The sequence below is a fragment of the Phaseolus vulgaris genome, chromosome 4 (assembly GCF_051622355.1).
Source record: "Phaseolus vulgaris cultivar YP4 chromosome 4, ASM5162235v1, whole genome shotgun sequence".
In the NCBI taxonomy this organism is placed as follows: Eukaryota; Viridiplantae; Streptophyta; class Magnoliopsida; order Fabales; family Fabaceae; genus Phaseolus; species Phaseolus vulgaris.
In genome coordinates, this window is record NC_143501.1 from 17,187,952 (window position 1) to 17,260,040 (window position 72,089).

The 72,089-nt window shown below is 37.0% G+C and overlaps 3 protein-coding genes across 4 annotated transcripts in view; all 3 read right to left on the reverse strand.

Moving 5' to 3' along the window:
- Positions 1 to 12,391: 12,391 nt before the first annotated feature.
- LOC137837417 (forkhead-associated (FHA) domain-containing protein) lies at positions 12,392 to 17,198 on the reverse strand. The gene is made up of 6 exons (XM_068646400.2): positions 16,720 to 17,198; positions 16,394 to 16,620; positions 13,594 to 15,819; positions 13,368 to 13,503; positions 12,910 to 13,268; positions 12,392 to 12,826 (listed from the first exon to the last, which is right to left on the reverse strand). Exons 1-6 carry the CDS (start codon positions 16,997 to 16,999, stop codon positions 12,602 to 12,604), a joined length of 3,453 nt encoding a protein of 1,150 aa, XP_068502501.2. The 5' UTR covers positions 17,000 to 17,198; the 3' UTR covers positions 12,392 to 12,601.
- Positions 17,199 to 23,517: 6,319 nt separating this feature from the next.
- Positions 23,518 to 27,910, reverse strand: LOC137837416 (Tmem18). 2 transcript variants are annotated; one of them, XR_016520629.1, is made up of 4 exons: positions 27,633 to 27,910; positions 25,930 to 26,035; positions 23,926 to 24,227; positions 23,518 to 23,832 (listed from the first exon to the last, which is right to left on the reverse strand). XR_016520629.1 is itself a non-coding variant. In XM_068646399.2 (4 exons), the coding sequence occupies exons 1-4, from the start codon at positions 27,771 to 27,773 to the stop codon at positions 23,737 to 23,739; spliced, it is 492 nt and encodes a 163-aa protein (XP_068502500.2). In that variant the 5' UTR covers positions 27,774 to 27,908; the 3' UTR covers positions 23,518 to 23,736. The 2 variants fall into 2 exon arrangements, 1 of the variants encoding a protein (XP_068502500.2); XM_068646399.2 differs by having other exon boundaries at positions 23,926 to 24,074; positions 27,633 to 27,908.
- A 40,742-nt stretch (positions 27,911 to 68,652) lies between these two features.
- LOC137837415 (receptor-like protein EIX2) overlaps positions 68,653 to 72,089 on the reverse strand; it is a 4,954-nt gene continuing 1,517 nt past the window's right edge. Inside the window, exons 1-2 of the mRNA XM_068646397.2 lie at positions 69,905 to 72,089; positions 68,653 to 68,882 (exon numbers count right to left, since the gene is read on the reverse strand). The exon at positions 69,905 to 72,089 is cut by the window's right edge and continues 1,517 nt beyond it. Coding sequence (XP_068502498.2) covers positions 69,959 to 72,089 — 2,131 coding nt within the window. The 3' untranslated portion in view covers positions 68,653 to 68,882; positions 69,905 to 69,958. The remainder of the gene's footprint in view (positions 68,883 to 69,904) is intronic.

A 72,089-nucleotide genomic window follows, 5' to 3' on the forward strand; every position in this document is an offset into this window, starting at 1 on the left:
GTGTTTTTTCACCGTATCTTTCAACAAATTTTCCCTAAATCATTTTAAAAGAAATGAACCATAGAAAAAATGGGAAAAAAATCTCAATAAATTGTCATCAAATTATTGCTATAAAACCAGTGTTTGAATGAAATTTGGAACGAGATTTTAATTAATATCTAATAGAAAAACATTATTTCATAAAATTAGTAGAGATCATTTAATCTTGTAAATTTCGAAAGACGTACTTATCTCTAGGGAGCAAATCAAGTGATCTTTTATCACAAACACAATCTTTGAGTTAGTCAAGAGTGATTGTTTGTCAAATAATACTTATATTGGTTTAGTTAGGAGTGACTACGAGTTCAAACAATATTTATGGTATTTAGTCAGCAACAACTAAGTCTCAGAATACTCAATGGGTTAGCCGGGAGTGACTAGATTCCGAAACAATACTCGTATGATCATTATTGTAATAATTGTAGGAACAATTGGCTCTAGAAGGGGAGCTTGATGGAACTCGAACTTAAACGTGAAAGGATCCAAAACAAAAACACAACATCTAACAGGCTAAGAGAAGAATAAAGCAAAGTAGATTTTACATTGGTTCACCCCAAACTTTGGACAACGTTTAGTTATTCCTTAAGCAAACTGTTTAAAAGGTTCCACTAATCACAATGATTACAAAATGAGTACACAAACCTCTTCAAGTTATATCGAGTACACAAACTTCCCCAATTTATATCAAGTACACAAATTTCTCCAAATTAGACGAGTACACAAATCTCTCATGGTTAGACCTTTCTAGGTTAAACCATACTTATTCTCCCCTTGAAACTAAGACCTCTCAAAATTCAAGAAAAACAATCTCAGAGAGAGTACAAAGTAAGCTCACAAAGTATATTTCACTGAGTGAAGGGATTTACCATGATTAAGCACACAACTCGATTCACTAGATGCTCTAATATAACTTATATGAACTTCGTGTATTTTAAAAAAAATTGTAAAAAAAATATTCCAAGTATTGTATTTCTTCTTCGATTTGTAGTGCTTTATATAAACGTTGAATCTTTTAAACTGCAAGACAATGAGGAATGCACAAATTTCGCTCCACAACTTCATCGCTTTGGTATTAGACACTCTAAAAGGAAACTTTTGCTTACAAAAGATTTTATTACTAAATTAGTAAACTTGTAAGATAATTTAAATAAGGACAAAAATAATAAGGAAGAATAGGACCTTAAACGAGGCACAACTCACTACAACCGATAAATTATGTTCATATGTAATTTTTTTTATAATTGACGGATTTTTTCGACGGATAAAATTACTGACAAATTTTACCAACAAATTTGTGTTCATCGATAATTGGCGACAAATAATTAAATTTTTTTAATAATTAATTATTGATGGATTTGGATTTGTTGGTAATTATCGAAAAAAAAGCATATTATTGACGAATTTTTAACTTTCGTTTTTCCATTGGTAATTTCCATATAGAATTTTTACATTATGAAGGATTTTAACCATCGGTAAAACCAATTTTTTTGTAATGACTTATAGTGCAATTTATTTCTTGTCTTTTCGCTAATTAAATTTCTTCGCCTCGTTTACTACACTTAAGACTGGGGTTATGTACCACTAGTTGGTCTGATATTTTATTTAAAGTCAATTATAGGAGTTATTAGTTATTAATAGATAAATTCAATAAAATTATCAAATCTTCACTGAGAATAAAGTGATATCTACTAATGGTATTTGAAGATAATAAATAATTAACTACATTTTATAATACATCTCTTACTATGAATAATATGAATAAATGAGACTTAATTTGAATGCTCTAATTTAAAGACATTTAAAAATTTTAACCAGAACAAGTGATAATATGTTAGTGTTTATCTTAAAAAAAAAAAAAAATACACATGAAGATGAAGAAAATTTCTTTAAGGTGAACTCTTTAAAGAAGTTTTCTTTTATAAACAACTATAGTTTTTAAAGTTCAAGATAAAATAAACAAACTTGGTATAAAAGAAAGTCACACAATTGGATCTTTTGTTTTCTGTTGTCTTTTTTTATGCTTTATAAAATTGTTGCAAATCTTCCATGTTTAAGTTCATTTTATATCTTTTAGAGTTTTCACTCCAAAAAGTTTTAATTTTATCAAGGGTATTTTTAGAGGAGGTTACAATAATCTCTAGTAAAACATCCAAATACTTGAGGTTTTTTAAACCCTAGTTAAGTGTTGATGGTTTTTAAATAATTTAAAGAAATTTTTTTATTATTTTAATTTTTTTTTATATTTTAAGAGAGTGCAAAAATACCTTTAGTTTTTTTACCCACTATCACACTTACACAGTGTTTTACAAAACATTCACCAGAGCACAACTTCATTCTCACAAGGCACAATTGCATTTCAGACAAAACGTTCTCATAACAGCTTCATTGTCACAAGGTGCAACTTCATTTTAGGCAAAACATTCTCAAAGGCAAAACGTTCCCAAGGCAGCTTCATTTCAAAGGCAAACCATTCACAAGGCGCAATTTCACTTTAGAGTCAAATGTTCACACAGAGTCAGGTTTCATTTCAGAGCAAATCGCATGTGAGCTCGTGAATGAAGTTTTCATTGTTATCTCCAACTCTTTTGATTTCTTCATCATCTTAATCGATATCCTCTCTGCTTGTGCCTTAATTGGTTTTTCAAAATTGATTTTCACTTTCCCTATTTCGTACGAACTAAATCATTTTTGTGCCTAACTCTTAGTGTGTTGTTTGTTTTTGTGAACAAATTATTTCGAGGTGGTGCATTTTCATTCCAGATTGCGATGCATTTTCATTATAGAAACTATAGTGAATTTCGGGGTTTCGGTGCTTCAATCTCTCCAGGTTTGTCTCTTTTTTCCTTTCTTGTTTACTTGTGTATGTTGAACCAAGTGGTGTTCAAGCTTTGAAGAATCCAAACCCTTTGAAGGACGTTGAAGCCTTGGCTGTGCTTGGTGTTGCTATGCTGGTTTAGTATAGTTCTTGGGTAGTTTGAGTATTGTAATCCACCCCTTGATCGAATCTAAAGCATAAGCATCTCAATCTTTGTGAAAGTAAAATGTTTTCAAACTAAGTTAAAACAACCGATTGTTTTGTCGAAACAACCGATTGTTTATACTTAGATGTTTTGAGAAAAAGATTGAAAACTGTTTTTAAAATGGTTGAACTGTTAAGAACCAAAACAACCGATTCATTCGAAGAAACAACCGATTGTTTGTTTTGGGACCATAACAGAAAAACTGTTTTATCTTTGACTGAGCTTTAAATGATTTAACTGATTACGCTGCAGTCATTAAATGCTTTGACCAATCTTTTAATGCAATTTAAGAGTTTGTTAAGATTTGATAACAAACTACATCTTTGAATAAATTCAGAAAAACAGATTTGAGAATCAATCTTGGACAAGTTTTTGCTAAGAGTTTTTGAGTTTTTCAAAGAGCTGAGATTGCTGAAAGTTTGTGATTGATCAAAGTTGTGGAATAGGATTCTGCTTGTATTGATTTCCGATTATCTTCTGTAACAAGTTTAATCCTTGTACTTTGTGAAACAAGTTTCGTTTCTGTGTTTGCTGAGATTGGCTGTGTGTTCTTGAGGGGATCAAGATCAGCAATCTTGGTGTTGGTGTGTTGGTCAAGAAGAGTGTGTGTCTTGAGGTGTTCAAGGTCATTCTCTTGGTTGTTGTGTAAGTGATCAAGTTGTGATTGCTTAGTGGATTTCCTCAAGGTTTCTGAGAAGACTGGATGTAGCTCTGGGTTTGGAGTGAACCAGTATAAACATCTGTGTGCAATCTCTCTATCCTTAACTCTTTAATTTCAATTTTGTTTGTTGTTTGCTGGTATAAACAACCGATTGTTTTTGTGAAACAACCGATTGTTTCTGTGAAACAACCGATTGTTTTTCTGGTTTTGCTGTTTTGTTTGCTGTTTTTTGGTAAACTGAATTTCTTATTAATTGTTTCCTGAGATAAATTCATTCTTGTTTTAAAAGTTTGTGAAAATATTCTTTAAACAATTTACCCCCCTTTAGTTTAAAGCCATCCATTCTAACAGTGTATTGTTGGATTTGTTCTTCCATTTTTTGATTTTTGCATTTAAGTAGCTTAGGCTTCTAAATTCCGCAATTAATCTTGTTGATTGTAAGCAGAATGTCTCCCACTATGTGAACATTGCTCATTGACATCAGAAACAACAAAACATTTTTTTTTCTACCAATCAATTAATTGTCTGGGAATAAAATTTTGAAAGAATTAATGCAGTTAAAATTGTTGTATGCTTCAAATGCCCCCTGTTTGTGTAGTATTGCATTTGTTATACAAATAAGAATACTCTACATGTACTCATTCTAGGAATACCCTTATCAAAAGCTACACAAACTTCAACTATGACAAGGGAGTGAAATAATTTACTGTTATATTCTTTTTATTTCACGAAATTGAACTTATCATTCTATCCAAGCCTATGCTACCATTCCAATTAATCTCCTTTCTATTGGAATTTGAGAGAGATAAGTGCTTCTAGGAATTTTTTATCTTGTCAAAATTAACCATCTTCATTTGAAACATTCTTTCACATTAATCTTTTACTTTTTATGCTTTGAATTTCGTTGGATTCTTGAATTAGTTTTGGCAACAAAATGGGTTGCAGAATGTGCACTGTAATTGTAAATTCAACAAAGCTCAAAACAAGTCTTTTAATGCAGAACAATACATGTATTGTTATTATACAACTAAGTAAGTTCTTCAATCTCAAATGTATCGCTCTTGATTTTGGAGCCATATTTCGGGTTTGATGTTGTTTCCCATGGCTTTGTAGCCTCTGAATCTCCGGTACTACTTCCTATTTTAGTAATGTTTGGCTTAACAACCACCAGGTTTTGGAAGGAAAAAGGAGGTGGAGAAATTTGAATTTCACCCTCTAGCATCTTAACTACAAGAGGTCTATCATTAGGTGAATACTGAACACTCCACAAACCCATCTTTGACATTCTCTCACCTTTCTCCTTATCTTTCTCTTCAATTCCACAAAGTGAAAGCATTAACAATTTGATGGATTTGTGCCTTCCTATTTTCGGTTTTGTTGATGAATTGCGGAAGCTTCACGGATTGGAGATGGAACAAGGTCCTCCTAAGAGTGGTGGTGACCTTGAAGGTGCATGAGAAGTAGGATTTGAGAGTGGTGAGGCCAAATCTACTTGGAAAGGGCGAATTTGTGAAGATTAAGAGCCTAACCTAGGAGGTTTTGGGCAAAGAGGGGTCAAGAGGACACATTTTACATGCCAAAAACTCTAGTGTAGAGTAGACTTTAATTGCTTGTCAAAATTAGATTAGGAATTTTATTTGTAATTTTTCCTTAGATGAAATTTGGCACCTAAAAACCAACCTTGGTTAAATTAGGATTTCTAAAACACCTAATTTTAACCAAGGCCGGTTATGTTTAACCAAGGCACATTTTCCACATATTTCATATTTAGCATGTGCTAAATGTTTTCCATCACATGTTAAATATGCTACATGTGCTCCACGTGATAAGTGTACAAATGGGCGCCACTTTCAAAGTTCTTTTCATTTGAAATTCCCTCCAATTCTCTTTTCATATTCAGCCCACTCTTGCTATATATAGAGGAGTTTGGGTCATGTAAATGAAAGTTAAATCATTAGTGAAATGCTACCAATTTTATGTCATTCTCACTCTTTGCCAAAAACCTCTTAAGGTTAGGCTCTTAATCTTCCTAAACCGTCACCTTCCAAAGAGAGTTGGCCGCACCACTCTCAAATTTCTACTTCTCATGCACCTTCAAGATCACCATCACTCTTAGGAGGATCTTGTTCCACCTTCAATCCATGGAGCTTCCGCAAACCATCACCAAAACCGAAAAGAGGAGGACACAAATCCATCATTTGGTATCATGAGCTATGGTTCTTCAAGAGCTAAGTGTCTTCTTTTCATTTTAATTTTTGTTTTTGATTCTGGATTCCTTTTTGTTCATCACTTCCATATTGTCTTGCTTTTTTTTTAATTTTCGTTTTGAATTGGTGTGCTGTTTGGAAATTCCAATTGGTGCATCTTGTTCAATTGTTCTTCAACAATCCTTGTGCAATTTTATGTAGGATTCCATATAGTTTGTGTTGCTGTTCTGTTTTTGGTTTATTTGAGTCTTTATTGCATTTTTAATTGGTTCATATTGTGTTCATTTGAGTCATTTTGATTTTTGAATCCAATTGTGTTTTGTCAAGTCATGTTTCTCCTAATTTGTCATCAAATCCATGTAGTGGTGATTTTGTTGATAATTTTGGTTTCTTGATTTGATTTGAGTCTAGATTTATAATTATGTGTTTGTTGATCCTTTGGTGCATTTTTCTTTTTAGTTTGAGTTCATATTTGTATGTTAGATCCATACAAATTCATATACATTCATTCCATTGTGTTTTTGAAGTTCTTCATTCTGTTTTAAAATTCCAGAATTAGGATTACTCTGTTTTTCAAATTCTGTGTTGGCTGTTCTTTTTGTTATGAATTTTAAATACATTGAAGAAAAATTGTGAAAATCTGGATCTATACAGTTTGATGTATTAGAAAATCAAGAAAAAAAGAATCAGATCAAAAGACAAAATAGAGAAAAAATGATAAATAAAACAAAAAAAGTGTGCGTCCTGGCGCCAAAATATACGGTAGTTGGACAAGAATTTAGAAAAATTTATCACAATTATTTGGTGCATAGTTTTGGTGTTATTCCAGCACCAAAAGTTTGCTAAGACCTTGAATTGTTTGTGGTTCAAATTTCAGAATCAAATTTCAAATAGCCAGCTCAACATAAATTTTATAAGTCACGCTTTTTGGACCTAAAAATTTCCAATAGTACTGTTTTGGTTTTTTCTAATCAATTCTAGTGTCATTCTCTAGGTTCCAATTGTGTGCTACCTTTTGTTGAGTGCCTATTTTTATTGCTTGTCTAATTTATTCAATATTCCTTCTAGTTGTGTCCTATAAATCAAATCCATTTGCTATTGTCCTAGTTTTAAATTTGAATTGTTCTTTGCTTTCATTTCTTGACCTCTAAATTGTTGATGAACAAAATTCAAATTGGTGCTTGTTAAGTGGAATTTAACCTTGTGGTGAGTCCATCCCTACTTAGTAAGTACTGTTTTGAAGATTTTAATTGGCTAACCATAAGAGGTTAAGGCAAGGAGCTGCAGCAAATACAAATACAAATACATACACGTTGTAGAACACATCAAGGAAGATCAACCACAAGCCAATGAGTGCATAGTTTAGGAAATCTGAATTTTATTTTGAGTAATTCAATTTCTTTGTATTTCTTTGAGTTGTAATTACATTCAACCTTGATTAATTAGTGGATTAATTATGTGTAGACGGTGAGTGTGTCTTCCATGGCTCCAAGTGTCTAGAAGTCTCACCTTAGGAATCGTCTAGTTTAAAGCTTTGTAGTTAGCAATCTTTAATTTGTGCTTAGTTAATTGCTTTACTTTAATTACTTGTTTTGTATTGTCAAACTTGATTTGCATTGTTTAATTGCTTTGCATTGTTTTCCTTTACATAAAAATTTACTTTTCATTCCTAATTGTGATCTAAGTAAATTACTTAGAAAAAGAATTGTGTGAAGTCTTGAGGGATAGGTTTTGGCAAGGAAAGACTTGGTACTTAAGAGATCCTAGTGATTCACCTCTCTTTCCTGAAAAGCTACCTTCATTACTTTCCTTTTCTTTCTTGAGCTAAAATACTTTTAACACAAAGCTTTAGTCATGTCAACTCACTCTTCTAAATCTAGTGAAAGTGATATAAAGTCCATTAAAACAATTAGCCAAGGACTTTTCATCATTCTCATATAGACAATTGGAACATGAGGCACAAATCAAAGAGTTGAAAATGGCTAAAGAAAAGGATGAAAGATCTAAAAAATATTCACATGCATCTAATTCTCACAATCATGAATCTTTTGGGGAAGAAAGTCTTAGGATAAATGATTATTATCAACCACCCCCTAGGAGAACTAGAAGAGAAAGAAAAGAACAAGAGAGCCCAAGAGAGGTTAGGGTAGATCTACCTCATTTTCATGGAAAAGAAAACGTAGAAGCCTATCTAGATTGGGAAATGAAGGTAGAACAATTGTTCGCTTGCCATAGAGTAAGTGAGGAAAGAAAGGTACCCTTAGCCACCCTAAGTTTTCAAGATAATGCTATGTATTGGTGGAATGCCCTTGAGAGTAAAAGGCGCCTTCATAAGGACCCTCCCATAGAGTATTGGAATGATCTTAGGGGAGCTTTAAGACACCGCCATATTCCCTCCTACCACAATAGGAAGTCAATGGACAAACTCCAAGGACTTCATCAAAAAAATCTAAGTGTAGAAGAATATTGGCAAAAGATGATGCTATATATAATAAGGGCAGGGATTAATGAGGACAACCATACCACCATATCTAGGTTTTTAAGTGGTCTCAAACTTGAGATAAGAAACAAAGTTGAACTTTTACCCTATAAAGATTTAAATGACTTGATTCAACTTAGCATAGTTGAAAAACAAATTTTGAGAAAACAATCAAGTCAAAAACAAAGTTCAAACTCTGTATCTCATAACAAGGAAGAGGTCCAAAGAGGGGAAGAGCATATAAAAGAAGCATCTCTAGAACCTTCCCTAAACCTACCCAAATACGCACATATCTCACACACTCAAAATAGAGAAATTCCATGTTTTAAATGTTTTGGTAATGATCATTTAGCATCACATTGTTCCAATGAAAGATCTATGATCTTAAGGGACAAAGATAACAATAGTAGCCAAGACAAAGAAACTAATGGGAGTGAAGAAAATATGAAAATAGAAAATAACCAACAAGTGAAGGTCGAGTTATCTATAGGCACCTACAAAGATAAAGTTTTATGTGATGCAGTGCCTAAAGAAACTTGTCATGTCTTATTGAGACGACCATTGCAAAGTATTGAAAATTTCATGCTCCATGGTCGTACTAACGAGACTACCTTCACACATAAAAAAGAAATTTTTCAAGAAGGAGAACTCTTGGGTCAATTTGGAGTTGATAAAACTCTAGAGCTTTTTAAAGGAAAATTCTTTTGGCCACCCATGAGGAAAGATGTTCAAAGACATTACCCTAGATGCATTTCTTGTTTTAAAACTAACTCTAAGGCAATGTCTCATGAACTCTATACTCCTTTACCTTTTGCAAAAGTTCCATGGCAATGTCTTATGCCTAGATTTTATATTAGAGCTTCCTAGGACAACAAAAGGTTTTGACTCCATTTTTATGGTTGTGGATAGGCTCTTCCTTAGAGAAGCGGTAAGATGTCATGGATTACCTAAAAGCATAGTTTTGGATAGAGGTCCAAAATTTATAGGCCATTTTTTGAGGACTCTTTTGGAAAAATTTGGAACTAAGTTGAGAATTTCAATTTCTAGTTATCCTCAAACGAATGGTCAAAACAAAGTTGAAAATATAGCTTTTTCTACTATGCCTAGGGTAATCATGAGAGACAACCACAACTCTAGGGATGAGTATCTTTTCCATATTGATTCTACATACAATAGAGTAGTTCATAAGACTACCAATATTTTCCCATTTGAAGTTGTATATGGATTTAACCCTCTTACTCCTTTGGATTTGTTAAACCTTCCTAACCCACAAACTTTTGTGAACAAGGAAGGCGTTACCAAAACTGAATTTGTTAAAAAATGCATGAGAGGATTAAAGAACAAATACAACAACAAATAGAGAAATATTATGATAAGTTGCCAAAAACAATAGAAAAACAAAAAGAATGGCAACTTAATAGAATTGATTTTTATACAACTGCTCAAACTAACACATTTGCTTTGTTTGATGATTCCCATAGATGGACGTTTGATCCGGGAGGACGAGCATAGTTGTCAAAGCAAGAGGTTGCTATCCGAGATCGACCTTATGGATCTGAGGATAGATTTTCTCAAGAAGGAGGAGATGATGGACACCATCCAGCCCACCTACATCCCTTTACTAATGACGAGGACGAAGCCTTGGATTTGAGGACAAATCCTTTTCAAGAGGGAGGGGATGATGGAAGAGGCCCCAACACTAATCCATTGAAAGGCCACCAAACATGTCAAATTGAGGCAACCACTAGAGTTATTGTCAAGAGGGGTCAAGAGGACGCATTTTACATGCCAAAAACTCTAGTGTAAAGTAGACTTTAATTTCTTGTCAAAATTAGATTAGGAATTTTATTTGTAATTTTTCCTTGGATGAAATTTGGCACCTAAAAACCAACCTTGGTTAAATTAGGATTTCAAAACACCTAATTTTAACCAAGGCCGGTTATGTTTAACCAAGGCACATTTTCCACATATTTCATATTTAGCATGTGCTAAATGTTTTCCATCACATGTTAAATATGCTACATGTGCTCCATGTGCTAAGTGTAAAAATGGGCGCCACTTTCAAAGTTCTTTTAATTTGAAATTCCCTCCAATTCTCTTTTCATATTCAACCCACTCTTGCTATATATAGAGGAGTTTGGGTCATGTAAATGAAAGATTAAATCATTAGTGAAATGCTGCCAATTTTGTGTCATTCTCACTCATTGCCAAAAACCTCTTAAGGTTAGGCTCTTAATCTTCCTAAACCGTCACCTTCCAAAGAGAGTTGGCCTCACCACTCTCAATTTCCTACTTCTCATGTACCTTCAAGATCATCATCACTCTTAGGAGGATCTTGTTCCACCTTCAATCCATGGAACTTCCGCAAACCATCACCAAAACTGAAAAGAGGAGGACACAAATCCATCACAATTTTTGCTCGACAGTAATCATCTTAGCATAAGAAGATGATGCAAAAGAGAACCCTGCATATATACACATAACCACAATAAAAGGTGAGACATGTATTCAACTAACAAAGGAGTTTGTTTTTTGCTTCTTGTACCAAAATGAGCAAGTTGAAATAAGAAGTGAGAGGTTTGAAGTATATAAGGTTGGTTTACCTGTAGAAAAAATGTTAGAATACTTGGTATGAATAGGATCTTGTTCAGGTTCCAAGGAGAAGCAACAATAGTTGGGGAAACTCTTTGCATGGTGATACAAACCATCTCGACAAGCAGATGACTAATGACACAACAGACACTCCACAATTTGATCAATCAACTCAGCATTCAAGACATGGCCCCACCAAACTTCAGAAAGACCTTACAAGAAGAAGAATCGGATATAGGCCAGAACATTATATGTTCTTTCTTTTGGTCGTTTTAAAAGACAAGGTTTTGTAAATAAATTAGGCTCACTTTGATGGTCCAAATAAAAGAATAAGTTAAAGTAAGGACAATTCCTTCATGCATAGAACACAATTTCAAAAATTCCGAAAATACCCTTTATTCCAGAAATAAAAATCTGGAATTGAAAATAATGCATTCCAAAAAAGTAGATATGGAATAGATTGTTGTGTTCGGGATATAAAAATCCGGAAACAAAAAATCAAAATCCCATTCCGAATAAAAAAATCCAGAATTGAAAATAATACATTTCAAAAAAATTTATCCAGAAGAGATTATTGTGTTCCGGAAAAGGGGGTCCGGAATGTAATTTATATGTACCCCATTTTTTAAGGGTATTTTTGTCTTTTCCTCTGTAATTGGGTGCCATATCAATTGCCTAAATTAAGAGGTCCCACATTTCAAGTGCACTTAGATTTAGGTTTTGTTGACCACCTTCTAGGTAGTAAGAGTGGTATTTACCCTAGGTCAAACCCTAGCCACCCCTATAATAAATAGTTTTTAATGTATTTTTTTTGTAAAATTAATAGTATGGGTTTTAATAACAATATAGCTAACAATTTTTAAATATTACTTTTAGTTTTCTGATAAAGCTTTCTATTATTTAATTGAATCACAGTATAAAATATTACTTTTAGTTATCTGATAAAGCTTCATTATTTGTTATATTATAAAGTTTTGTTTAAAGATTATATTTTAAAGTTATTAATCTATAATTTTAAAAAAAAAATGTCTATAACAAACCTTACTACGTGTAATAGATGGGAATTTTCCTACCCTTTTATCAAATTGTGCAATTGGGTCCCTGCATTCACTATATTCATGGGAGAAAAAATTAGTTCGTTTGTAGATTATACTGGAAAAGTTTAAAGAGGAATATTGAAAAATATTATATACTAAATACATTTATGAAATTTTATTTGATATACTACTAATTTAAAATCAGTTTAACATTAATTTTTTCTTCTATTATAAAATCAACTTGTGCTTATAATTGTTGTGTTATAACGTTCTAAGATAACATAATAAACAAACTTAACTCTATTATTAGTTTTATTTATATGGCAACTTAAGTTGTTTACCAAACAGCCACTACATACTATAATATAAATGAATTATCATTTTATCAGCATAATTTTAGGAGAAAAAACATTCATTTATTTTTAAGTGATCAATCTAGTGATACCTACTCATTGCTTGCAACCAAGCTGAATAAAATCTCATTGATTTATAGGTCATGTTTCCTAGAAGAAAACAAAAATCCAAAACTGTTCAGCAGGATCCACTGAACTGTGTTTGTGAGTGGCTCAGAGCCCATACTTGGAATTGTGAAGCAGAATGAGCTTTAAACCGCTTGCAGTTGTCTTTGATGACTTGCAGAAAGGAGCAGGACAATATTTCTCTCTTAAAACTACGTCGTCCTGGCAAGACCAAGTTTGTCCTCGAGGAGAGCTATTGGTCCACAGGAACCTCTCAGAGAATGGATTCACTAGACTCTCACGAAACTCTTGCACTGGCTCACATAGCAAACCCTGAAGCAGTCACAGAAAGAGTAGTGTCAAAAAGTTTTAAAATACCAGAGAGAGGAGTAATATGTGATAATAACTTTTGATACCTCTGCCATGCATTTGATTTTCAAAGTGATATCCTCACTGAGTAGGACAAGTTGTCCATCTTTTTGGTTTCTTCTGTACAGAAGAGCAAAGTCAAGGATGTGGTCTTCTACAGTTGGTGAAGCAATTTCCACGCATTTCTGGTATGAAAGAGAAGTTCCACTCTCTTCACTAAACTGAGTCTGGGGAGAAGCAGGTGGGGTTGGAGCAATTAGCCTTCCTTCGTCTACTGAGCTCTGGATTTTAATCCACCAGTTTGTCTTCACCATACATTCCTCAATCCATTCCAATGCCACAGAAGCCTCTGAAGTTCTTCTGAAGATTTTGAACTCTCGCATCATACGGTTCAGTTCCCTAATCACTGACATTGAAGAGTGATAAATAGACTTGTGAGAAACAGCACTACTTCATTTAAAAAACAGTAAAAAAATAAGGAAAATGATAGTTTAAGATAGATTACCCAATCTTGGAATGATTAACCGAGTCCCCTTGAGACCTTGTAAAAGCTGCAGAGCTTTTCTTGATTCCTTGTTCACAAGAGACGTAGTATCTACAATCATGTCCCAGCTGCTCTTCTTTGGCACCCCACTATTATCCTGCAAATTAAAGTAGATATAAACATACTCTACCCAGTTTATTGAATCATTAAGCAACATGAATGCATGATATTTCCCATAGAGACTTACAGAACGGTGGTCAATATGTTGGTCTAAAATTTGCCCACAATTACTGAAATGAAAGCTTTTGGCAGAAGAAACAGGGTTTCCCTTGTCTCCTGAGCTGCTTAGTGATTGGAAAGGTACCCTTTCCACTCTGTCTTTAGATGTCTTAAGATGTTGCTCCTGTGCCAAATTGATTTGGCTGCCTAAAGGCTTTCTTTGCAACTTCTGATTCTCTTTCCACGAAGACTTGGAATGTTTAATTTCTGCCACCTTGCCCTTCTTTTTCAGAAGCCACAATTGAAGGGCATTTGGACTGAAGTTTTCCTTATCTGGAGTGAAGATGTCTTCTTTCTCTTCTTCCCCAGTTAAATCAGAGAAAAGATCCTTTGAGATTGAGCTATTTATCGTATCATTGAGGTTCAGTTTACCATAAGCGGGGCATATGCTTTCATTCGAATACATATGAGGATTAAACGTACCCTTTGAAAGGGGTGACGACTTTTGAGACTTGAAACATTTAATTTCTTCTACCTTACCCTTATTTTTCAGGAGCCGCAACTGAAGGGTATTTGGACTGTAGTTTTCCTTGTTAGGAGTGAAGATTTCTTCTTCTTCCCCATCCAAATCAGAGATGAGATCCTCTGAGATTGTAGTATTTATGATATCCGTCTGGTTCATTTTGCATAAGGTGGGGCCTATGCTTTCATTTGGATATATGTCAGGATTAAATATACCCTTTGAAAGAGGTGACCCTTTTGACTTGGAACCTTTAATTCCTTCTACCTTACCCTTCTTTTTCAGAAGCCTCAATTCAAGGGTATTTGGACTTAAGTTTTCCTTATCCGGAGTGAAGAGTGCTTCCTCTTTCTCCCCATACGAAACAGAGAAAAGATCCTTTGAGATTGTTTTGTTTATGATATCCGTCTGGTTCATTTTGCATAAAGCAGGGCCTATCCTTTCATTTGGATAGTTTTCACAATTAGATGCATCCTTTGAAAGGGGTCGTGACCTTAGTGACCTGGAATGTTTAATTTCTTCTGCTTTACCCTTCTTCAATAATCGCTTCTGGAGGGTATTTGGACTGAAGTTTTCTTTATCTGAAGTGAAGATTTCTTCCTCTACCTCCCCATCCAATTCAGAGAAAAGATTATTTGGGATTGTTGTATTTCTGATATCCTTCTCCTTGCTCATTGCAACTTTAGCGTCAACATTGGCTGCATTCTTAACTGTGCTCTTGCTAGTTCGTACCTGAGGAGCTCTAGTAGCTTTACCTCTTCTTGACCAAATATTATAATTTGTTGAAGTTTTTTCCACTGCTTTTACACTTCTTTCAAGGATTTCCTTATCAGACTGCAGGGTCTGGTCCTTATTCATTATATTGAAAACTACTTCTTGTGCCACTGATAAATTGACGGGCTCTATCTGACGTGATGTGGGGGAGATGCCACCTGTGCATTTGTTTCTAACATGAGCTATTTCATTGAGTGAGTGGTCATGACAAAATTTATCCTTCAGAAGCTGTGACTGTGATCTATTTTCTACGTCAGATGGAGAATCAATAGCCACTATGTCTACAATTATACTCTTCTCAACAATGGTTCCAAGCACAGCTTCCTTGACTGGTAGAAACATATCCTCAGAATCCATATTTCCAGCTCCAGAAGTAAAAACATCTGACGTGCTTCCATCATCTCTGAGGGTACATTCGAATATAGATTCTTTTGGCATTATTACATCTTCAGCTAAACTTTTCTCATCAAAAGCATCTACAACACCTTCATCTTCTCTATGTGTACATTCATATTCACATTCAGTTTCTTTAGGCAAGTTGGTATGAGGCTTTTCAAACGAATTTTCATGACCAGGTGGTAATGGGGAAGAAAGTGTATCAGGTGGAGTATGGAACTGCAGCATTTTGGTCTCCAAAACAGCTTCCACAGTTGGCAAACATAAAGTCTCAGACAAATTCTCTGTCAGTATGTCATGACTTTGGACAAGTGATTCCACATAAGGTGGTGATAGAACCCGACTCGCAGAGTCACACAAATTGTTTTCACCATCAGATATTCCAATGTCTCTTGGGATTCGAATTGCTTCCTCTTTTGACGAGCTCTTCCTTTCTTCCAGCATCCTAGGTGCCAAGTGAATCTCCTCTTCCACAGTTAGTTCCATATTCTCATCAAGGAACAAAGAACTTATATCTTCAACAATTAAATCCACTTCCATTTCAGCAGGACAGCCATTCAACTTCTGCAGGTTCCAAAAGCAGAAACATAAAGATCATGTTATAATTCTTAAAGAAAAAAGCAAAGCAAGCCTGGTACATAGTTCACAATCAGTACCCAGTTCAAACATAATTTACACATTTCACATCACTGATTAAATCCCATTGGTATCTCTTCAAGGCATAAAGATCAACAAAGTAGAATTTATATATCATATCATGCAAATAACCTGGTATTAAATTATCTACCAATTATGTCAAGCTTCTTGGTACACTGAACACAATTTAATTTGACGCTTATAATTGTACTACATATGAACCTCAAGCTTTTCTCATGCAACTCAATTACGGAAACACTCAAACAAAACAAAGTAATTCATAAGAAAATAGTTATACCACCATTCAATCATCACAATCACAGCGCACAATAAGTTAGTTATTGTTTACAATCAACAACTTAAAAGTCATATCAAACCCAATGTTTGATTCATTTAAAGGACAAAATGCAAAAATCATTAAACATACAATTCAAAAGAAACGAAAAAAAAGTAAAAAGAGATATCGCAAACACCTCCTTTGAAGCATTCAATTGTATCGTACCTGCATTTTATCCTCTTCCTCCTCCTCCTCCTCTTCTTCTTCATCTTCTTCGGCAACCACATCCAATTGCGCAACGAACGGGTTTTCCAAATCATAGGCGCGACTAATCGGAATCCAATGCAGACGGTAAACCCTACTGGAAACCCCGATCCTGAGCGTGTCCCCCTCCCTCATCTCCACGCGCTCCATCGATTCGATCCTCTTTCCCGACACCCACGTTCCATGCACTGCAACATCATCACCATAGTTCGTTCGTTCATTCATTCAACATCGAACCAATTAATGAAAACAAGAAAAAGAAAGAAAAGAAGAGAGGGATAGGTTACCGGAAGACAAATCGACGACGGAGAAGTCACGTGAGGACGGATTGGAGCGGATCTGGAGGTGGAAGCGGCTGATGCTGGGGTGCGTGAGCATGAGGTCGCAGTCGGGGTGGCGCCCCACGAGGAGGACATCCACGTGGTCGCCACGTGATGCCTTCCCTTGCTCCTCCGGCGGCTTGTTGACGATGAAGATGTTCTTGAGGATTGTGTTGTTCTTGAGCACCGTCAGCACTGGGATTTCACCCTCCTCTTCCTCGCCTTTCGCTACCTTCTCTGAACCCATTCTCTGTGCTTTTTCTCTGGCTTTCGATGACTGTTGCAGAATTTGGGTTTGAAGGAGTGAGCATGAGAGTGAGGTTTAACAAATAAAAGAGACAGAGAGAGATGAGGGTTTTGAATTGAATTACTAGAGAATGGTGACCGTTGCTTTCACTACGTGCAACGGCTAATTTAATTTAAATGCGGACTTTTTCTTATAATTTAAATTTATGATTTAGGACTCTTGTATTTGTAAGGTTATTGCAAATGTACAAACTTAAATATGTTTGTATCTCTCTTGAATAATTCTCCCCTACTATCCACACAAAGGACTTTATTGGCTCCATTTAAAAATAATCAAATTCAGCAAAATAATATTGACAAAATTGAAAATTCATAATATTGAAATGATGAAACCTATCTCTAACCTTTTGTTTTCAAAAGCATTATACATTTTTCTTTCTCTGAAATGGTTTACTTCTGGAACATATACACCCCTTTCACATTTAGATGTTATCCAGAAGAGTTAATAGCTAATATGAGAGATGTGGATTCGATAAGTCTTTAAGTCATGAGTCAACTCATATATAAGAGACTACTTTTCATAGGCAATGCTAATTATTGGATTTCTCGAGTGGACGTATCAGGAAGAATCAATCTAACCTGAGAGTCATGGAAACAATTAGTTATGAGTCATGAGTCAGCCTATATATAAAAGGCATTGACACCACCTTCAACAAAATCTTAAAGTATTGGGTTTGTAGGTCTTTCTCCTTATATTTTGTCCATCTTCACCTAATGTGGGACTCATGACTACACACTTGAATTCCTTATATAAGTTGCCATTTTGGAAGCTTTTTCTTAATTAAATAGAAAACAAAAAAGGAAAGGAAAAGGTGAAGAGGTGAGACAAAAGTAAAAGGAAGAAAATTCTACAAGAGGAACTAGGGGATGGCTAAAGAGAATATTTTTATAGATTTGCAAAAGGTAGTTATTGTGTTTCCTTTTCTAGTCGTTGAGTAGCGTTGAGCACACTTAGTTTTCTTCTTTCTACTCTTGCTATCGTCTCATGAGCTTTGACATTGAGAAACATTAAATGCATGTCATGGAGCATTAAGTTCTCTTCTCCTCTTCATGTAAACTCTATGATAGGTCACAATACTTATCTTTCTCGGTAGTAGATCCTTTTACACCAAATGATGGAAGGCACTCCAAGACTCCCCATGGCAGTGAAAGACCTAAGAAGATTTGAGAAATTTTTTCCCAAGTTTCTAGTGTGAAACACGACACTAGAGGCCTTCACTTTAAGGGAAGGATCCATGGTGGTGAGCCTACTCAATAACTTTAAAGAACAAGAAGACAGACAAAATAGGCTAGTCAATTGAAGTTCAATTCAAAGTGAGTACAAAGGGAAACAAGTGGTCTTATTTATAGATGCATAAGTCTTTTGCACTTATTGATCTAGGGAATGTAAGACTAAATTGCAGCTACACATCCTCAAGTTAGGCGCATTGTACTTCAAGTCCCACATTCAACATTTCTTTGTATTTTTAAGCCTATATAAGTGCTAGAATTTGGTTGATTTGTGCATGGCCTTGTGATGCTTGCATGGGTGATTTGTGGTCGTGAGTTGACCTTCTTTGTAAGGTTTTTGACTCTCCAATTGATTCCTAATTAGGGGTGGACGAAATTGACTTGGGAACTAGGATTTTGACCACTCAATCTACCTTAATTGAGGTTCACTATGTTGAGGATAAGTGAAAATTTTACTCAACTTTCATGAAGAAGAGTTTGATGAAGAAAATATGTTTGAAAGTGTATATAAATTGTATATCATGGTCTTAGTTAGGCTAAAGTTGTTTAAGTAGTTTTTTGCATTTTGATTCAACCCCATATCTCATAGCCATGATGATGATCTTAAGCACAAAGATCTTTTAAAAGGAGTTTTAAGAACCTGCTCAAAGTTTTTCAAAACTGATTTTACTACACTATATTTTGATCTGTTGTTTGACAAAACAATTGATTCTTTTTATACTGCACCAAAATTGTTTTGTTTTTCAAATATTTTGTTTTGTCTCCAAATTCGGTTTTGTTCACACTTTCTGTTTTTAACTAACCAGAAGTTAGTTATGTTACCACCAAGTGTTTTCTCAAAATATAATATGTTCTTTTAAGTTTTAATCTATTGTTTTATAACAATTTTTAAACTCTTTTGGGAAAAAATGTTTTGATTTGGATTCTATAAAAGGAGAGCAATATCACAATCCAAATCATCTCAAACAACTACAAAGTTCTTACAGTTTTCAAGTATTTTTATTGAGGTTTTCATGTGAGCTTAGTTTTTGAAAGTTTTTTTAAAAACTTTTAAAGTGTTCTTGTGCTGGTTCTTTTTGGCTTGGGATTCAAGGTTCTGTCAAGTGCTGCAGCTGTGAGAGTCCTGGTTTGAACTCTTAAGTCTGCAATCAAGGTGTTCTCTTTCCTAATTTTCTTTCTTTGTATAAGTGTCTTTGTGTATACTTCTCGATAGTGTTTCTAGATGTAAAGTGTTGCTGAAATAGCGTGTTTCAACTTGTGTTCTTGGTTCTTGAAGGGTTCAAGAACTGAGTTGTTTGTAAAGCTTGTTTGTTTTTTAGTGAAATTCATCTTGGTGTAAGGTGGGACTGGATGTAGCTCTTATTGAGTAAACCAGTATAAATTTGTGTGTGCGATTCTTCTTCCTTAATCATTGGTTCTAAAACTAAAATCTGGAAAACTGTGATGAAATAAATCGGTTGTTTCAAAATTGAATCTGTTGTTTTTAACTGCATTATTGGTCTGAATCACATTCTATTTTCAAGAATTTGATAACACTTTAATCTTTCTTAAAATTCAAGGTATCCTTAATCTTTGACTGGGTAATACTTGGATTAAAGCTCTTATAAGAAATCTTGTTCTAAAACTAGGTTCAAGATTTCATCACTATCAAAATTGGCTTTAAAAGATTTCTGAAAAGTGCTTAATGGTTTTAAGTTCTTATTTCTAAATCTCTTTAACAAAATTGTTTTAAGTAAAACTATTTGAACAAAGTGTTTTAAAGGTTCTGTTTTGAAAATCAGAATTAAATATTTTGTTTCATTTGTTTTGATTCTCAAGTTTTTGTTTTAAAATTGAAGTTAAATCTTTGTTAACTCATTGTGTTCAAGGTTTAACATTTTATTCAATATAAAGATCTGAATTGATAAGTCAGAAATAAATTTGTTGATCCTAAAACAAATTTGTTGTATTTCTGAAACGACTTCTTAAACTAGAAAAATCAATCTATTTTTCTTTAAATCAATTTATTTTTCTGTCAAGATTTCTTAAAGAGTATATTTGCGAATATTTTCCTAAGGACAATTCACCCCCCTCTTGAACATAGACTCTCACAATCTCAACACACTATGCTCCTACTTTTACACAAGAAATTACTAATTCTATAAAAAAAATCTACTTCTATCTATTTTTTTACAATTTATTTACAAGAGCGAGAATAAGGAAGAGATTTATAATATTCTTCTCTCAAGTGTTGAGTCTTCCTGCACGAGGTTTCATCTTCTCAATTCCTCTTAGCCAAAGATGTGGTGGTTGTTCCATCACCAACCAATGGTTAAAATTGCACACCGTACATGATAGATAGTTAAGCCAAAGTTGGTGGTCATTGCAACTTTAGCTCACATCCTAAAAGATATTAACATAGTTGTTTGGTGGAGATCTTCTTAGGAAAAACATAGAATATATTCTTTATTTCTTCAAACTTAAGCTTTGGAATATTCTTCACGTATCAACTTGAAGTCTTGGTCGAAAATTATTATCTAAATAATCTTTAATTCACCTATCAGACGTGGAACTTGACTTTATTTTTCAGATGAAGCATGAGCATTTGTGATTTTATCAACATCTATCAACGGATTATAGTTTTTCATCTGCATTGTGCATATTTGAGTAATGGGTGGAGAAAGGTTATGTCATTAAGTGTCTGTTTGGATTCACGTATTTACTGTTGTTGACGACGGAAGTATGAAATTCTTCGTGTTCGGATCAAGATAAATGTGCATATTTGAAGGCGCGGAAACATGCGAATGAGTTAAAATCTCTTCTCTACATACATGAAAAGAATTGAGCTGAAAGTCACATCAACAGTGGTATTTTTTCACTTTTACCCCTTAAAATGTATGTGCATGATGCAGCGTGGTATTAATAAAATAATTTAAAAATATTCTTTACATACTGCAATGTTTTTTTAATTTTTAAAAATATATTTTTTGTATTTATGTTATTAATTTTGATTTTATTTAATATATATATAATAACATTATTTAAAATAATATAAATTAAATAATCATAAATAATATTAAAACTATCTAAATACATTAATTTAACTAACAAAATTAATTTTAAATTAATAAAATTAAAAATAATATAATTATAATTAAATTTTTAATTTTATTTATTTATTTATTTTATTTTTATATTCTTTTATTTATAATTATAATTTTACATATTATTTTAATTAACTAAAATATACACAAAATTAATTCTTTTTTCTTTTTTTATATACATAAGGATAAATTTGTAATCTTATAATTTACAACATTAAAAATAATTCAAAATACACTTACAACCATCACAACACTCACATACTTCAATAAACTTTCCTCACAGATCACTTTAACATTCCTCAATCCAAACAACCTCAACTTTTGTCATACTTCCACTCCCCCGCACTCTCAACTTTCCACTCCGCCACATCCTCTAATCCAAACAAAGCCTAAAAGGTTGGAAGGGTGTTGACATATTGAAGAGGATTATCTTCCGATTGAAAACCACTCATATAATCTACACAAAACTTGTATTTCTCTAACAGACACAAGTCATGAGACATCCAAAGATCTGGGTCTTTTCCATAATAGATGTTAGTATAACACTACAAGAAAAAAAATGAAATAGAAACCAATTTTAGATACAAAAAATAATTAGTTGCTATAGTAACTAAATTAGAAACCATTTTAGAAACTACAAAAAAAAAATTGGTTTCTAAATTAGTTTCTATTATTGTTAAATGGTTTCTAAATTAGTATCTAATTAGCAACCAATGTTTTAACTACCAATTATTTAGATTGTAAATTTGGTAGCAACTACAACAACTAATTATTTTTTGCTTCTAAAATTATTTCATGATTTTCTTGTACTGTAATGTGCGTTGACCAACATGAAAACTCCTTGGTCTTTTTACCCTTATAGAAATGAAAGAGTGCTTGCATCTAAGGACTATCTACCACAAGCTTGTAAGAGGGGGAAGGATAGAGGCAGCGTTACAACAAGTCACAAGAAAAAAAATTGCTTTTCAGACAATGTTGTTTATTTTGGAGGACTCATTGCCGTCAGAGTCCTTTTTCATACATTTAATGTTCCACCGTCTCAATAGTTCACATATCTTCATATTCTTCCCATTCATCAACATCTTCACTTTCATATAGATTTTGAGGATTGATGAGAACAATCCAAGGGACGAACCGAGGCTTCATCTACTTGATCCATGATTTGCATGGAGTGAGATAAGGAAACTATCTTAGTGAAGCTTAGAGGAGCGCAAAACAGAGGGTATGGTGAAGGAATGGTTCGTTGTTTCCATATGTCAACCTATTATGAAAACTCAATTCAATTTGAGGCTCAATGCATCAAATTGAGGTTGATGTGACATAGATAGCTGTTGGAATGATGTGAGAATACTTTCAAGCATGACTCTTTTTTATATGAGTGAAGAGCATGTACCTCTAACCTACTTTATTCTTTAAAGGACATTTTTATCTTTGGAACACCAAAGGTAAGCAAGCTTGATGAGTGAGTGATGTTTGAGAAGATAATATATCTCAAACTTAAAAATGCTAGAGAGAGCATTCACTTTGACTTTTTCAAATCATGGATTATAGCACTTTCTTCTGAAAACGCCTTTCTTCGTAATATTTTTTCCTTAAGATGTCATTCACTTTTCTTCAATCCGATCCTCTCAATACTAAAAAAGGTTGGATTGAGTTTAATATATATATATATATATATATATATATATATATAGAATTAGAAATCAACAAACCTAACCCAATATTATTTGTGGTTAGATAATAAGTTTGTGGAAACAACCTTCTTAGTTGAACATGACTAATATTTTAGCATGCGAAATTTACTTGATATATATTTATTGTATACAATTAGATTTTATAAAAAGATAAACATTTAAAATATGTAAATAACATTTTAATTGCAAGTTATATTTTCAATTAAACTCTAATTTATACTATATTACAATCTTTTTATTGTTTAGAGATGAGAGTTTTTGCTTAAGAAAGATTCAAACAATTGAAAAAATATATCCAATTTATCTGAATTTTCTGGTTTTAAGATCATTTTTCCGGGTTTTACTTTGAATCGGTTCAAATTACTATCTATTCACTGTAATTCAAACCTGAAAATCTTGGTCCCATAACATGAGTTACAACTTAAAACATTAATATAGACACATTTTGTCAGTGATCATCAACCCTACAATCTCGTTAATATAGTCACATTAGCACTTCGTCAAATTCTCAGCCCCTTTAATAAAGGGAGTTATAAGGTAAAAACAAAAATGCCGTGAAAAGTGTACGCAAACATAGTTAGAAATAATAAAAATACTAAATAAGTAAATCTTAAAAATGAAAAACAAAATTCATTTGTAAAACCACATGATTACATTGCCAATAGCAGGAACTACTCTTGTTTGTTACGAGCTGCTCTCGCACGATGTCTCAGTTCAGCTCTTTTCCACCTAACAATCAAGTAACATAAGGAGAAGAGTGTATTGATCTGCACATAGAGAAAGATATTTCAAGTCAATGTTAAATGTGAAAAGGAAAAAACCAGCAGCACTGAAATGGTTATGTGAATGAAAATACTAACCAAGATTATCATAGAAATGACAAGAAGAGGTCCAGACCAAAGAACCGACATAAATAGTCCACTGGGATCAAAGTAGTTCTGACCAGAGAAGTTTTTCCAGTTTTTACCCATAAATCTGTTCAGAGTCTCAGCAAGATATACACCAACCACTGCATCAAACAATTTGTAGCTAAGACAAGCTTCAAGAACAACCAAGTCTTTTCCCACAAGGGAGATTGAATGCAAGCGACGCTAACAACGTCATAATGTTCTATTGTGGGAACAAAGAGGAAAGTTAATACAGACTAGAACTTCAGAAATATCTGCAAGATTGCAAGCATACAAGGGGATGGAAAATATTAATGACAGTTAAATCACATGTGGCAGGGATTATAAACACTTCACCAACACAAAAAGTAGAAGTCACATAATGTTGATGTAAAAGTGGAAGATCGATAGTGTTAAAATGATAAACAACTAGTCACAAAAACTGCACTTGTTATCAACAAAGTTTAATGATACTAGTCAAAGATAAATATAGCCGTCACTGGGTCAATAACTACAACAAACATTTTTTAAATTTTTTAACAGATGGCCTTTAAGATGGTATAGTGTATGTGCATCATTTGCTCTTTATAACGAAAGGGCGCATAAGATGCATGTTGGATGTAAAACCATTCCTAGGCATAGCAAACAACTTAACCTTCGAGGGTAGTTAGTCTTGGACAATTTCTTTTTAGCCTATTTATCAAGGAATCATTTAATTCAGGACATAGATGGTTAATCATGATTTATAATGAAATGATATATTACTGTTTAGACCATTGTAGATGAACAATATTCAGCCAATTTCAAACTAATATCCTTAAAATCTACGATAGCCTAAACAGAACCCAATATTTATTATATTAAACAACCGTTGCCTGCATCATCATTCTCTTTTTAGGATTTAAATTTATAAAGATTCTATGCAAATCCTGCCCAATAAGAATTTAACTAATTTACCCCAAAAAGAAAATTGTGTCTCAAAATTTCAGCCTAACATAAAACGTATGGTACAATTATTGCCCTACCATCTCTATAACTTGATTTCTTTTTAAAGGCACAAAGCAACAGATTTTTGCAGAAAGATATTACTAGCATCAAAGTAGAATAAAATTCTTAGACTCTACTGACTGAACTTTAAGTATGATTCAACTTTTGTGTTTTATGAAAGATGAGTTCAGCACATGTAAGACTAGTACAGAGAACCCGTGATGTCCATATTTGCTACTGAGAAACTAGAAAAATCAAAGAAACTTGCTAATACTGTATTAGTCCAATGAAATTACATCAACATTTCTTTAAGAGCCCTAATGCACTCCCCTTTATCAAACTAATCTTTCTCTCCTACATACTAACAACCTGCCCAGTCAACTCATCCAAATCCCCCTACAACGTTCATCCTCTTCGTATAGATTCCAAAAGTTGTGCCACTTGACCCATTATCTAAACCAAGCCCTGTTAGAACAAAGTGTCTTAAAAGATTGCTACTAACTTTCCACAATTGATTTTGAATGAGCTTGAATATTCAATTGGAGTAAATGGGTACTTGACATAAATGATAATCCATCATCAAATTTCTCATTTAAAAAAGAAACGCTACATAAATTATATGGAGAAATTTACAATCATTTGAGCTCTTGACAATGCAAAAGAATATATGGTTTCAAGAAGCTAAAATGGCTGGATTTTGTCTCACTAATTTGCCAATAGTAGGTATATTTGCAAAAAACATTAACAAGAAAAATAATTGGTTGAAGCCTAAAGCCAAACATAATATTGGATAGCACTCCTCTCATTTTCACACAATTTCTGACAGGTTTTTTATTTTAGCCCACTTCATCAAACAAAGGCAAGACACTAACTTATTATCAGGAAGGATCCAAGGAAATCAACAAAATGAAACAGGAATGATGATAGCTGCTTCAAAAGAAATAGAACAGTTGTAATTCAGCCTAAAAAATAAATAAGAAATCCACATACATGTCAAAAGGAACAAAAACATTTGAAAGTTCGTCTTCTTTCTAGAGATGATAGCTACAAGAAGCAACGCAACATGGAATCCTACTAGTCCCATAAGCCATGGTTCCTGAAACAAAGGGTAAAAAGAAAAATTAGTAAACCCAATGGGTGTCGATCTTAGGAGAGTTCAGAAAAAGAAAAATGATACAGATTGAACAATATGAGACCAGAAAACACTGAAAGTCATGATTCAAAAACCATAGTACATAATGTAAATACTATATGCATTGTACATAAGATAGCAGTATATAGATATGAAATCTCAAGATAATTCTGCCAAGAACCAACATGAATTCTCTTCCATTGATCATTTTCTATTAAATTGACAAGACAAAAGCCATCATATTGTTTATAACCTTTGATAGCATTACAGATCCACAGGCGTCCAGTATGCAACATTAAGAAGATCACAACAGTAAAGAAATGGTCACTGACTACACCAAATTGCAAATCAAGTAATAGTTTTCATCCAATCATCCCTCTTTTCTATCCAACAAAAATCTCATAAAGATCACCCGCCTATACTTCCTCCATTAATCAAATGTCACCAAACACAACATCTAAAAAAATTCATAAGATTATGCCATTAAAAAATATAATGGCAGAAAATGTGATCCGAGAACAAAATCATGAGACGCACAGCACAAACCAGCACTGAACATTCCAAACACAAATTTCACGAGGAAGAAAAAACCGAAACCTTGAAACTTACACCATCTTTTGCACTTCAAGTTCAAGGCTAGAATTCTCACACCCAACTGAATAAAATGATAACTGAAACCCAAAAACTAAAACAAAATACAATGAAACACCTGATTAAAAAAATTCTATAAGCATCAAGATCACGTTATTCTGTCAGACTCAAACAACAAAATTAAGCATCACTAACAATAAAAACACATATAAGTCATAATTTTAATGGACTCAAACAATGGGAACAAGATTATTGAATTTATTTAAACAACCACCATCATGTAAAGTTAGAGAATTCGACAATGACACCAGGATATTGATCACTAGAAAATATTTTCATTTTCTGATTTGAAATTCATTCTCATCTGGAAAGTTTTTTGAAAGCCTCCCATCCGTCCAGTAAATATTTATTTTAATTTGGATTTCGATAAGAAAAGAGAGGAATTATTTTGATTCAATCAAACATTGCATTCTAATACAGAAATATAATGTTTAAGACCAATTATGAATTTCAAATCTAACACAAAAGGTTGATGAAAGGTGTTAATAAAATGTGGCTGGATACTTGACGAAAGAAACCATCTAATTCAGGACTAAAATCGTCCTCCAAGTCATAAGAAAAGCTCAAACTTTAAACTGCAGCTGTCATTCAAGTAACTAACACCTCAAAGTCCCTACCTCCTCTTAAATTATAGGAAGTAATGCATTATGACAATCATCGTAGACAATCAAAAATTGAAACCACAAATCCACAATTCACAGCCCAAGAACAAAGAACATGAGCTTAAATTGAAAACCCACAAATCAAAAAATCAATACATAACAAACGGTGAATCCCAAGAACATAAGAACATGGAGCTTAAACTGAAAACCCACAGATCCAATATAAAAGAAAGAACTAACAGTGAACCTAAATTTTAAAATCAACAAAGAACAAACAGAGTGAAGAAAATCCTAAATTGGAAAGCTACCTTCCAGTCAATGGCATGGAAGAAACCTACGAAGTTATCATAAGCGGGGCTAAAGCCAGCACGAATATCTGAGGAGAACTTCTGAACAAGATCTGCCATAAGCTCCATGTGCTCCTCCATAGCAGATTTTAGTTCCTCCATTCTTCTAACACTCTAGTTTTTTGTCTCACAAAACAAGGTAGAAGACAGATTCAACTCCTGTTGATACACTGCAAGAGATTTTCTTACGCCGTAACTTTCCCGTCGTCAAAACTGATATGTTGTTGCTCTTTTACTTTCCCGAATCATTCCTTTTGGGGCTTTTATTGGATCAGGCCCTGGTCATTCTAGAAAAATATATAGCCGGCTTTTACTTTATGCACCCCCATTTTTGAAATTTGTACTTAGTGAAATGACCGAATTGTCCTGATTGCTTCTTCCTCACTGCTGCCACCACCACTGCCGCTTCTGGACCATCATCACAGTAGAAGAAGAAAAACATTGTAGTTAGAGGAAGAACAACAACAAAAATGGGTATGAAAAACTTGTTACAAAAAATTATTTCAAAAACACATTTTAGAAGATATTATAATATTCTAGAAAGTTTGTTCTGAAAATCTTATTTGAAAAAACTTATTCTATAATGTATTTTATGTGTATCAGAAATCTTATTCTGAAAATCTTATTTTAAAAAACTTATTCTATAATTTATTTTATGTGTATCAGAAATCTTATTCTGTTCTAAAATGTATTTGATGAACTTCAGATTGTTAATTCTAGAAAAAATTTCATAATAAGTAATATGAAAATTAGTTTAAAAAAAGATAAAAAATAGTTATGTTTGTTTAATCGATTAATTTAATAAATAAATCGATTAAAAAAATACAAATACAAGGTTTTAAAATAAGGATTTAATCAATTATGTCAACTAATTAATCTATTAAATAGAACATATTAAGAAGAAAAGTATCAATACATTTTAGCTTGTTTTGTTTTAAAAATTTGTTCCTGCTAGGGAGATGGGACCTAGAGAACTATTGAAGTCTTCTTCGTCTTCCTTCGGTCGGGCAGGTGACTGGGTGATGAACTGGGATTCTTCTCGTCCTCCTACTTATCCTTCGGCACTCGGGACTCGGTCGTCGGGTGAACACCGGATGGTGGGGGTACCTGCGAAGGCACTCCGACGCTCAAGTCAGTAAAGCGGGTGGTTAGCTCTCAGGTAGGTGAACAGTAATAAATGACATACCTTACTCCTTGGAATGCGTGCTATTTATATTATTCTAATGGGCCTACCTTGTTGGGCCCGTTTATCGAGGTGGATACCGCTTAGGGTTGCATTACCTAATTCTTGATGATGGATTAGCTTTACTGATCTCGGTTTGAGCGTTAATTGTAATGGGGTTCGGCCATCGGCCAAATTCTCACGGTGAGGGTAGGCCATCGGCCAAATAAATGTGGTCTTCAACCGTCTCAGTTAAGTTTCCGAAGGTCTCGGTCACTCGTCAGTCGGCCAAGTATGCAAAGGTCTCAGCCACTCGTCTGTCGGCCAAGTATACGAAGGTCTCGGCCACTCGTCTGTCAGCCAAGTATACAAAGGTCTCGGCCACTCGTCTGTCAGCCAAGTATATAAAGGTCTAGGTCTGCCGGCCGTTCGGTCAGGTCTCTGAAGATCTTGACTTCTCAGTCTCTCGGTCAGGCTTGACTGGGCGTCGGGCAGGCAGGTGGGTCCCGGCCTCGCCCAGTACCGGTACAAAATTAATGACAATTATTTATGTAAATCAGGTTTGTTAAACATAAAGAGATTGAACTTTTTTTTTTATATAACATAAGAATAATCTAGAATGCCACTCAGATAATTGAATTTCTCTCTACCTAATAGTTTAGTAAACAAGTCAGTTAACTGGGTAATAATATCAATGCACTATATTTCACAATAATCTTTCATGGTCTCATATGAAATGTTGTCTTATTTTACTGTGTTTGATTCGTGAGTTTTGAATTGGGTTTTTGTTAAGTTTATGGCACTTTTATTATCACACATAAGAGGTATCTTATCTAATTGAAGTCCAAAATTTAGCAACTACTATTTCAACTACAAAGTCTATGCATAAAAACTTTCAGTAGTTATAAATTCAATTTTAGTTGTTGAAAGTGCAACATAAGTGATGCCATCCAAATTGAGTTTTGGATGAAGTGATCACTAGTACAAAATATCCTACGACAACGATGTTTGACACAAAACCGTTGTTGAAAAAAAGGTGATGATATTTTTGTAATTAATTTGACTTTTTTAACGACGGTTGGTGGTATAACCATCGTTAAAAGTTGCAGAAGCGAGATTTTACAACTGTAATCATCGTTATATGTGTTTATGGGGTGGGAAATAACGACTGCTCGAGTGGAAACCCTCGTTAAAAGAGAGAATTTACTTTACCATCGTTTCCACAAACCTCACTCTTACTTTCTCCCTCACTCTCACGTTGTCGTCAATCTCTCTCACGGTGCCGCCCAGCCCAGCGCCTTCTGGTCCCATGCCGCCCACTCCATGTACCTCCACACTGCACCACACCCCTCACTAACCGGATGCTTCTCCGTTGCACTGCACTGTGCTTAGCTGAGCACAACTACACCACACTATGCCCAACCCCCTCCTTTTCCCCTCCCTCCGCACGCGCCCCCTCCCCTTCCTCCTCCATCTGCATAACTCCCTCCATGGAACTCCCCATCAACACTGACGCAAACTCCCCCTGCCTGCAGAACACCGCCTTTCGGTTACACGTTTGAGGTTAATTATTTTAATTATTGATTAGTTTTTTGTTATATTTACTTAGTTTGATAATGAATAAGATGGTATTTGAATGTATTGAAGGTGTTGATTCTAAGTTCAGGGTTGTCCGACCTTTGTTAATTTTGATTTAGTTTTATAATGAATTAGATAATATTTATATGTATTGAATGCGTTGATTTTGAGTCCGCGGGTGTCCGACCTTCAACAATTTTTATTTAATTTTATAATGAATCGGATAGTATTTTTATGTATGGAATGCATTTATTATGAGTTTAGGAGTGTCTGACCTTCAACAATTTTGATTTAGATTTTCTTAATCTACCACTTTTGATCGTTGAAGCATATCAGTAGTTAAAATAGATTAGATTCATTCCAAAAGATATACTTCATTCAAGTATCATCAAGATAACAAACATATTTTGAAAGGCTTTATTTTACATTCTTATCTCGAAAACTTTCTAGATCAATCCAATTGACACATTTAGTGAAAACTTTGATTCAAATGGGTAAATACTATAAAGACGAGGTTCAAAAAATATTGAAGTATGATTAACAAATAGTTTAAGAACACAAGCATTAAGTTTAGAAACTCCCTAACATGATAGACCATTTATTGCTATAACGAAGATTGGATTGTCTAACGTGACGATGATGACTAGACCAACTGATGCAAACCAAGTCAACAAGGAGATGACCAAGGATGCGCACTATGAGAAGTCATCTCAACAATCAAGTGAAGACCTCACCAGAGGAAGAAATGGACACAAACCAGAGCATCTAATGTTCTTCCTGTTGGTTTTCTTAAAGAATAAAACAAGTTGTAAATAATTTGGGCTCACTTTAGGGGTTCAAATAGCAAAGATAGGCTAGAATAAGGCGCCTTTAGCATAATAGGGGGTGTACGTATCATTTTAGCTTGTTCCTAGCCTTTTAGGAAGACAATTTGACATAGTTTCTAGAAGGACAAGCCTAGGGTGCGGGTTTGACTTAGTCAAACCCTAAGGGTGCCCATTTTTTCCATTTTCCCATCATACCCCTCTTGCTTGTTTTCCAAGGCTCCTTCACCTATAAATAGGAGGCCTACACATTGTATTTTCCATGTTGAAATTGAATAGAAAAGTTACTCTGTACAAATATTGTGAGAGCTTGAGTGAGTATTCTCTACTCTTCCTTTTGGTCTTATCTTGATGAGAATGAAACTCTCAAGTGGCGGCCTTGCACTTATCTTGGTGGTTTCCACCCATCAAGTGGTGTGACCACCCACCACCATATCCATAAGTTCCTTCTTCCATTTCTTTCATGTTTCCTTTCCATTAATGTTTCCTAGTTTTCTTCGTTATTTCGACAATTGCATACATGTTCACCATACAATGTCTTTTATCTTTGTCTTTGTGAAATGCACCTTCACACCTACTTAACCACTTGGTTAAGTTAGTGTCCAGTGGGAATTTTCCTAAGGTCATCAGCATTAACTCCTAAAATCTCAATCTTAAAGTAAAATGTCACCAAAATGAAAACATCTAAAACTCAATTCACATCACCAACTAACATTTTTCACGTTTAGAGATCGTTTAGAATGTTGCAATCCATTGAAAATGTCTAGCATAATTAACTTCATGGGATCGTCCATCATGTTGTTATACTGTAAGATCGTCTAATATGTTTAACAATGTGAGACCGTCTAACATGTTTAATAGTGTAGATTGTTTATCAGTGTAAACTTGATACCAGCACATCAATGAACTTTGTTATATCTTTAACATATTTAATATTATTTGTTATCATCAAAACTTATAGACTCTATTATCATGAGACCATCTAGAAGGTATTACATTGTCTATTAGAGACTAGACCGTCTAGCGTCTTAACACTCTTCACACAAGCAACCATTAGTGGCACAAAAAATTATGTCATCCACATAAACTTGTACAAGAATAATATAATTCCAAATGAGAACAATTATTTATGTAAATTAGTTATGTTAAACTTAAAGAGATTGAAAAAAAAAGATTTACATAACATTAGAGTAATCTAGAATGACAAGTTCAATTCTTAGGTAATTGAAACTATCTTTAGCTAATGGTTTAGTAAACAAACTAGTTAACAATGTCAATGAACTTTATTTGACATTCACCTTTCCATATGTTTGGTTTGTTAATGTTGAATTGGTTTTTTGGTAAATTTATGGCACTTGTATTATCACACATAAGAGATACCTTATCTAATTGAAGTCCAAAATCCAGCAATTGTTGTTTTAGCCATAAAGTGTGTGTACAATAACTCCCAACAACTATATATTCAGGTTCAATTGTTGAAAGTGCAACACAAGTCTATTTCTTACTATGTCAAGACACCAAGTTAGATCCAAGAATATGACAAGCACCACTTGTACTTTTCTTGTTTAGTTTACAACTTACTAAACCATAGTTAGAGAATCCAACTAAATTTAGAGAAGTATCACCTGAATACCACAATCCAATATTGAAAGTTTCTTTTAAGAATTTCAAAATTCTCTTTGCAGCATTGTAGTATGATTCCTTGGGATTTTACTTGTATCTAGTACACATATACACATTTAAGATGATGTCAAGTATACTAGTTGGCAAGTACTACGGTGATCTAATGAGGCCTCTAAACTTAGTCGTGTCAGTTGTAATTCCTTTTTTCAACAGAATCTAAGTAGAATTTTGTAGATTCTTTGTAATTTTCCATTCAAAAATTCTTCAGCGGGTTTGTGCAATATTTGGACTGACTTAAGAAGGTTCCATGCTTCCTTTGTTTGACTTGAGGTCCAAAGAAGTAATTCAGTTCTTCCATCATAAACATCTCAAACTCTTCTTGCACATTGATACAAACTCTTCACACAAGCAACCATTAATAACACAACATTATGTTATCCACATAGACTTGTACAAAAATAATATCATTATGAAATTTTCTAATGAAAAGAGACTAGTCAAATTTTCCTCTCTCATAATTCTGAGATATAAAAATGTTGTCAAGTCTCTCATATGGGCTTGTTTCAATCCATATGGAGTTTTCTTCAGCTTGAATACATGGTCTGAATGTTGATGATCTTCAAAACCAAGTGGTTTAAAGAATCACAAATATCTTTAGGTTCTACTTGTGAAAAAAAAGTCATTATATTGCATAAACTATTTAAAGAATGACCAATAGATACTCCCTTTTAAATTTGTCCAATTACACTGTCAAGTGATACATCTCTAGGAATTCTTCATCCTTTAAGAAGATCCTTATGGGGTTTTTTTTCATCAGTAGTTTCATCTAAACCATCTTGATTGCTTGGTTTGTTCAAGTTTAATTTGGTGAAGACATTTAGCAATCCATCATCACTTGCATAATTCTTAGGAACACTTTTTTTTATTTGATTAATCAAATACAACATGACCATATTCCTCAACAGTCATAAGCCTTTTATTATAAATTATATATGAATGATTATTTGATGAGTAACCTGAGATGATATCTTCATCAGCTTTTGCATCAAATTTGCTAAGGTTTTTTTTACCATTATTTAACACAAAATATTTGTATCCGAAAACTCTAAGATGACCTATGTTTGGTTTTCTACCTTTATATAATTCATATGGATTTTTCTTGAGAAAAGGTCTAATCAACACTTTATTTAACACATAACATGCAATATTAAAAACCCAAAATTATTTAAGAAGAGAAGTTTTATTTAACATGGTTCTTGTTAATTCCTCCAAAGACTTATTTTTTCTTTCTACCACTTCATTCTATTGTGGTGTCCTAGCTGCAAAGAATTATGCCTAATACTATAATTTTCACAAATATATTTGAATTTATTATTTTTAAACTCCCTCGCCCCCACCCCATGATCACTCCTTATGGAACTAGTGAAATAGCCTTTTTCATTTTATAAAAGGCATCTTAACAGCAGTAAAGACATTATTCTTATATACTAGGAATAGGATCCATGTGAATCTAAAAAAATCATCTACAATTACAAGTGCATAGTAATTCCCTCCAAGGATCATGGTTCTTGAAGGTCCAAAGTGTTAGAATTGTAGGCCTTAAACAAGAGGGGGGTGAATTATTTTTAAATGTTTTTCGCAAAGTTTGAAGGTGAAGAAATTCAAAGAAGAATCAAAGCCAAAGGAATGAAAGAACACAAGTTATAAAAAAGTTTTAGTTGATTTCTAGAAAATCAACCAGTTAATTCTACGATTCAACCGGTTGTTTTTATCAGCAGTGTATAAAAACAACTAAAAATAGATGTAAATGAGATTAAGGAGAGAAAGAATCGCACAAACAGTTTTATACTGGTTCACTCTTACACCAAGAGCTACATCCAGTTCCCAGAAACCTCTAGGTATCCACTAAGTAATCAAAACAAAGATTACAAACACACATCCACCAAAGAAGTGATCTTGATCCCTTCAAGAACACACACTTCCTTTGGCAACCACAATCACACCACAGATCAGAACACCCTTTGATTATGTGAAACACATTTCTTACAGAATTACAAAGAAAGAGTATAGGATTGATCACACCTGGTACAAATAAAATCAAAGTACACAGCAAGTCCTACTTCACTCTTTGAAAAATATCCAAAGCCTTAAGCAATCTTAGAGAAAACTTGATTTCACAAACTGATCTTGTAAGTGTTAATGCTAGGAGCATAAAACAAAACATTTATACTCCAATTAGCTGCTGAAAACATTTATTATAAAAGCCAAATTAGTTCCAAATCTATTAAAGCATATTTAACTAACTTAACAAAATTTTGTTAAGAAAATTTAAAAAAACAATCGGTTGAATTTTCGAAACAACCGATTGAATTGATTTGACATCAAAGTCAACCAAATTCAAACCTGTTAAAACTAGTTTCAAAAACTAAGTATGAAACAACCGATTGAAACGATAAAACAATAGGTTGTTTTTCTGCTTCTTTACAAAACAATCTTTTCAAAAAGGATTTGGAATAAACTAGCTTTGGATCCTAACTAAGAGTGAATTAACAAATTCAAACTACCCAGAACCCACACAAACAAGCTACAATCAGCCTTCAAGCAGTCGATGGAGATTTGGAGTCATCAAAGCTCTTGTTCAACAATCTCCCCCTATTTGATGAAGACAAATCCCTGGTTTGCTTTGTTGATATCTGTTTGAACTTGATAGTACTTGCAAAACAATCAAAACAACAATACTAGAGAGCTATTCCATCGAGAATCCCTTGCACCACTGGACTAGTTTTCACTATGAGATTTTCACAAAGAAAATAAGCAAAATCAATGTGAAAAACCAGTGTAAGTGAGGTACAATTTCAGAGTTTCTGTACAGCTTTACTTTAGCAATTAAACTAGTTATAGAACAACAATAAACCAACAACCAAACCAGCATATTCTCCCCCTATTTGTCTTCACAAATAGAGTAAGAGATAATAAAAACAGTTTGACAAAACAAAATTAAGAAAGGGTTTGAGAATCAACAATTCCCAACTCATTTCTTAAGAGAAAGAACATGTCCTTTGACAAGGGCTTAGTAAAAATGTCTACCAGTTGCTTTTCTGTTTCAATGAGTTTCATTTCACAATCTCCATTAAAGACATGATCCCGGATAAAATGATGGCAGATCTCAATGTGCTTTGTTTTGGAGTGCTGAATCTTATTTTTGGTAAGATTTATAACACTTGTATTATCACACAACAAAGGCACCTTGCTAACTTGCAATCCAAAATCTTCTAACTGTTGTTTGATCCAAAGGATTTATGCACAACAGCTTCTAGCAACAATGTACTCAGCTTGTGCAGTTGACAAGGCCACACAAGCTTGCTTTTTGTTGTGCCAAGATATAAGACTTAAGCCAAGTAGATGATGTTGAAGATGGGAGCTTTGATGTTTCAAATCCATATGAAGACTGAAGTTGTGCTGCTTTCTGGGTTTGGGTTTAGATTAGGATATTTAGAATCTTTGTTAAGATCAGTTCTAATTCCTATACAAAGCTTGATCAATCAGTTTTAAAAGAAACAAAGTGTTTTTCCATACAAAGGGAAAACAATCGGTTGAATTATCGAGACAATCGGTTGTTTGTCACTTAGCTGGCAATAAGGTTTTGAAACTGTTTTTTTAATTGGTTTTGTAACTACCTAACCCATTCATCCGGTTAAATCGTGGTTTCAACCGGTTAGATCGTGGTTACAACCGGTTAAATGAGCGTTGTGCTAACAGCTTTATGAAAACCTGTTTCAACTATTTGAAATGAGATAAAAACTGATTTGACTTTGTTATGTTTCCTTAAAGCATAAAGATTTCAAATGCTATAAATATAGCTTTTTTTCAAATGTTTGATACACATGTTTTACACTCTGATTTGAGATCAAAAAGAGAGATTACAATCTGTTTGTGAAAGAAGTTTTCCAAGTTTAGCAAGATTGCTTTTAAGCTTTGTTGTGGTTCAAGAACTGGTCATAGGGCTTCTGGTTTTCTGTAATTCCAGGTGTTTTCTACCCTTACTTAGTTTCTTGTAATTGTATTATGATATTGTAAACGTGTTTGGAAAATCCTGTAAAGTCAGTGTGATTCTGGCTTGAGATGTGTGCTGGTGCAAAAAGGGTGAGTAGTCTTTGTGGGATTCAAAGTCACCTCTTTGTGGTGTGTTGTTGTAATATGTGATTGATTACATAGTGGAATACTCAAAGGTTGTTCTGAGGACTGGATGTAGCTCAGGGTTGAGTGAACCAGTATAATCTGATTGTGTGAATCTCTCTATCTCTCTCTATTATAATCTGATTGATATTTCTGCTTTACAAACTGCTTATACTTGCTTTGGTCTTTGAAATATAAACAACTGGTTATGTCGTAGTTTTAATCGATTGTTTTCCTGATAGCAGATTTATTAGCTTATTTCTTCTGGCCTCTCTAATTCTTCTTTCTATAATTCATTAAAGAAATTCATTCTTAGTTTTCATTTGCGAAAACCTTTCATAAAACAATTCACCCCTCTTGTTTAAGCCATCATTTCTAAGAATTGGCATTAAGAGCTAGGTTCTTGAAAATTACTCAAGTCCTTGTTTTTGTTTTCTGAATTTTTTTTTCTGATGGCTGGTAAATTGTTTTTGGGGGAAGGTGCTTCTTTGAATAAACCACCTCTATTTTGTGGTCAAATTTATCCAATTTGGTGCATAAGAGTGAAGTTCTTTATTCAATCTTTACATAAGGACATTTGTAATGTTATTTCAAATAATACCTATATGCATATGCCTGAAATTAATTATGCATCATCTAAAGAACAACTTGACTGTATAACACAACATATTATTGTTTCTGCTTTAGATTATGATGAATTGCTCAAGATTTTAGACTGTATCTCAACTAAAGAAATGTGGAATACACTTGAGAAGTATCACTAGAATCCAAGGAGTGCCTTGATGGACAAGAAGAAGTCTACTGCTGAATCTTTCTCTTCAGAATCCATAAAGGAGGTTTGTCTTATGACAAAAGAAGAATCTGGATCAAACCAAGTAAGTACATCTTCTTCCAACAATTGTGAAAATTATTTTCAAATTCTAAATGTTTTTCAAGAAACTCATGAAGAAGCTAAAAAATTTGCCCTTTTAAATAACCGATTGAAAAGGGAAAACAACAAGTTGAAAGAGAAAATCACAGTTTTGGAAAATGATTTGAGTCATGCAAATGCTGATTTTGAAAATATTGAACCGATTTATAAAAACTCCTTTTGCAATTGTGTTTCAAGTTGCTGTAAAAATTGTAAAACCCTTCAAGAAAAAGTTTTATACCTTGTGAAAATTGTTGATATTATTTCATAAGGGAATTCAAATTTTGAGAATGTTTTAGCATCCAACAATGTGTTTTTGGGAAATCAGGTTTGGATTTTAACCCACAAAGCAAAAACTGTAGCTTGTCAGAATATTTTTCAAACCTCACGAAAAAGCAATCGGTTAAAAGTACGAAACAACCGGTTGTTTGTTGTTTCTACTGCATGAAAAGGGACACTCTGTTAGATTCTATAAAATAAGAAAAGTTTCTGTTCCCAGAGGTATTGTAAAGTGGGTTCCTAAGATTTTGAAGGTTCCTAAGGTTGTTACTAACATCATTGGACCCAAATTCATAAGGGGACCAAATATTGCTTCTTAATATTTTCTTATAGGTATCCTTAGCATCCAATAATTACTTTTGTGCTTGAAGAATGACTGTTAAAAGGAAAAACAACAAGAGTAAAGATAGTTTTTGTGCCTTTGAATTTTAGAACCGTTTATCAAAACTGTACATATGTTCTTAAAAGAATAGTTCCTATCTCTCTTCTTTGCTTGGACAATCAATCCTAAGTTCAATTCTGTATGTCTACAAAGTGTTTTTGATTTACATCTGCCCTATTATCATTCAAATGATGTGTGCCTTAACATACATATGTGTTTCTCAGGTTATGGTTAAGGATTTGGATTTTCTATGTTTCAAAATCCCTGTCACAGAAAATAAACCGATTGATTATGCAAAACAATCGATTATTTTAGCTTTGACAATACTACATCTGGTTATGCCTTATTTGTTTAGGTTTTGATTTGAATACATGATCCTTCTTTGTACCGTTAGTAGTCAAATACACATTTATTGAACATGGTCTTTTTGTGCAGTTATTGGTTATATACAACATGAAAAATTTGAAAAAATGTTTGTTTTCATCATTGCAGAAATTCAACCTATTGTTTTCTCTCTAACCAACACTGGGAAAATCTGTTTTTAAATCTAAAATATGATTTGATGTTTTGTTCAAACCCAGTGATGTTTGTGGTCAATATTGCATTGAGTGCTTGTTTGAATACATTTTACGCCTGCTGTATCTGCTATTCAAGATCAGATTCCTTCAAATCATGAAAATCAAAACTGCCTTTAATGCTTGGTCAAAATCACATGTGAATCTATACCTTTCTGGTTTGGCTGACAATGTCAACTTTATGGTTCAGATTTGATTCGTTTTTTGTGTTAAATACAACCAGCTTTTATCAGGTTTTTTTGCTATAAAATAAGTGCATACAACTGCTGTATTCTCTAACACGTACAATCTGTTTTTCTTCTCTTCTATGTTTTAAGCTTTTTCTGCAGTGGGCAAAAGCTTGTTTCTGATTTGAGCAATGGCTGGAACTCCTCCCTCAGCAAAGAGAATGAAATCCAAGGGTGTTAAGAGCAGTGGAAAATTGGAAGGATGGTTTTCAGGTGATGCTGATCTCATAAACAAGTATCTACTTGAAACAAGTAGAAAGAGTGTGAACACACCCAAGGTGGTCTCTTTTACTTGGATGAAACAACAAAAGCTGGATTCTGTGAGAAGTATTCTCAAGGAGCAAAGATTGAAAAGATTCCTAGAGCTTACTGGAAACACATATCCAGATTTGGTGAAGGTATTTTACACTAACCTTCACTTTAATGGTGACTCACTTGTTTCACATGTCAAAGGTGTAGAGATGGTCATCACAAGTGATGTATGGGTTGTTGTGGCTAGACTTAAATCTTTTGGACTGAGAATCAATAGGGGAAACCTTGGAGTAGTGGAAGATTTCAACAAAATCCAGTTTTACAAAGGTTGTCTCAAGAATGCCCACTCCAAAGTGAGGAATTTTTCAGTTGGTGGACTAAAGCTTGATGAAAGGCTTGTAGATTTCATAGTTTCATGGATTCTCACACCTAGGGGGAGCAACCATTCAACCCTATCTGAAGAAGATCTCCTTTAGATCTACTATATCATGAAATCAGCTGGATTCACACAATCAAAGAGCACATGCAAAAAGCCATGAGGTAATCAAGCCCTCAAGTGAAATCAATAGTGGATCCCTTAGTAAGATGGGATTTACTAAGATTGGTGGAAGATGGGTGAGCAAGGTGTTGAACCAAGTGGTGTTCAATGTTTTGAAGAATCCAAATCCTTTGAAAGATGTTGAAGCCTCTGCTTTGCTTGATGTTGCTGTGCTGGTTTAAGCTTTGTTCTGGGGTAGTTTAATGTTGTAATCCACCCTTAGATTGAATCTCAAGCAATTAGCATCTCAATCTTTATCAAAGTAAAATGTTTTTCAAACTAAGTTGAAACAACCGATTGTTTTGTTGAAACAACCGATTGTTTTGTTGAAACAACCGATTGTTTACACTTAGGTGTTTTGATAAAGTTTGAAAACTGTTTTTGAATGGTTAAAACTGTTAAGTAACAAAACAACCGATTGATTCGAGGAAACAACCGATTGTTTGTTTTGTAACCATAACAAAAAAACTGTTTTCTTTGACTGAGCTTTAAATGCTTTAACTGAATACGCTCCAGTCATTAAATGCTTTGACCAATCTATTTTAAATGCAATTAAGAGTTTGTTAAGATTTGATAACAAACTATATCTTTATATAATTTCAGAAAAACTGTTTTTAAAAAATAAGAATCTTGAGACAAATTTTTTCACTAAGAGTTTTTCAAAGAGTTCTGAGATTGCTTAAGTGTTTAGAGATTGATCAAGGTGTTGGAATAGGGATTCTACTTGTATTGATTTCAGATATTCATCGTAACAAGTGTAATCTTTGTAAACTGCTGAACAATTCGTTTGTGTGTTTTGCTGAGATTGGCTGTGTGTTCTTAAGGTGTTCAAGATCAACAATCTTAGTGTTGGCCAAAGAGAGTGTGTTTCTTGAGGTTTTCAAGGTCATTCTCTTGGTTGTGGTGTAAGTGATGAAGTGGTGATTGCTTAGTGGTTATCCTCAGGGTTTCTGAGAAGACTGGATGTAGCTCTTGTTTGAAGTGAACCAGTATAAACAACTGTATAAAATTTCTCTATCCCTATCTCTTTACTTCAGTTTTGATATTTTGAAACTGGTATAAACAACCGATTGTTTCGCTAAAACAACCGATTGTTTTTCCAGCTTGGTGCTTTTTCTGTTTTGATTTGAAAAACTGAATCCTTAATCAAGGTTCTTTTGAAGAATTTTCATTCTAAGCTTAAAAGTTTACTAAAATCTTTCTTTAACAATTCACCCCCCCTCTCGTTTAAGGCCATATATTCTAACAATTGGCATCAAGAGCTTGGTTCTTGAAAGTTATTCAAGTTGATCTAAAAATCTTTTTTCTATGGCTGGAAAACTATCTTTTGAGGAGGGTGCTTCAATCTACAAACCACCTTTATTCTGTGGATTGAATTATAAGTTTTGGGAAGCAAGAATGAAAATCTTTATTGAATCTATTGATCAAAGAATTTGGGACTCAATTGAGAATGGTCCTTACATTCCAAAATTCAAAAAGGATAATTCTTTTATTGCAAAACCTTTGTCCAAATGGACAAATGATGAATGTAAGATGGCTCAGCTTGATAGGTCTGCTCAAAACATTATAGCTTCTGCACTAGATACTACTGAATTTTTCAGGATATCAAAGTGCAAAACTGCTAAGGAAATGTGGGAGACACTCAAGGCTGCTCATGAACCAAAGGAAGCAATGACAAAAAGTCAAGCAAGAAGAAAAAGAAGGCAAAATAAGAAAAGTCTCAATCTTTGCTTCATGGCCAGAAAAGAGGTTGACTCAAGTAGTGTAAGTTCATCAAACTCTTCAAACTCTGAAAATTATGGCCAATTACTTCAAGCCTTTCAAGAAACGCATGAAGAAGCCAACTGATTGGCTCTCTTAAATAATCGGTTAAAAGAAAAGAACGGCTGGCTAGAAAATAGAGTAAAGACACTGGAAGAGGATTTAGAACATTCAAAAATGGATTTTGAAAATCTGGAAATCATTTACAAAAACTCCTCTTGCAAGTGTGATACTCTAGTTTGTGAAAATTTTGAAAATCTTGAAAAGAAGGTCCACTATCTTGTTAAAATAGTGGATAAGCTTTCTAAAGGCCAATCAAACTTTGAGAGTGTGCTAGCATATCAAAATTGTGTTTTTGGAAAATCTGGATTGGGTTTTAATCCACAAAACAAGCAAGATAGATTTTCAAAATCATTTTCGAAAATGCCAGAAGAACAATCGACTGGACCATCGAAACAACCGATTGTTACATGCTTCTATTACATGAAAAGAGGTCATTCTGTGCGATTCTGTAAAATCAGAAAACATGTTGTTCCTAAAGGGCTTATGAAGTGGATTCCCAAGAAAAATAAAGCTTGTATTGATGAGTATAAACCAGATGGACCCATATTCATAAGGGGACCAAACCTATGTACTTGAAAATCTTTTTGTAGGAAATCTTGGAGGAAAGAAAGCAACTTTGGTACTTGGACAGTGGATGCTCCAAGCATATGACAGGGGACAAATCAAAGTTCCTGAGAATATCCTTCAAGCAAGAGGGTCATGTCACCTACGGAGACAACAACAAAGGAAGAATTCTTGGGAGAGGATCCATAGGAGATGAGAGCATCTTGGTGATTCATGATGTGCTCTTTGTTGAAGGCCTAAAACATAATCTACTAAGTATTAGCCAACTATGTGACAAGGGGTATCAAGTGATGTTTAAGACAAACACATGTGAAATCTGTCTACCCAACACCAAAGAGGTAATGTTGGTAGGTAAGAGAGTTAATAATGTGTATCTTCTAGATATCTCTTCACCATGTTCAATTGGATGTCTTCTATCCAAGCAAGATGAATCTTGGCTTTGGCATATAAGAATTGCTCATATTCACATGAATCATTTGAACAAGCTAATATCAAAAGATCTTGTGATTGGGCTTCCAAAACTCAAGTTTGAGAGGGATCACATTTGTGAAGCTTGTCAAAAAGGGAAACAAGTGAAAAGTTCTTTTAAAACCAAAAATGTTGTCTCTTCATTGAGACCTCTTGAACTCCTTCACATGGATCTCTTTGGACCCTCTAGAACTATGAGTCTTGGTGGAAATTATTATGCTCTTGTTATTGTTGATGATTTCTCTAGGTAGACTTGGACCTTGTTCTTGGAATCAAAGAGTGATGCCTTTGCTGCATTCAAAAAGCTAGCCAGAAGACTTCAAAACACAAAGAACAGCAACATAGGTTCCATAAGGAGTGACCATGGAGGAGAATTTCAAAATGAGAAGTTTGTCAAGTTCTGTGAGAAGTTGGGGATTCTACACAATTTCTCTACTCCAAGAACACCACAACAAAATGGAGTTGTAGAAAGGAAGAACAAGTCTCTTGAAGAGCTTGCAAGGACAATGCTTAGTGAATCATCACTTCCTAAGTATTTTTGGGCAGATGCAGTGAGCACCTCTTGTTATGTGATGAATAGGGTGCTTATAAGGCCCATTTTGAAGAAAACTCCATATGAACTTTTCAATGGAAGGAAGCATAACATCAGTCACCTTAAAGTCTTTGGCTGTAGCTGTTTCGTTCTCAACAATGGAAAGGAGAGTTTGGGAAAATTTGATGAGAAAGCTGACCTTGGTATTTTCATTGGTTATTCACTCACAAGCCATGCATATAGAGTCTACAACAAAAGGCTGATGACTGTAGAAGAATCTGTTCATGTAGTCTTTGATGAGGTAGATCGCAAAATCAGTGAGAACCCAAAGATCAGTGCTGAGGAAGACGAACAGAGCATCAGTTTGGAGAAGCTGGATATCTGTGCAGAAAAACAACCGGTTGATTCGCAGAAACAACCGATTGAAATTTTGCAACAGAGTGAGCTGCCCAAAGAGTGGAGGATTCCCAGAGATCTGTCAGTGGATAACATCATAGGGCAGATAAAGGAAGGTGTCTCCACACGTAGCTCCATCTCAAACTACTGCAGGCACACAACTTTTGTTTCTCAAATTGAACCAAAGTCAATTGAGGAAGCTCTCAAGGATGAGAAGTGGATTGAAGCTATGCATGAAGAGCTAAATCAATTTGAAAGAAATGAGGTATGGTTTCTTGTCCGTAAAACAAATGAAATGAATATTATTGGTTCAAAATGGGTTTTCAGGAACAAGCTAGATGAGGATGGAGTGATCACTAGAAACAAAGCAAGGCTAGTTGCCAAAGGCTACAATCAAGAAGAGCGCATAAACTATGGTGAAACCTTTGCTCCTGTGGCTAGATTGGAGGCTGTGAGGCTGCTGCTGGCCTTTGCTTGTATGAGTGGTTTTAAACTCTTCCAAATGGATGTAAAAAGTGCCTTCTTGAATGGCTACATCAATGAGGAAGTCTATGTAGATCAACCACCGGGTTTTGAAGATCACAAGTGATCCGGTCGGTCATCGGTAGTCGATGACGTCAGCAGCAGATAACCACGTGGACCACTCGCACGGTGACACGTGGATCAGGTGGCAGAGAAATCGGGGAGGAGATCACCCGGTATGGTTATCGGTGGTCAGTAACCGAGTGGCTACCGACAGATCAGTTCCAAGATAAACGGGTGACACGTGGATCAGGTGGCAGAGTAGTCATGCAGGAGATTCCCCGGTATGGAGATCGGTGGTCAGTAACCGAGTGACCACCGACAGATTAGTTCCAAGATAAACACCCGGGGGAGAACGCGAGAAGCAATAGAGCACCGATAGAGCACCGATCAGTCATCGGGTGCATGGTCATCGGGGTTTCGTGTTACACGCAGTTAAACTAGGACTGAGATTCCCAGCGAGAGCGTTACGCATGGACCTCGCATGATCATACCTCAGAGAAAGAAGAGCTCCTCGTCGGTATAGTCGTGCACGAGAGTGGCCTGAGGGAGTCAGTAAACCGGTCAGTGATTGGTTACTCTCTCAACCCATTACGTGTATGGCATCGTGAAGGGGAAATCGTGTATGCAGAGAGCAATGCTTGGTGAGTGTGCCTAGTCCAGCCACACCTGGCGTTCTCCTGGGAATGTGCGATTTCACCCAGATGGAAGAAACGCACTAAGTTACTCCGCAAGGGAATAACTTAGGCTCACAAAGAGATGCGCTAGAGCCCTTCAGGTGGTGGCACGTGAACGGTTAGATGCGAGTTGCATGCCTCCACGTGTCACTGTCTGAGAGGGGCGCGACCCAGATAAAGGTGCACTCCGTGTCGTGAAAGGTACAGACAGAAAACCCAGACACCCACGACCCTGACTGTGGTACGTTTTCGTACAAAAGCATAACAGAATTCTGACACGCGCAGAGGACAGCGTAGCAGAATTCTGTTAGGCACAGACACAGAGGGGGATAAAAAGAGAATCAGAGAGAAATACACACACACTGTTTTTTACACACATTACTTTCTAGTGATTCTGGGATCTAACTTGAGCGTCGGAGTGCAAACGATCGCTAGAGGCGCTGTCTGTGTTTTTGCAGGTTGCGTTCGGAGCTCCCAAGGAGGAGGTTCTAAGAGTGTTCTTGCAGATAGCACAGTTGCCAGAGGCGGGTCAAGCAAGCGACAAGGCCATTCCTCCACGCTCGAGTTGTCGGCAGGATCAACAAGTATCCCAACCATGTCTTCAAGTTGAAGAAAGCTTTGTATGGACTGAAACAAGCTCCAAGGCAGTGGTATGAGAGGCTTAGCAACTTTCTGCTATCACATGGTTATGAAAGAGGAATGGTAGACAAGACTCTCTTCATCAAGAAGTCAAATGCAGAAATAATTCTTGTGCAAATCTATGTTGATGACATCATCTTTGGTGCTACACAAGATAGGTTGTGTGAAGAATTTGTGGCTGCAATGAAAGGTGAGTTTAAAATTTCTATGATGGGAGAACTATCCTTCTTTCTTGGTTTGCAGGTTAAACAAACAAAGGATGAGATTTTCTTAAGTCAATCAAAGTATTGCAAGGGGATTCTCAAAAAGTTTGAAATGGAAAATTGCAAAGAAGCAAGCACTCCAATGCCATCAAGCTGCTACATGGATGCGGATGCTGCTGGAAAGAGTATAGATCAAACAAAATACAGAGGTTTGATTGGATCATTACTTTATCTAATAGCAAGTAGGCCAGACATCATGTTTGCGGTGTGTCTATGTGCAAGATATCAAGCAAATCCTAAAGAATCACACTTCAAAGCTGCAAAAAGGATTCTGAAATATCTCAAAGGAACATCATCTGTAGGACTATGGTATCCTTCTCATTCTCCAATACATTTAATTGGTTATTCAGATTCTGACTTTGCAGGTTGCAAGCTAGATAGAAAGAGCACAAGTGGCACTTGTCACCTTCTTGGCTCAAGCCTAATCTCATGGCATAGCAAGAAGCAAGCATGTGTTGCTCTCTCTACTGCTGAGGCAGAATATATAGTTGTTGGTAGCTGTTGTGCACAGATCCTATGGCTTAAACAATAACTTGCAGATTTTGGTTTACAAATCAGCAAAGTTCCTTTGATGTGTGATAACACAAGTGCAATTAATCTTGCCAAAAATCAAATCCAGCACTCAAGGACCAAACATATTGAAATAAGACATCATTTCATTAGAGATCATGTGCAAAATGGGAATTGTGAAGTGAAGTTTGTGGAAACCAAACTGCAGCTAGCTGACATCTTCACAAAGCCTTTACCAAAAGAGAGGTTTTTCTTCTTAAGAAATGAGTTAGGTATTCTTGATCTTAATAATCTCTCTTAAGTCTATTTTTGGCACATGTTAAAGTCTATTTGTGAAGACAAATAGGGGGAGAATTATTGGTTCTTGTATATCTGTGTCTTATATGCATAAAATGTTTAAATCTTTGATTATAAAAGTGTTTTCTGCTGCTGCTGATAGAAACAACCGATTGTTTCGTGTAAACAACCGATTGTTTATTATGTTAAATGAGTTATAATCTAACTTGCTGTTGTAAGAAGCTTTGGTTAGTATAAATGTTTTTTTGCAGGAACTGCTTCAGATTTAATCAGTACAACACAAGCACCAGGGATTTGTCTTCATCAAATAGGGGGAGATTGTTGAACCAAGTGGTGTTCAATGTTTTGAAGAATCCAAATCCTTTGAATGATGTTGAAGCCTCTGCTTTGCTTGATGTTGCTGTGCTGGTTTAAGCTTTGTTATGGGGTAGTTTAATGTTGTAATCCACCCTTAGATTGAATCTCAAGCAATTAGCATCTCAATCTTTATCAAAGTAAAATGTTTTTCAAACTAAGTTGAAACAACCGATTGTTTTGTTGAAACAACCGATTGTTTACACTTAGGTGTTTTGAGAAAGTTTGAAAACTGTTTTTGAATGGTTAAAACTGTTAAGTAACAAAACAACTGATTGATTCGAGGAAACAACCGATTGTTTGTTTTGTAACCATAACAGAAAAACTGTTTTCTTTGAATGAGCTTTAAATGCTTTAATTGAATACGCTCCAGTCATTAAATGCTTTGACCAATCTATTTTAAATGCAATTAAGAGTTTGTTAAGATTTGATAACAAACTATATCTTTATATAATTTCAGAAAAACTGTTTTTAAAAAAATAAGAATCTTGAGACAAAGTTTTTCACTAAGAGTTTTTCAAAGAGTTCTGAGATTGCTTAAGTGTTTAGAGATTGATCAAGGTGTTGGAATAGGGATTCTACTTGTATTGATTTCAGATATTCATCGTAACAAGTGTAATCTTTGTAAACTGCTGAACAATTCGTTTGTGTGTTTTGCTGAGATTGGCTGTGTGTTCTTGAGGTGTTCAAGATCAGCAATCTTAGTGTTGGCCAAGGAGAGTGTGTTTCTTGAGGTTTTCAAGGTCATTCTCTTGGTTGTGGTGTAAGTGATGAAGTGGTGATTGTTTAGTGGTTATCCTCAGGGTTTCTGAGAAGAATGGATGTAGCTCTTGTTTGGAGTGAACCAGTATAAACAACTGTGTACAATTTCTCTATCCCTATCTCTTTAATTCAATTTTGATTTTTTGAAACTGGTATAAACAACCGATTGTTTTGCTAAAACAATCGATTGTTTTTCGAACTTGGTGCTTTTGCTGTTTTGATTTGAAAAACTGAATCCTTAATCAAGGTTCTTTTGAAGAATTTTCATTCTAAGCTTAAAAGTTTACTAAAATCTTTCTTAAACAATTCACCCCCCTCTCTTTTAAGGCCATATATTCTAACACAAGGATGGTGATCAAGCTGGTCCTAGTGGAATAAATGAAGGTGATGAACTTGAGGAGGCAACAATGCAAGATGAACCTGCTGCTGAAACTCAAGAAGATAATCAAAATGACATCAATATGGGTGAAAGAATGCCTACCATGTCATCTTTTGAAAGATTGATGATCAATCGTATGGACACCTTTGCTGACAATCAAAGGAACCTTTACGATATGTGTGAGTCAAGGTTAAAAAACATGGATACACACTTTTCAACACTGAATGAGCAAATTGAGGAAGTCCAGAGACAAATTTTGGAATTGCATTTCAAAGGGAGGATAACCCTTTATTCTAGCTTAATTGCTTTTAAATTTTCTCTTTTCCTTATGTTGTTTTTAATCCTACCATTTGTCTATTTGATGAAGACAAATAGGGGGAGAAGTGTTGTTGGGATTTGTAATGTTCTTAATTGTGTTTTTACTTCTTTTGAACATTGCTATTATAAACTGCTTTAACTGGTTTAAATTTGAAGAATGTTAAACTGTTATTTTTGGTTTACAAAATTTTAACCGGTTATCTCTACGAAATAACCGACTGTTCTTATACATTCTTGTATGATTGTTGGTTTCTCATTTGATTGTGGGTGATATTCCTTCTGGAAATCACCTAGTGAGAACTGGTGTATGGTATATATCTGTTTTGGATTAGATTACCCTGTGTTTGTTCAATGAATACAGGATTCAACAGATTATAAACAAAGAACATTCCTAAAAGCATCCCAAGGATTTGTCTCCATCAAATAGGGGGAGATTGTTGAAGATGGGAGCTTTGATGTTTCAAATCCATATGAAGACTGAAGCTGTGTTGCTTTTTAGGTTTGGGTTTAGATTAGGATGTCTAGAATCTTTGTTAAGATCAGTTCTAATTCCTATACAAAGTTTGATCAATCAGTTTTAAAAGAAACAAATTGTTTTTCCATACAAAAGAAAAACAACCGGTTGAATTATCGAGACAATCAGTTGTTTGTCACTTAGCTGGCAATGAGGTTTTGAAACTGTTTTTTTGAATTGGTTTTTAACTACCTGACCCATTCAACCAGTTAAATCGTGGTTTCAACCGGTTAAATGAGTGTTGTGCTAACAGTTTTTTGAAAACCTGTTTCAACTATTTTAAATGAGATCAAAACTGATTTGACTCTGTTATGTTTCCTTAAACAACTAGATTTCAAATTCTATAAATATAGCCTTCTTTTAAATGTTTGATACACATGTTTTACACTTTGATTTGAGATCAAAAAGAGAGATTACAATCTGTTTGTGAAAGAAGTTTTCCAAGTTTAGCAAGATTGCTTTTAAGCTTTGTTGTGGTTCAAGAACTGGTCATAGGGCTTCTGGTTTTCTGTAATTCCAGGTGTTTTCTACCCTTACTTAGTTTCTTGTACTTGTATTATGATATTTAAATGTGTTTGGAAAATTCTGTAAAGTCAGTTTGATTCTTGCTTGAGGTGTGTGCTGGTGCAAAGAGGGTGAGTAGGCTTTGTGGGATTCAAAGTCACCTCTTTATGGTGTGTTGTTGTAATCTCTGATTGATTACGTTGTGGAATACTGAGAGGTTGTTCTAAGGATTGGATGTAGCTCAGGGTTGAGTGAACCAGTATAATCTGATTGTGTGAATCTCTCTATCTCTCTCTCCATTATAATCTGATTGATATTTATGCTTTACAAACTGCTTATACTTTCTTTTGACTCTGTAATATAAACAACCGGTTATATCGTAGTTTTAATTGATTGTTTTCCTGATAGCAGATTTATTAGCTTATTTCTTCTGGCCTCTCTGATTCTTCTTTCTATAATTCATTAAAGAAATTCATTCTTAGATTTCATTTGCGAAAACCTTTCATAAAACAATTCACCCCCTCTCTTGTTTAAGCCATCATTTCTAACAGATGACACGTCTTACTTGTGCTCTTTCTATCCAATTTACATCCTGCAAAATAAGAATTAGAATATCAAACTAAATGTATAGGAGAGTGTGAAGGATACCATGTCATCATATGTTGTTCCTTTTAGATATTTCAAGATTCTCTTGGTAGCTTTAAAATGAGATTTCTTTGGACTAGATTGAAATCTTGCACAAAGACAAACCACAAACATGATATTAGGCCTGCTTGTAGTGAGATAAAGTAAGGAGCCTATCACCCCCTGTATTTAGTTTGGTCCACTGCAACTCCAGCCTCATTAGCACTCATGTAGCATCTTGTAGACATAGGTGTTGTTGCAGCTTTACACTTTTTCCATCTCAAACTTTTTGAAGATCTCTTTGCAATACTTGGATTGACATAGAAAAATTCCATCCTTAGTTTTTTTGAATTGCAATCCCAAGAAGAAAGACAACTCACCCATCATTGACATCTCAAACTCCCCATGCATAGCTACCACAAACTCTTTACACAAGCTATCATTAGTAGCACCAAAAATAATATCATCAACATATATTTGTACAAAAATAATAGCAAAATTAAACTTTTTAATGAAAAGAGTCTTATCAATTTTCCCTCGTTCATACCCATGAGACAAGAGGAAATTGCTAAGCCTCTCATACCATTGTCTAGGAGCTCGTTTAAGTCCATATAAAGTCTTTTTCAGCTTATATACATGATTGGGAAGCAAATGATCCTTAAACCCAGATGGTTGTGATACATATACCTCTTCATTGATGATTCCATTCGAAAAAGCAGTTTTCACATCCATTTGGAATAGTTTGAATCCACTCATATAGGAAAAGGCAAGCAACAACCTTACAACCTCCAATCTGGCTACTGGAGCAAATGTTTCATCAAAATCAATCCCCTCTTCTTGGTTGTACCCTTTTGCAACTAGCCTTGCTTTGTTCCTTGTGATCACTCCAAATTCATCTAGCTTGTTCTTGAATACCCACTTGGTTCCAATGATGTTCATCTGATCTGATCTAGGAACCAAAGTCCACACACCATTTCTGGTAAATTGGTTAAGCTCCTTATGCATAGCAGCAATCCAACTTTCATCCTTAAGAGCTTCACTTATTGACTTAGGCTCAACTTGAGAGACAAAGACCACTTACTTGCAGTAGTTTGAGACAATTCTTCTAGTAGACACACCTTTCTGAATCTGCCCAATAATGTTTTCCACATAAAGATCCCTTCTCTATTCTTGGGGTAATTCATCCTGCTGCAGAATTTCAACCGGTTGTTTCGCAGAAACAATCGTTTGTTTTTCTGGAAAGTTCTTCAGATTCTTCAAGGTAGTGACCTGCTCATCTTCCTCTGCAATATTTCTTTGATATTCCTTTTCTGCATGGTTAGTTTCATAAAAAATAACATGTATAGACTCTTCTACAGTCATGAGCCTTTTATTATATATTCTATAAGCATGACTAGATAAGGAATAACCAAGAAATATACCAACATCAGCTTTCTCATCAAACTTCTCAAGACTTTCTTTACCATTATTCAGAACATAGCATTTGCACCCAAACACCTTCAGATGACCAATGTTTGGTTTCCTTCCATTGAATAACTCATATGGAGTCTTTTTCAAAAATAGGCCTTATGAGAACCCTGTTCATAACATAACAAGCAGTGTTGACAACATCTGCCCAAAAATACTTGGGCAAGGAGGATTCACTCAACATGGTCCTTGCAAGCTCTTTTAGTGACCTGTTCTTCCTTTCAACAACTCCATTCTGTTAAGGAGTTCTTGGAACAGAGAAATTATGGAAGATCCGAAGCTTTTCACAGAATGAACTAAATTTTTCATTTTGGAATTCTTAGTAAGCTTCTTGAAGGCAGCAAAAGCATCACTCTTTGATTCTAGAAAAAGTGTCCAAGTAAACCTGGAAAAGTCATCAACAACAACAAGAGCATAGTAATTCCCCCCAAAGCTCATAGTTCTTGAAGGACCAAAAAAGATCCATGTGAAGCAGCTCAAGAGGTTTTGAAATGGAAACCACATTTTTCAGTTTAAAAGATTGTTTAATTTGTTTTCCCTTTTGACAAGGTTCACAAGTATGATCTTTCTCAAACTTGAGCTTGGGTAATCCCACAACAAGATTTTTAGAAATAAGCTTATTTAAATGCAACATGTGAATATGAACTATTCTTCTATGCCATAACCATGATTTCTCATGTTTGGTTAGAAGACAACCAATGGAAGTAGGATGTGAGATATCAAGAAGGTAAACTTTGTTGACCCTTTTACCAATCAACAATACTTCTTGTGAATTTGGTAGACGAATCTCGCAGGTGTTGGATTTGAAGGTTACATGATAACCTTTATCACACCGCTGACTAATGCTCAGTAGACTATGCTTCAATCCTTCTACATATAGAACATCATGAATTAGGAAGTTGCTCTTGTCACCAATGGTGCCTCTTCCAAGAATCTCCCCTTTATTGTTGTCCTCAAAGGTTACATGCCCTTCTTGCTTTAGAATAAGATTGACAAACATGGATTTCTCACCTGTCATATGCTTGGAGCAGCCGTTGTCAAGATACCACATGTGCTATTTTTCTATCAAGTTTATAACTTATTTCAACTATATCAAAGATACAATTTTAAGAACGTAGCAAAGCTTCAATATTTTTTATTCCCATAGATAACTTAGTCATAGTTTTAATAAGATAATGAACTTTATTATTCACAATTTTCACAATTTTTTTTGAATTGGCTAACATGTTTCAGAATAACTACAAGAACAAATTTCGTAAATGATTTCAAGGTTTTAGCATCACTCAATTCTTTTTCTAGCCAATTATTCGCTTTCTTGAGTGTGTTGTTAGAACTGGGTAATCTATTAACTTCTTCATGCATCTCATTAAAGGCATTTAAAAGCTAATTGTTTTCCTTCTTTGAAATTTTTGTACTTACATTGCTTGAAGAAGACTCATAATCAGCCATGAAGCAGAGGTTTGCCTTCACATCCTCCTTGAAAAGCATTAGAAGAGGTTTCATCAATGTCTTGTCATGCAATGTAGACTCTTCTAGTTTTGCTCCATTTCTCATATTTCATGTCACTGATTATATCTTTGTTTTTACTATGTGGACATTCAATTCTAATATGTCATTGTTTTGCTTACATATTGTACCGGTATGGGCGAGACCGACCCCTAGTCTCCCTGACCGAGATCCACCTGACTACCCAAGACCTGGTCAACCGGACCGAGACCAGGGAAACCTGACCGAGACCTAAGAGACTTGGCCGAGACGATCGAAACTTGGTCTACCTGACCGAGGCCAGGGAACTTGGCCGAGACCTTAGAGACTTGGCTGAGACGACCGAGACCATGGAATCCTGGCCGACGGCCGACCCGTATTACCGTTAATGGTCAAACCAAGGTCAGTGAAGTTAATCTGTCATTAAAAATTAGGTAATACAACCTTAAGCAGGATCCACTCCGATAAACGGGCCTAACAAGGTAGGCCCATTAGAATAATATAAATAGCACACTTCCCAATGAGAAAGGTACGCCATTTATTACTGTTCACCTACCAGAGTACTGATCACTCGCTTTACTGACTTGAGCGTCGGAGTTCCTTTGCAAGTACCCCCACCATTTGGTGTTCACCTGAGACAGAGTGCCAAAGGAGAAGCAGGAGGACGAGAAGAATCTGAGTTCATCACCCAACAACCTGACCGACCGATGGGAGGAGAAGAAGACTTCAATAGTTCTCTAGGTCTCATCTCCTTTGTAGGAACAATTGGCGCCTACCGTGGGGCCGAGAGAAACTAGCTGAAGGAAAAAAGTATATGGTCTCAACCAGAAGCATGGAGAGAATGACCAAAGCCGACCAGACGATGTTGTTGCTGTCTCTCCAGAGAGAGATGGCCGAGATGAGGAGGAAGACCGAGGAGACTGCTCAGAAAAACGAACAGGAGCTGCAAGTTCTCTGATATGATTCCAATAGCAAGATATAGATGATTCTTTGACATTTTATGGAATCAACTTGAGTTGGAGAATGAATAGGCACTTTTAATAGAAATGGATCAATGTTCTATGTTTCAAGAACTCACCAAAACTTGCACCAAACACCAAACTCACATGGAAGACCCATTTCTTGCCAATTGAACCGATTAAATTGAACAAGAAAGTAAATGAACCGATTGAAACTCTAAAGAAAGCAATTGAACCAAACAAAACATGAAAAGGAGCTACTGAACTGAATTAAAACAGTAAGAAATTGAAAAGAACCGAACAAAAGTGCAAGAAAAGGAAGATGAACCGAATAAAAGAAACTACACTTGTTTTAGAGTTCATATGGACATGGAAATGGAAGAACTAAATGGAGAAGAGAGGAAACTTATGTGGATGAAGAACTTGATTGATGAACACGCCACTTGAAGTGTGATTGCTCCAAGATAAGTGTGAATTGCCGCCACTTGAGGGAACCAAGGCTCTCAAGATGAGACTAGGAAGAGGAGAAATCAAATCTCACTCACTCAATCACCAAATTGGGAGAGTTTCTTTACTACAAATTCCAAATCGGCATTATGAAGGACCTAAGCCCTCCTTTTATAGGAGCAAGGGCTGGTCATTTACATAGCTTATTCCCTAAGCTACCCAAAATGCTCCTAAGCTTACGCCCCCTTACTAAGCTCACTCCCCAAGCTTCTAGAATTTTCTAAACTAAAGCCTAGAGATGTTTTTACAAAAGAGGTGTCTAATGTTTCCCTCTAAGCATCTTTCTAAACACTATTCTATATTATTTACAATTTAAAAGAAACTATAAAGAGAGATATTTAATTGAAGTCCATTCTTGAAAGCTTGTAGACTTCTTTGGCTTTAGGCTTGATCCTCTCTTTATTTTATGTCTTCTTTTAATTTTGAGAAGACTAGAAGGAAGAACTTCAAATGTGAGGGTGAATGCCCTCTTCCTTAATTAATAAAAGCCTCCTTTATTGGATTCTCATCATTCTCCGTAGGGAGAACGAAGAGATGAAAAAGAAACTGGGGGAGGGAGGACCTTCTGTCATACTGACGAACGTTGTCGGCAAGTCTTACACCTCTCCCCCCAACCCAGACATGGCCGAGGGGACGAGAGGTCGACCCCCTCCCCAAGGGACCGAGATGGACGACGAGTCGTGCCTGATTAGGTCCGCCTGGACGACTGTGACGGTCGACTCGACCCGCCGACATCCTTTTACCACCACCATCATCGAAGTCCCACTTCCTGAGAAGTGGAAGGGTTTCAACCGAGACCGATATGACCCAGAACGAGCATATGGACGCTTACACCACCCATATGAGTCTCTACACCTCGGATGACGCTGTGTTATGCCCAGTGCTTCCCACATCCTTGAAGGGAGCAACCCTTTATTGGTTCACCAAGCTTTCACCCAACTCCATTGACAGCTTTGCCACACTTGTAGCAAAGTTCGAGACCCAGTTCGCGACCAGCCGGCCGCACCACCTAACCTCCATCGCCCTGGTAGGCGTCCGCCAGGAGAAGGGAGAGTCGTTGAGAACCTTTGTTGATAGGTTTAGTAAGGTGGCAATGAGCATCCGGAATCTGAGCCCAGATGTTGCCATGCACCACATGATGACAACCCTACGTCCAGGGCCCTTTACCGACAACGTATGTATGCAGCCGGCCGACAACCTGGACGAGCTGAGGAAGAGAGTTGCTAAATACATGCAGCTGGAAGAGCTCAGAGAGTTCGAAACCAGGCCCGCGCTGAGGCCAGCAGAGAGAAAAATAAAGAGGAGAAGGACCCCCAAGGGCGGCCGAATCAAAGGAATGACCGACGCCGAGACAACCGGGACTGGCCAATCCGGTTCTCGAGATACACACCCTTGATGACCGAAAGAGGAGGATTCTGGACGAGGCCCTCGACGTCGAGTTAATCACTTCTCCAAGGAAAGTGGCCAGCCCAAACAATGCCAACCGGAGGAAGAAGTGTCGGTACCACCAAAATACCGAATACTCAACCGAGGAGTGTCAGGCCCTAAAGGATAAGATCGAGGAACTTATCCAGGCTGGGCACCTCCGCCGATTCTTTAGGAACGACCGAGACCCACCATGTCGGGCGGATCCACCCAGGTGGACGAGGTCACCACAACGCGGTCGAAATGATTGGGATAACAGAGACGACCGGCAACCCGCAAGGGACGACCCCCCCGAAGAGACGACCCCCCAAGGGAGGCCGACAGAAGAGGTAACCGGGAGGTTATCAACACTATAGCTGGCAGCTTCGCCGAGGGAGGAAGCACGAACAACGCCCGAAAGAAACACCTGCGGGCGGTGCACCAGGTAAACGCGGTGGCATTCCGACCGAGGATGCCACCCATCACATTCACGGACGAAGACTTGAAGGGCGTGGACTATCGCCAACAGGACGATCCGATGGTGATAGCGGTCGATATAGAACGATTCACCATCCGGAAGACCGTCGTGGACCAGGGAAGTTCGGTGCACATCCTCTACTGGAAAACTTTCAAGGCCATAAGGATAACCGAGGCCGAGATGATGCCCTACGACGACCACGTGGTAGGATTCTTGGGCGAGAGGGTGGGTACCAAGGGTTATATTGAGTTGTACACCACCTTCGGAGAGGGGAAGAGCACCAGAACCATCAAAATCCGATACCTGGTCATCGACGCCAACACCTCCTACAACATCCTCCTCGGGTGACCGTCCATCAACCGGCTGATGGTCATTGTGTCAACCCCTCACCTCGCAATGAAATTCCCTTCGAGAACAGGGGACATTCTCACAATCCACGTGGACCAAAAAGAAGCAGAAGAGTGCTACGCCGAGAGCCTCTTGGTGGAACCCTTAAAGAACGACACCTCCCCCCTCAGGGTGAGAAAGTCCTCCCGAAAGGACCGCTCACCAAGGAAGGACCAACCGAGGATAGTCGAGCCGACCGTGGCGTTGGTAGACCTCGATACCCGGGCGACCGAGGATAGACTGGAGGTGAGAGAAGAGCTTAGGAGAGTACCCCCTCCTCAACGAAGAGCACAACACCGTTGTAGGAATGGCCATGGCACCTGCCGAGGCCGAGATCATGCACGCCGCGCTGAAAAAGAATATGGACATGTTCGCCTGGACACCAGCCGACATGCCGTGGGTGAGCCCGAATGTCATCACCCATCGACTGTCGATATTCAAGGAAGCCCGCCCGATCTCCCAAAAGAAGAGGGACTTGGGCGACAAAAAACGCCTCGCGGCGAAGGAAGAGGCCGATAAGCTTCTGTCGGCCGGATTCATAAGAGAGGCTCGGTACACGACTTGACTAGCCAATGTCGTCATGGTCACAAAGCCGAACGGTAACTGGAGGATGTGCGTCGACTACAGAAACATCAACAGCGCATGTCCGAAGGATACTTACCCCCTCCCAAACATTGACCGACTGGTGGATGGGGCGGCCGACCATAAAATTTTGAGCTTCCTGGACGCTTACTCTGGCTATAACCAGATAAGCATGCACTCCAGGGACAAGGAGAAGACGACCTTCATGACGGCCGATGCCAACTACTATTACGAGGTCATGCCGTTTGGCCTCAAGAACGCGGGGGCGACCTACCAGCGCCTCATGGACAAAATCTTCAAAGGCCTAATCGGCCGGGCGGTAGAGTTGTACATGGACGACATAGTCGTGAAGTCTGACTCTTTCGAACAACATCTGAAGGACCTGGACGAGGTCTTCAAGGCCCTCAAAGGAGTCCACATGAAGCTCAACCCCGAGAAGTGTACATTCGGGGTTGAGGGGGGAAAGTTTCTAGGCTTCATGCTCACCCACCGGGGGATAGAGGCCAACCCCGACAAATGCCAGGCTATACTCGATATGAGAAGTCCGAATAGCATCAAGGAGGTACAACAACTCCTAGGGCGACTGACCGCCCTCTCTAGGTTCGTCCCCCGGGCCAAGAGGACGAGGCCGATGGTCCAGCTGCTCCGAAAGGGCAAAAAGTTCGTCTGGGATGACCGGTGTGCGGAAATCTTTAAACAATTCAAGGAATTCCTGACATCCCCCACTGTCATCCAGAAACCGAGACCCGACCACCCAATCCTTGTGTATCTGGCAGTCTCGGAGGAAGCAGTCAGTGCTGCTCTAGTGCAGGAGTCCGAGGGCGAGGAATGACTGGTGTACTTCGTCAGCCGAACCCTCCACTCGGCCGAGACTAGGTACCAGATGATAGAGAAGGCGGCTCTCGCCCTAGTCCTCACAACAAGACGGATGCGCCCCTACTTCCAAAATCACCCAATAATTGTAAGGACCGACTATCCTATTTTTAAAATTTTGTCTAAACTGGACCTTGCAGGGAGAATGATAGGTTGGTCAGTTGAACTCTCCGAGTTCGACATACGCTACGAACCGAGGGGCGCCATCAAGTCCCAGTGCCTGGCCGATTCTCGGCCGAGCTGACACCACTGCCCACCTTCTCAAGCAGGTGGACGCTCTATGTGGACGACTCCTCAAATAAAATAGCCTTTGGAGCAGAAGACATCTTGGAAGGGCCGGACGACCTCTTCCTGGAACAAGCTCTCCAATTTGGATTCCGGGCGACCAACAACCAGGCCGAGTACGAGGCCTTGCTCGTCAGGCTGAACCTAGCCTACGACATGGGAGCACGCGAAGTCACATGCAAAAGTGACTCCCAGGTGATGGTTGACCAAATCAATGGAGATTTCGAAGTGAAAGAACCTTTGCTACAACGGTACTTCCACGCGGCCAAAAATAGCATCGCCCGTTTCAGCAAAGCACCCTTGGAACACATACCGAGGGAGGACAACAAAAGGGTCGACATCTTGTCTAAGTTGTCAGTCACCAAGAAGAAGAGCCACCAGAGATCATTCATACAGATATGGCTAAGACACCCTAGAGTGACCGAGGCCGAGTGTCTGGCAACAGACTAGGACAAGGCCGAGGCTGAGTGTCTGGCAACAGACTAGGACAAGGCCGAGACCGACAACTGGATGACACCCGTAATCCAGTACATAAGGGACGACACGTGCAAGCTGGACAAAGAAAAGGCAATGAAGCAACAATGTGCCCGATACACCATGATGAACGAAGACTTGTACCGGAGAGCGTACTCGACCCCCCCGCTAAAATGCATCACCAACAAACGGGTCGAGTACATTCTGGTCGAGATCCACAAGGGGGTCTGCGGAAATCACGCTGGGGCGAGGACGATGGCCGCTAAGGTTCTGAGGGCCGGCTACTACTGGCCGACCGTCCAGGGCGACTGTGCCGAATACGTGAAGAAATGTGCCAAATGCTAGGAGTTCGGCCCTCTCCACCATATAAGGCCGGAAGAGCTCCATATAATTACCTCCCCATGGCCGTTCGCTATTTGGGGAATGGACATTATCGGTCCCTTCTCGCCAGGGAAAGGGCAGAGCAAGTTCCTCCTGGTAAGAGTCGACTACTTCGCCAAGTGGATCGAGGCCGAACCCCTTGCATCCATCCCAGCAAAAAATGTGCAAAACTTCCTATGGAGGAGCATTGTTTGCCGATTTGGCGTCCCGCACACAATAATAACTGACAATGGTCGATAGTTTATTAACCGAGGCCTACAGTCCTTTTATGACGACCTGGGCATCAAGTCTGTCACGACCTCGGTAGAACACCCGCAAACCAATGGGCAGGCCGAGACCGCCAACAAGGTCATACTCAATGAGCTGAAAAAGCGCCTCGGCAAGGCAAAAGGCCGATGGATCGAGCTGCTGATCGAGGTACTTTAGGCGTACAGATGCACCCCCCAGACTACCACGCAGGAGACACCCTACAGCCTGACATACGGGACCGAGGCTATCATCCCGGTTGAGGTGGCCGAGCCCACCATACGACGACAGATGTTCGACCTCACCCTAAACGAGGAAAGCCTAGCGGTCAACCTCGATTTGGTAAGTGAGTTTCGTGACAAAAGCAGGATTCGGGAGGTCGCCTACAAAATCCGGGTGTCCAGACGGTACAACACAAAGGTCCGGCCGAGGAGTTTCCAGAAGGGCGACCTCGTATGGAGAATGCACAACGACGCGAGAAAAAATGAAGGGAAATTCTCGTCTAACTGGGAGGGACCTTTTCGAGTCCGAGAAGTCGCAAAGGGGGGAGCTTATCACTTAGAATGGCTTTCGGGAAAATTGTACCGAGGACGTGGAATGCCACGCACCTCAAGTTCTACTACAGCTAAAATTATTAAAGTCACGCACTCTTTCCTCACCCTACCAGGGAGGTTTTAACGAGGCGTTTTCATCAATGTACTAGCATTATTCTTCTACAACCACTCGGCTCAGTCTAGATGAAGCCTTAACCAGCATACCCTGCCAAGACCGACCCATCAGGTTTGGTCTGGACGAAGACTTAACCGGCATACCCTGCCAACACCTCTCTCGGCTCGGTTTGGATGAAGCTTTAACCGGCATACCCTGCCGAGACCGACCCATCAGGTTTGGTCTGGACGAAGCCTTAACTGGCATACCCTGCCAACACCTCTCTCGGCTCAGTCTGGATGAAGCCTTAACCGACATACCCTGCCGAGATCGACCCATCAGGTTTGGTCTGGACGAAGCCTTAACCGGCATACCCTACCAACACCTCTCTCAGCTCGGTCTAGATGAAGCCTTAACCGACATACCCTATCGAGGCTGACCCATCAGGTTTGGTCTGGATGGAGCCTTAACCGGCATACCCTGCCAACACCTCTCTCAGCTCAATCTGGATGAAGCCTTAACCGACATACCCTGCCGAGTTTGACCCATCAGGTTTGGTCTGGACAAAGCTCTAACCGGCATACCCTGCCAACACCTCTCTCGGCTCGGTCTGGATGAGGCCTTAACCGGCATACCCTGCCAACACCTCGCGCATTAAAATGGCCGATCGCCCTTCTTTACTTGTCCAAATAACAATCACAACTAAGTGGTCGACCGCCCATTTATACTGTTCGATTAACATCACAATTAAAATGGCCGACCGCCTTTCTTTACTTGTTCAAATAACAATCACAACTAAGTGGCCGACCGCCCATTTATACTTGTTCGATTAACATCACAATTAAAATGGCCGATCGCCCTTCTTTACTTGTTCGATTAGCAATCACGGCTAAGTGGCCGACTGCTCATTTTCGCTTGTTCGATTAACATCACAATCAAAATGGCCGACAACCCAAACAAATAAAAACCGACACGTTTAACTTGTCCAAATTATTTCCTCAAAAGAAAATAAAGATTGAGCGAAAGAAAAAAGGGCGATATATTAAAAAGCAAAAGGAGGAGGCCACACCTCGGCCTCGAAGGAAATTAAAAGCAAGAAAAGGCCACAACCCGGCCAAGGGCAAACCTAATCTTGAATCTCTACGCACTCTCCCTCCTCGGCCTCGACCACCCCCTCCTGGGTCCCAGCCGGCTCAGCCTCTTGAGTGGTCAAGGCAGCCACCTCAGCTCTCGACACCAGCCAACCCGGGTAAACCTCACAATCAAGATCAAAGTTACCAGTACCCGGCGGCCCACCATAAAGCACGTGCACTTTACGCACGACCTAGTCAAAACATTGCTTCAGCAGCTCCTCGACGTCCTCATAATTTTCATCAAGCTCGGCCTCAGCTTGATCTTTCGCGGCTTGAAGGGCGGCCAGCTCAGTGGCCGAGGACGAGAGCTTCTCATCCCTCTCCTCGACCAACTTCTTCATTTCAGCGATCTCCGCGGTCGCCCTCAATTTCTCGGCCTCCAGTAGCCACCTCGCCTCGGCAACATCCTTCTGCGCCAGCTCTCTCTCAGCCGCCTCTTGAGCGTTCCTGACCGACAAGCCGTTGTTAGCAGCCAGACTGCTTCAAATCTTCAGTCGCCTCGGCCAATCGATGCTCCAACTGAGAGACGTCCTTGGCCTGTCGGTCTCGCCCTTGAATTCCGTTTTGGACGAGGACAATGGAGCGACACATAAGCTCAAGGCCGCTCCTTAGTAGGTCTGAGGGAGCGACGTCTCGGAAGGACTCCCGAGTCTCCTCTGGGAGAGCCACGCGAACCCTTCGCATGAATTGATAGCCACTCCCAAGGAGGTCGAAAGAAGAAGGTGTGGCCCTGGCCTCGGATAGCCCAGCCCCACGCTCAACGGGATGGGGCGAGGGCGGCACCTTCACAGCCACCTCTCGACGAGGCGGAGGTGTCGGCATAACTCCAGGCGAACGAGTGGTAGTGGCCACGTTACCACCATCCCTCGGACATTTCTTGGACTTGTGGGAAGGCCCGACCGAGCCCTTGGACTTCTCTGCCCGGTCGGCCCCACGCGGCGGCAACACCTCTAAGCTGCGGCGGCCCTTGCGCTCGACCGCTTCATGCCGATGCTTGTCAAGGACGCTAACGGTGGTCGGTCGCTTGTTAACCATGATTTCTGCAAAGCAAAAAAAAAAACAAACAAACAAACAAACAAGTTAGAATACACACAAGCTAAACCGACCGACCGACAAAACCAAACCAAGACACACACCCCTACCGGCCACCCATCGCGCAGTCTTGGTATACGCGCCGATCAGCCCCTGGTATGGAAGCTTCCTCGGAAGGGCGTCAAAAAGAGCGAGAACCCCCAACTCGTCCTCACCCTCCGTTGGCCTCGGCCACGCCTTGAAATCACAAGGCTGGCGAGTCCAATAAAGAGGGAACCTCGACCGACCGACCGAGTCAAAGAAGCAAGTGGTCGCCTCAGGCCGAATGATAACCTTCACAAACCTCTCCTTAAAACGTTTATAGGAGAGGGCGAAGGAATCAAACAACAAACTGCCCCGCCGGCCGTCCAAAGAATGTCAGGCAGCCTTTTTGGCGGGGTGACAGGTGTTATAAGAAAGAAAGCAGGAGGGAGTGGGGTGAAGGCGTATAACGTCGCACAACAGGCGAAAGGCCTGAAGGGACGCCCAAGTATTCGGATGAACCTGGGTGGGAGACATAAAGATCTGTAAAAAAACAAGCATACATATAAAAAAAGGGAGGGGGGGGGGTCGATGCCCGACCGCCCCATACACATGCTTTCGGCGGCTCCACAGGGCAGAACACTAAAGTAGCGAGAGTACTCCTCTGCCTTTAGGATCGGATGCCTGGCCAAAAACTTGGTCATAGACACCTCGGTCCCATAGATGGACGAGATCTCAACCACTTTAGGATCCACCCAGCTAAGATCTTCAAGGGACACGACCATCGGGGCAGAGCCCGATCGGTCAACAGCGTTGGCCGGGGCATCCCCCCTCACAATCTCCACCTGGGGAGGCGCCTCGTCCACCCCAACCGAAGCAGGTTCGGTGGTGGATGAAGAATAAGAAGAAGAAGAAGAGGAAGAAGTTGAAGACTTTCTAGGCTGAGAAGGGCAACCGACGGGAGAGGATGGGTGACTTGAAGAAGAGGAGGTAGGACGAGACTGTGTCGACATGACTAACCTTTTTTAAAATGAAAGTGGGCGAGGGCGAAGCTTTGTGAGGAGGCCGAAAGGTCACTCGGTTCTCAGAGCAGTGGGCGACAGAAGACTCGGCTATCAAACAAACTCACACAGAAAATGCAAGGTCTCGACACTGTTGAGGACCCCTATTTATAAGGCCCATGGGCCTCGGATTCTGAATCGACTCATCAATCTCAAACGTTGGATCCAAGAGATCCAACGGCTCACAACACTTCCCGCCCGAAAAAGCCCTCATGAATGGCAGGCATGTCATGCCGCCTAGGGTCACGTCATACCTCGAGAAATGGAACAGCCGCACGACCAAGGGGAGACCGACCGACACCCATCATTAAAGACTCATCAGGCATATCTGCCTCGAGCCTGGGGGGCAAGTGTACCGGTATGGGCGAGACCGACCCCTGGTCTCCCTGACCGAGACCGACCCCTGGTCTCCCTGACCGAGACCCACCTGGTTGCCCAAGACCTGGTCAACCGGACCGAGACCAGGGAAACCTGGCTGAGACCTAAGAGACTTGGCCGAGACGACCGAAACCTGGTCTACCTGATCGAGACCAGGGAAACCTGGCCGAGACCTTAGAGACTTGGCCGAGACGACCGAGACCATGGAATCCTGGCCAACGGCCGACCCATATTACCGTTAATGCTCAAACCAAGGTCAGGGAAGTTAATCCGTCATTAAGAATTCGGTAATACAACCCTAAGCAGGATCCACTCCGATAAACGGACCCAACAAGGTAGGCCCATTAGAATAATACAAATAGCACACATCCCAAGGAGAAAGGTATGTCATTTATTACTGTTCACCTACCAGAGTACTGATCACCCGCTTTACTGACTTTAGCGTCAGAGTGCCTTCGCAGGTACCCCCACCATCTGGTGTTCACCCGAGACCGAGTGCCGAAGGAGAAGTAGGAGGATGAGAAGAATTCGAGTTCATCACCCAACAACCTGACCGACCGAAGGAAGGAGAAGAAGACTTCAATAGTTCTCTAGGTCCCATCTCCCTATTAGGAACACATACCTTTTGTATGAAAGTTTCTATCCTTGCTTTTGTTCTTTAGAAATTTTCCAAATTTCCTAACCAATAAAATTCAGGTTTTTTGAGTCACTGCATTTTTCAAATTTCTCTTGACTTACCTCTTTCCTGATCTTTCGGCGATGTCCTTCTTTCGGCGATCTCTAACCACTTGGTCGCCTAAACCCACATACGGCGACTATGACACAAGCCTGGTGACCGCCAGTTAGATATGCTAGAGATCGGAGAACGCCAACTTAACGATTGGCGACTACACAGACTTCCCGATGTACTTCCCTTCTGTCAGCCAGGTGTTCCGCTCAACACGCCTATATTATCGCTTGCTGCCACGTCATCACTCCCGACTACTTGGTCGGTACAGTATTCAACATAGAAAACAAATCAAATCTGAACCATAAAGCTGATATAGTTAATCAAATCAAAAAGGTACAGATTCACATGTGATATTTGACCAAGCATTAAAGACATTTTTTATTTTCAAGATATGGAGAGATCTGATATATTAAAAGAAAATGTAACAGAGTTAAATTGTATTCAAACATCCAATTAATACACTTTTGACCATACACGTCACTGGTTTTAACAGAATCATAAACCAGAATTTAAAATTCAAAAAAAGATTTGTCCAGAGCTTATCAGATACAAAATAATCGGTTGTTTCGAGGAAACAATCGGTTAAATTTTTGTTCTGAAGGAAAATTTTCAAAAACACATGTTGCATATAATCATTATGTTTTAACATGTTTGCAAGCTATTAAATGTATGAAGAATAGATGGAGCACGAAAGAATTACATATTGAAACATAGAGTAACATATTGAATTAAATTTTACAGACCAATAGTTTTCAACAAAGAATGAGAATTTTATTCTCAGATTACAGATTTTCTAATTACAGAAAGTTCAAGAAACCAGCACTAGACTTTGATATGTTGGCATGTACAGAATATTCAGTCCTCGCTGAACCTTTCAAGAGAAATCAGAAATTTGCAAAACAAAACTTTGTCAAATCTCAAGATTTGATCCCTTGAAGAATTTGGGACCTTCAGTGTTAGATTTATCTTTTGAATTAGCAATACATCTAGGAATCCACTTATAGATGCCTTTAGGTATAAGAGATTTACGAAACCTGCAATACCTGACAGAATGGTCTTTCTTCATGCAATAAAAGCATGCAACATTCGGTTGAAACAATATTTTAACCGATTGTTTTTCTGGAAAATTTGAAAAAGGTTTTGTAATCTTCTTTTCTTTGCTTTGAGGGTAAAACCCAAAACCTGCTTTTCCAAATATACATTTCTGTGAAGCTAAAACATCTTCAAAATTGGACTTTCCAGTTGTAAGCTTGTCCAAGGTTTTCAAAAGGTAGCAAATCTTCTTTTCAAGAAGTTCACAATTTTCACAAGCTTTTATCTCACAACTGCAAGAAGAATTTTTGTAGATTAAATCCAGATTTTATAAATCTTCTTTTGTTTTGCTTAACTCTTCCTCTAGGTCCTTAACTTTATTTTCTAACCAGTTATTTAATCATTTCAATCAGTTGAGAGAAAGTGCCAATCGGTTGGCTTCATCATGAGTTTCATAAAAAGCATTAAGCAATTGATCATAAGTGGTACCTTTACTTGTTGAAGTAGAACCCATGCTACTTGTTACTGATGCTAGAAGGCAACGATTAGCTTCCTCATCATCTGAAGAACTTGAGGATGAGACATCATTGTCATCCCATGCTATATATGTTTTCTTAGCTTTTCCCTTTTTCTCCCTTTTGAAGTCTCCATTTTCTCTAACTTCATTCTTTGAACATTCAGACTTGATATGACCCTGTTCACCACAGTCATAGCAAGTATACTTATTAGAATTGAATTCACTAGGTTTCTTTGAATCATAACTTTTAGAAGTTTGTCTCTTTCTCAAGAATTTGCTGAATTTTCTTGATAGCAAACTTATGTTCTCTTCTTCACTTTCCCTGGAATCTGGTTGTTGTTTGCTAGCTTTGAGTGCTATGCTCTTGTTATGCTTGTCTTCACTTTCTTGGACAGCAAGCCTTTGAATCTCAATTTCATGCTCTCTTAGTTTACTGAAAAGAGATGCCACAGTCATTGAGGTGAGATCCTTTGATTCAGAAATGACAGTAACCTTTGGCTGCCATGTTCTATCAAGACACTTTAGTACCTTGATGTTAAGCTCTCCTTCATCAAACTTCTTACCAAGACTCATAAGATGATTCACAATGTGAGAAAACCTCTTTTGCACATCACATATGGATTCTCCCTTTTACATTCTGAAGAGTTCATACTCTTGAATCAGAGCATGCTTCCTAGCTGCATTGTGAAACCATGAAAAACTCATCACAGCTTATAGCAGATGTTATAATATTTTTGGCTATCCAATCAAATTTAACTTTCTTACTTTCTGCCCCAGTCCACTCGGATAAAGCTTTATCAACTAAAACATCATCTTTCTTAACTTGAGGTACAAAAGGACCATTTTCAATTTACTCCCAAATGCCTTTATCAGTTGAGTGTATACAAATTTTCATTCTCAATTTCCAAAATTGGTAATGAACTCCACAAAACAGTGGTGGCCTGTTTATTGAGGCACATTCCCCAAAGGGCATTTTATAAGCTATCAAAAGATTTTCAGAAAATAAAGACTTGAGTAACTTTCAAGAACCTAGCTCTTGATGCCAATTGTTAGGATTGATGGCTAGAACAAGAGCGGGGGGGGGGGGGGGGGGGGGAGTGAATTGTTTATAAAATATTTTCACAAATACTTTCCTTAGAATGAATCTTTAACAATCAATTCAGATAAGCAATTCAGAAAGCCAATCAAATAGTCAACAAAAACTAATATAAGAATTATAATCGGTTAAAAGAACGATTTAACCGGTTGTTTATGACAACAGAAATATCAAACAATTATGAAGATAAGAGATAGAGAGACTTACACACAAGGTTTATACTGGTTAACTCAATCCCAGAGCTACATCCAGTCCTCAGTCAAACCACTGAGTATTGCACTATGTAACCAATCACAGATTACAAACACACACCACAAAGAGTGACTTTGAATCCCACAAAGCCTACTCACCCTCTTTGCACACAACAAACACCTCAAGCCAGAATCACACTGACTTTACATGATTTTACAAACAGTTTTACAGAGTGTAATATGAACAATTACAAGAAACTAAGCAAGGGTAGAAAACACCTGGAATTACAGTACACCAGAAACCCTATTGATCAGTTCTTGAATCATAGTAAAGCCCAAAGGCAATCTTACTAAACTTGGAAAAACACCTTTTCACAAATAGTTGATAATCTCTCAAATTGATCTTAAATCAGAGTGTAAAACTTTCTCTCTTTTGTATATCAAACATTTGAAAGAAGGCTATATTTATAACCTTTGAAAAACTATCGTGTAAGGCATATTTAAGTAACTGAAACAGTTAAAACAAGTTTTCAAAAAGCTGTTAAGAAAACTTACATTTAACCCGTTGAAACTGCGATTTAACCGGTTGAATGGTTTCAGCAGTTATACAACTGATTCAAAAAATAGTTTCAAAAACTCCTTTGCCAGCCTTTGTGACAAACAACCGATTGTCTCGAAACTTTAATCGGTTGTTTTTCCCTTTGCATGGAAAAATACTTTAATCTTTAAAACAGATTGAAATAAGCGTTGTTTGATAATCAAGACTGATCTTACAAAGATTCTAAATCCCTTAACTAAACCCAAACCTAAAACACAACACAGCTTCAGGCTCCATGAGAATTTGAAACATCAAAGCTTCCCATCTTTAACATTTATCATGAAAAACATGCAATTATATTATTAGCATAATACATGGCAAACTTATTTCAATGCAACTACAATGCTAATAAGAGTCTTGTTACCATAAATTAAACAAGAGTTTTATTCAAACATACAACATCACCAAACAACTCTAACCATAGTATGACAAGTACAAACACCATAAAATGAAAACATGTATACAACAACTAAAACAATCATACTTTCCAGTTTCCTTATAGAACCTTGCCTTGTCCAAGTTTACAAGCTCAAACATTTGAGATATGCAAGAGGGATAGGTCTTCAAGATATGCTGAAAAATAACAAAAAAAAAATGTGAATATCCCAAATGTGTAAATGAATTGTTGCTCTTAATTAATTAATTAATTTAGCTTAGTGAATTATATTCTGTTTTAAAAAAAAAAACTAAATATTTTTCAGTGTACAAAAGAAGGATCATGAACTTTATTGATATATTTTATTCATCTTAATAAAATATTTCCATCCAAATTTTCAAAAGGTTCTCTAAGGCATATTTTTAATAGAAAAAAGATTTAAATAAATTTTTATTTCCTATAATAATTGGTTGTTTTTATTTTGAATTCTTTCAAAATGTTATTTATTTTAATTTCTATTTTTAATACTTTAATTTATGATATCAAAATCCTTTATCAAGTGGAAGAAATGACTTTTAAAGAGTGAAATATAGACATTACATTTTCCAAATAATTTGTGGAAAAGTAAATTTTTAGCAATATAAAAAAGTTTTGAATCTTAGAGGAACTACAAACATTGATGTTAGGGATTAAATGAAATAATTTTACCTCAACTTTAAACATAATGCTCTCGAATTCAATGATAACATATAAGGATGATTGGATAAAATATGATTGAGAAGGTAGAAGGTTGAAACTAACAAGATTTAGATTTAGATTGAATATCACCTATGTGGATAAGTTGCCCACTTTAAAACACGCAAAATCAAAAAGCCCAAAAAAAGTTACTATTGAAATGGTACAAAACTAATTATATTAAAATAGTTAAAAATATTTGATATCTTACCGATACAACTCAAAGTTCTAATTTTAGCCTAATATTTATTAAAATGTTTTGTTTCTTACTAGTATTTTATAAACAATTTATTAGAAATTAAATAATTATAACAACAAAGTTACATAAATTTAACATCACAAACATATTTTTATTTGAAATTATTCGTTCTTTTCTTTTTTAAATGTGACAGATTTCTTATATATATAGACGTAAACTAAAGTTTATGACCATTAATAAATATCATGTGAAAACACAAACAAATATATGTAAAAAAAGTGTTACCTGTTAATCTACTTGCACCATTTGAATTTCACTGCTATCATCACATAGATGTCATCACTTATTCAAGAATTTGAAATAAGCATGTCTCCAAGATTGCTTAAATAAAATTGTGCCAAACACCGTCCAAAAGCTTATAACAAATCCCAACACCATCCCGATGTAAAATTCATGGCCGAAAAGGGAATATTCATCAATTTTAACAATTGCTTCTTCAGTTGGTTCATCATCAATGCACTTCTCAAGGGGTGGCCCACAAAGATTAAGATTATCTTCATAACTTGAGGCATTGAAACTTTGTAGTTGTGTGCCAATTGGAATAACTCCACTTAGATGATTATGTGACAAATCTAACATAGTAAGTCGGTCAATTTGATTAAGACTTAGAGGAATTGATCCAACAAACTTGTTTCTTGACAAGTCAAGAAATTCAAGTGATTTTAACTTTCCAATATTTGAAGGGATTTTCCCAATCAAATTATTTCTTGATAAATTCAATGAGATCAATTCTACTAAACTCTCTATTTCTACTGGAACTTCTTCTGAAAAGTTATTGCTGGAGAGATCAATGCCTTTTAGAAGTAATAGCCCAGTACTCTTGAACATTTGTTCTGAACCCTTCCACATCAAGAATGCATCCAATTCGTATGAGTGATTGCTTTTGAAACTACTAGTGTTGACAAAATACCAATAGTGTCCATAATCACTTGAAAATTTCTTGTAAGCCATTGATGTAAAATTATTTATACATGCAGGAATTTTTCCAGTTAAGTTATTCAGTGAGAGATCCAAAATTTGAATGCTTTTCAAATAACAAATTTGTAATGGTAAAATTCCACTGAAATGATTCCTTCCCAAACTTAAAATCTGCAACTCTTGCATTTCACTCCCAATCCAAGCAGGGATATGCCCTGATAATTTGTTTCCTGACATATCAAGCTTCACTAACTTTGTACAATGCCTTAGGGAGAAAGGGATCTCATGAGTTAAGTTATTGTTTCTCAATAACAATGCTTGAAGACCAAGAAGTGACCCCAATGAATTAGGAATCTTTCCTGAAAATTTATTGTGGCTCAAATCTAAATAAGTTAACTTGGAATGACTCCAACAATCTGGAATTTGTCCAAATAATTGGTTATTTGAAAGGTCTAATTGATAAAGTTCTTCTTCAGGACCACTAGCACATAAAAATGAAAGAGAATCTGAGAAATTATTATTGGATAAATCAAGAAATATAGAGCCTCGTAGAAATGGTGGAATAGGACCTTCAAATTGATTTGATGCAAAAGTTAAGAAAGGAACAACATCCCTTACAGCAAAATTTGGAATTATTCCATAGAGACTATTTCTTGAAATATCTACTGAAATCACATTTCTCAAAGCTAACTTCGCCCAAAAAGATCTTGGAACCATATCTGATATTCCAGCATTTGAAATGTCAAGATCAACAAATTTATTTTGTGTTTGCAACCATTTAGGAAATGTTGGACCTAACATGCATGATCGTAACCCTATATACTGTAACTGGAAAGGTGGGATCCATTTTTGAGTAAATGTCAGAGTCAATAAGTTGTCAGATAACTCCAAGTGAGATAACTTGGATATATTAACAAAATGATAGTCTGTGAACACACCATTTAAGGAATTTGATTTCATGTATAATACTTCTAGTTGAGGTGGAAATTGAATATATTTGTGAATCTCTCCATTTAGCTTGTTTCCGTCAACATATAATTCTTTTAAAGATGAGAACATTGAGAGGTTAGGTAGTGTGCCGCTGATTTTGTTATTGCTTAGATATAACTGTTCCAATGAATATTTAGCACATCCAGACAATTGATATGTTATCATTGAAAACTCATCACTCAAGTTATTATTCATCATGTTTAACGTGCGCAGAGCACATGCATTGCCAAATGATTTTGGAATTCCACCTTCGAGAAAGTTTGATGAGATTGATAAAAATCCCAATTGAGATGGGAATTTGATATCTTCTGTTATCTTTCCATTTAATCGGTTTCTGGAAAGATCCAATGATTTCAAAGTTGAAAATGCTGAAAGATCAGGAAGCGTACCGTTGATTTGATTTTCTCTCACGTTCAATTCTTGTAGTGAGTATCTAGCACATCCAGACAAGTGATGTATTATCATTGAAAACTCATCACTCAAGTTATTATTCATCATGTCT

What these genes read in the sequence shown, in the direction of transcription:
- LOC137837417 (XM_068646400.2), bottom strand. Translation starts at nt 16,999, where the DNA reads ATGGGTTCAGAGAAGGTAGCGAAAGGCGAGGAAGAGGAGGGTGAAATC. An exon ending in CGTCGTCGATTTGTCTTCCG is followed by an intron (nt 16,621 to 16,719) that starts GTAACCTATCCC and finishes ATGATGTTGCAG; the next exon opens with TGCATGGAACGTGGGTGTCG. An exon ending in AAATCAAATGCATGGCAGAG is followed by an intron (nt 12,827 to 12,909) that starts GTATCAAAAGTT and finishes TGACTGCTTCAG; the next exon opens with GGTTTGCTATGTGAGCCAGT.
- LOC137837416 (XM_068646399.2), bottom strand. Translation starts at nt 27,773, where the DNA reads ATGGAGGAACTAAAATCTGCTATGGAGGAGCACATGGAGCTTATGGCA. An exon ending in TCCATGCCATTGACTGGAAG is followed by an intron (nt 26,036 to 27,632) that starts GTAGCTTTCCAA and finishes CCTTTGTTTCAG; the next exon opens with GAACCATGGCTTATGGGACT. An exon ending in TCATTTCTATGATAATCTTG is followed by an intron (nt 23,833 to 23,925) that starts GTTAGTATTTTC and finishes CTCTATGTGCAG; the next exon opens with ATCAATACACTCTTCTCCTT.